Source organism: Colius striatus, chromosome 11 (assembly GCF_028858725.1).
Source record: "Colius striatus isolate bColStr4 chromosome 11, bColStr4.1.hap1, whole genome shotgun sequence".
Lineage (NCBI taxonomy): Eukaryota > Metazoa > Chordata > Aves > Coliiformes > Coliidae > Colius > Colius striatus.
In genome coordinates, this window is record NC_084769.1 from 830408 (window position 1) to 899358 (window position 68951).

General features: G+C 54.3%; 3 protein-coding genes across 4 annotated transcripts; 2 read left to right on the plus strand and 1 right to left on the minus strand.

Moving 5' to 3' along the window:
• The first annotated feature begins 1045 nt into the window (after nucleotides 1-1045).
• Nucleotides 1046-10131, plus strand: CYTIP (cytohesin 1 interacting protein). Its single transcript, XM_062004832.1, has 8 exons — nucleotides 1046-1213; nucleotides 4027-4076; nucleotides 5030-5084; nucleotides 7642-7744; nucleotides 7878-7971; nucleotides 8219-8288; nucleotides 8734-8800; nucleotides 9278-10131. The coding sequence occupies exons 1-8, from the start codon at nucleotides 1100-1102 to the stop codon at nucleotides 9778-9780; spliced, it is 1056 nt and encodes a 351-aa protein (XP_061860816.1). The 5' UTR covers nucleotides 1046-1099; the 3' UTR covers nucleotides 9781-10131.
• Nucleotides 10132-15587: 5456 nt separating this feature from the next.
• Nucleotides 15588-19393, plus strand: ERMN (ermin). The gene is made up of 3 exons (XM_062005226.1): nucleotides 15588-15834; nucleotides 16166-16252; nucleotides 18966-19393. Exons 1-3 carry the CDS (start codon nucleotides 15588-15590, stop codon nucleotides 19391-19393), a joined length of 762 nt encoding a protein of 253 aa, XP_061861210.1.
• Nucleotides 19394-23544: 4151 nt separating this feature from the next.
• On the minus strand, nucleotides 23545-36663 carry GALNT5 (polypeptide N-acetylgalactosaminyltransferase 5). 2 transcript variants are annotated; one of them, XM_062004823.1, is made up of 10 exons: nucleotides 35680-36663; nucleotides 32331-32497; nucleotides 29940-30059; nucleotides 29394-29529; nucleotides 28896-29015; nucleotides 28303-28420; nucleotides 27805-28128; nucleotides 26289-26369; nucleotides 25510-25671; nucleotides 23545-23961 (listed from the first exon to the last, which is right to left on the minus strand). In XM_062004823.1, the coding sequence occupies exons 1-10, from the start codon at nucleotides 36012-36014 to the stop codon at nucleotides 23821-23823; spliced, it is 1704 nt and encodes a 567-aa protein (XP_061860807.1). In that variant the 5' UTR covers nucleotides 36015-36663; the 3' UTR covers nucleotides 23545-23820. The 2 variants fall into 2 exon arrangements, with proteins under 2 accessions (XP_061860807.1, XP_061860808.1); XM_062004824.1 differs by lacking the exon at nucleotides 26289-26369.
• Nucleotides 36664-68951: the final 32288 nt, after the last annotated feature.

The window sequence follows — 68951 nt, forward strand, 5'->3', positions numbered from 1 at the left end:
CCTCCAGGTACGTGAGCCAGCTGTTTCTGGCAGGGTACTTCTCTGTTGCAAGATGCTGGGGTTTGAGGGATGAATGTTTAAGATGAGAATGTATCACCACTGTAGCAATCCTGGGCAATGAGCGGATCCCCTGGAGCAGAGAGACCCCTGTACCAGTGTTTTCCTGGCACTAGGAGTTGCTCTGCTCCTGCAAAGAGCAGCAGGAGTTCCTCTGCTCTGACACACACCTTCCTGAGCATCTGTGCATGAGGGCAGAGTGTGGGGCAGCTCTGTGGGGTGGAGCAGTAGCAGCAGTTTAGTGTGAAGGGAAAACATGAAGTGGAAGCATGAGCTTCTAGGGCACTAATCGCACTTACACACTGAAATAGTTTGAGCTTGGGCCAGAATGTGTTGTTTTTCATTGCATCTGTGTGCCAAGCATGGAAATGTTTTAGTGGCCATGTTTTAAGTTGGTTACACTAAATAGTACATACTAAAACTAACCCAGCCTTGGGCTGCAGAAAGGAACCAAACCCCAGGATTCCCCAGAAGATCCAGGCAGGCAAAGTCCTTCACATGAGCACTCAGGCACACCCGAAGGGGCAGTCGCAGGCCGTTCATGGCAAGGGGTCAGGACTGCCATGGAACAAGCATAAAACCACCTCCCCTTTCACTGCTATATCCCACGGCATCGCTAATGCTTCCTCAAAAGCATGAAATGCAAACTCCTGCCTGCTGTATCACCAATATCTCCTGCAGATGTGGGGTTCATCTGGTGTTTGCTGCCAGCTCAGGCACAGTTTGCTCTCTGGGGCAAGCGCCTGCAGCTAGCAGTGCTTTACAGCCGAACCATGGCAGGGAGCAGCAGCTCTTCAGTGAGAGCTGCATGCAGGAATGGAAAAATTAAGCAGATTTCGTTAGGCTTGGTAATTAATGCTTAACTCTCCCGTGAGCACAACACATACCAAGTGCCCTGGCGATCTGCTGGGAGAGATTTATGTAACGTGCACCTAACCCACAGGTCACGTGGCTGGCTTTCCGGCCCCGTACTTTCTGAGCACGGAGGGCTGAGCGTGTCTGAGCTTCCTCGGCGATGCCGTTCTGATGCCCCTCTGCCAGCATGTCCCTGAGAAGGCTCATCCAGCAGAACCACGAGGCGGGTGTGGGCACAGCGAGGGCCGGCAGCGGGAGCGCGGCCGAGGCGCTGGGGACGTGGCCCCGCGGGCGCCAGCAGGTACGGGCACGGGGCCGCTGCCCACGCCGGTGGGTGCCAGCGCACAGGGGAGGGTTTCCCTGAGCCAACATGCAGGTCCACTGCAGCTCCTGACTCCAGGCTGCTGGAAGCACGGACGGCCCTCAGCCTGGCCAGGCTGGGCAGTGCAGGGAAAGCTGGGCAGCACCACGAGTGCGGGAGGCTGCTGAGAGGAGCGAGCAGGGAGGGGTTCTGCGGGCAGGATTCGGGCACATGAAGGGACGCTGCTTTGCTCTTTGCCCCAGCTGGGGTACTTCCCCATTTACAGCGGTGCTGTGAGTCGAAAGAGGTTCTTGCTGTCTGGACATTCCTTTAAGGTTGCATTTACTTCAGTGGAGCAGCCTGCCTGGACTGTCCTTTGCTCTGCATCACCTACCATCAGTTATTTCCATCCAGATGGTGGAGGTTTTTGTTACCGCTGTTGAGGCTGGTTGGGCTGCCTCTTTTGTCTGGGCTTTCCCCTCAGAACAGCACATTTCTGCTGTTTGCAACTGCATTCCTGCAAAACTCTCTCTTGCTGTTGCTGTAAATTGCCAGCTCAGCAATTCCAGCTTTGGTCTAGTGTGAAGGAGCCTGAATAGAAAATGTTTGAGGCACATTGTAGTCTGAATGTATTACCAGAAAACTGGCACACATGCTTCAGGCTCTGCTCTGCTCAGTAATGGATACACATGTAAATCCTTTTCTTTGTACAAGTGTGAGGAGCTAAAGGGATGCCAAAGCCAGACTGGGCTTGGGACTACTGCTGCTGGGAGACTGTGATGGAGCTGCCAGCACAGGGGCTGGCGGTGATGGCTGTGCCATGGCTGTGAAGGATGAACACCATGGTTATCAGGCACAGGGGCTGGCGATGATGGCTGTACCATGGCTGTGAAGGATGAACACCATGGTTATCAGGCACAGGGGCTGGCGGTGATGGCTGTGCCATGGCTGTGAAGGATGAATACCATGGTTATCAGGCACAGCGGCTGGCGATGATGGCTGTGCCATGGCTGTGAAGGATGAACACCATGGTTATCAGGCACAGGGGCTGGCAGTGATGGCTGTGCATGTGAGGTATGGACAAGGCAGACACCTGGCTCAGGGTCGCAAGCACTCCTTGCCATGAGCATGTGTGCATCATCTCAGAAATGCAGCTGCAAGAAGCTGCAGAGAGAAGTGTCTGCAGTTAGCTTGTGAGTGCTTTCTGCCTTTCCTGGCAGGCATAAAGTTTGTAACTGCCCATAGATTTTTAGAGGAAAGGTATGGAGGAAAGATGAGGTCTTTGCATGACAGAGATGTGGGTTGGATGCTGCTTAGATAATAGTTAACAGCACTAACTGGGATGAAGGAAATCCCTGGCCTTGAAAATGTGGGAGCCTTGCCAGTGTAGCACTGTGAAGGGTCCCTGCTGCTGGAGAGGTGCCGTGTGCCCACCAGCCCCCTGTGTCCCCGTGGCAGCCCCGAGGAGGGGCAGCCATGGCACAGGGTGGCTGCAGCCACACTCCCACAGCACCCTGTGATGCAGAGGCACAGAGGGGATGTCCCTGCCCTCGTTGGAGGACATAAGGCTGACACGTAGGGGCTTTTTTAAATGAAGCAAACTAAGAGAAGAGGATTGTGGGCGTTGGAAGGAGCAGTGGGACTCCAGCCCTGATGTGCTGTGGGATGCAGGGGTTTTCTGGAGCGGTCGTGCCTCTTGCCTTTCCCATTTCTGTTGTCCTCAGAGATTGCACCTCCAGCACTTTGGGGAAGAGATCCCTTCTCCAAGCACTTTTGCCAACAGGAAATTGTCCTTGGGATTCAAACTAAGCTTTTTCCACTTGCTCTCCTGCTTTTGACAGCAACCTCCATCACCCTAAATAGCACCTTCCTGTGCAGGGTCTGCCAACAGGCACTGCTACAGGGGTCTCCCAGCCAAGTTGCTGCTGGCTCCAGCCCTCTCTCCCTCTCCAAAGTAGCTGCCTGTGAAAGTGAATTGTGAAGGTGTCAAATTATCACCCCCGCACAAAGAGTCTTGTGTCGTTTCATCTTGTATTGGCTGGTGGTAGCTCAGCTCTCAACTGTAACTTACTGCAGGGCACATCAGGTTGGCGGTGGGTGGCCAATTTCTTTCTAATGAAGTTGGAATGGGCACTTCATTGCCACCTCCCAGAGAGTGCCCAGATGTTTGCTGGAGACAAACAACCAAAACAAGACTGTGATGAGCTAAAAGTGCCCATTTGTTTTGGAAACACTCCATTTTATATGTAAAAGGTTTGGAAAAATGCAAAAGTTCACCCACAGCTAGTTTTCCATCACAAAAATAAGCACGAACTCCTTTGCCTCCTGCATCTTGCAGGTTCACACAGCCCTTCTGTCACAGCTGAGGCCTCGTCTTGCAGCAATGCCAGTGAAAGGTCCTCCACAGGCCCTCATGGAGCTGTTAGGGTGTACAATTGCTCTCTGATTGGTTGGGAAGAAGCGTGGGGCAGAGGAAGGATCCTTGGGTGGCCCAGGCCCTGCAGGGAGCGCCTGGGGCCGGGTCGTTGCTGCGGCTGCTGGCTCTGCCCCTGTCTGGCAGGACACGCCACCAGCATCTGTCTGGTGGCTTTGGATGTGATGCCCAGCTCTCCTGCATCCTGGACTGAGCTGCCCTTCCTCCTGAGCTGAAAGTTGAAGTCCTCCTTTGGCTGAGGGAGAGGCTGCGTTGCTGTGAGCTGGTGGTGGGATGCCACCAACTAGTTCTAGTTTGTCTCTAAACTGATGATTTTAGCCACATGCCTCAAAGAACCGTGAACCTACTGACCCCTTTCCACTCCCATTCTTGATTACAGCTCACCTTAGCCAGATCCAGCTCCTTGGATGACTGCTCCAGGCCACAAAGGTATGAAGATCACACTCACTGTTATTTACTCGTTCTGCACAGACTGTGTGTCCTGGGAATCTGTGTCCTGGTGGGCAGCAGGATGAGTGTGAGCCAGCAACGTGCCCTCGTGGGCAAGAAGGCCAGTGACATCCTGGGGTGTATGAGAAGGGCTGTGGGCAGTTGGGCAGAGAGGTTCTGCTCCTCCTCTGCTCTGCCCTCTTGAGACCACATCTGGAATACTGTGTCCAGTGCTGGGCCCTCAGTTCCAGAAGGACACGGAGCTGTTGGAGAGGGTGCAGTGCAGGGCTACACAGATGATGGAATGGAGCATCTCCCTTGTGCTGAAAGGCTGAGGGAGCTGGAGCTCTGCAGCTTGGAGGAGACTGAGGGGTGAGCTCATTCATGTTTACAAACACTTAAAGGGTGGGTGTGAGGAGAATGGAGCCAGGCTGTGCTCAGGGATGACCAATGTTAGGACAAGGGGCAATGGGGACAAGCTGGAACAGAAGAGGTTCCAAAGAAACACAAGGACAAACTTGTCCCCTGCTGAGGTGAGGGAGCCCTGGCAGGGGCTGCCCAGATGGGCTGTGGATTCTCCTTCTCTGGGGACACTGCAACGCAGCTGGATGAGTTCCTGTGTGCCCTGCTCTAGGTGGTGCTGCTCTGGCAGGGGGGTTGCACTGGATGAGCTTTCCAGGCTCCTTCCAACCCTTGTGATTCTGTGACTCTGATCTGCCATTGGGCAGCCCTGTGAGGATAGGGCACGAGGCAGCGTGTGGTGCCCAGCACCAGGACGTGCACCTGAAACCCTGATGTGGAGGTTGGGTAAGGAAAGAGCAAACAGTGCTGCTGCAGTGCCCGGGGATGGCATGAGAAGGGCAGTGATGGGAAATGGCTGTGGCTGTGAGAAATAGAGTCACAAAGCATCGCACCCCTGTGTTCATGTGGAACTCTGTGTGTTCTTCTTACAGACACCTCGTTGCTATATTAAAAGACGATAAAGAGACATTTGGGTTTGAAATCCAGGTAAGATTTCAATGATGTGTTGATTGTTTAAAAATGAAATGTGGTGCAAACTCTCCAGTGTCCCAGCCTCAAAATTACACTAAGACAGAGCAGGGAAAGGTATCTGTCAGGTCCTCGTGGAATTTGAAGAGCTGGCAGCAACACCACAGAACCTGGATGCATTTACAAGGATTTTTTCATAGTAAAGGCCCCAGATGAGAATTTCTGGCCTTCATACAAGTCAGAGCATTGCATGTAGGAGAAATATCCTCCAGATCCAAATATGAGGCAACAGCAATGCCTTCTTACCTCCACGAGGGAATATTTCTGGGGAGAATGGTATGAGAATATTTCTGTATAAAAAGAGATCAAAAAGCCTTCTCTCCAAAAACCCCTTGTACCAGCTTTTCACTGCCTCCTTTAATGTTTATAGAGACATATGTATTTTTCACGTGGAGGTGTGAGCTTGGTACGATTTTTAGTAAGTGACTGGCTTTGGGGAGCCAAATGCTCCAGGAAGAAATCCTGTTGTCTGTAGAAATCATCAGACAGGGGCACCCGAGTCTCATCAGCAGTGCTGCACGTGGGACACTTTTGTTCGGGGCCTTCCTGTGAGGAAATGTAACTCTCAGAACAGGAGGGCTGCAAAAATCCAGGTTCTAAATAAACCCTACTTCCAGGGATGAAAAGGTGCTGCTGTGGGAGCAGCAGGTTGTTGCAGCACGGCAGAGTCTGGGCAGCTGTGCCCGTGAGAGCCTCCTGCCTCAGCCCTGGTCCCATCCCTGTGGCTCCGAAGCGCTCACCACTGTCTGTGCACAAAGGGAAAACGATGTTTTCAGGGCAAGCAGCATATGAGGGAAAGCTCAACCCTTTCAGCTCTGGTTCTGCGACTAATGAGCGGGAGAGCATTCCGCTCGTCAGCGCAGAGCTCTCACAAGGGAGGATAACTGAGGCAATTATTGCGCTTTTGTGTAACTTGTCAGGGCAGATTTTCATTATATGTGACGTTCTGATTAGAAATAATAGTCCTTGGCACGTTTTCTTCCTGAAAGTACATTCACTGTGAGCGCTTCAGTCGGGCTGTGGAAAGGCTGCACATGTCTGATACCAAGGATAAGCCGTTATTTAGAAGCTGTAGTTTCACTACTACAAGTTAAACTGAGGCAAACCAGAATAAGATGATGTGAAGCTCTAGGTCTACCATCTGCAGGGAGCCGATGAGAACTGCAGTGATGGCTGAAGGCCAGAGCTTCTCGCGTGTTCCTGCTCCTTCTCCTGCTTCCCACTCCTGGGCCGGAGCCTGGGGGTGAGGCGGATGCTGTGGGGCTCCCACACAGATGCGCTCTGGCAGCACATCTCTCCCCTCGCTGCAGCCACCTGAAAGCTGGGAGTCCCCTACAAAGCCCTGGCCCATCCACCCTCTGCAGACTGTGAGGAGAAGGTACAGGAGAGGGAAGTCCGCTCTCTGGTTGGAGTGCTGCTCTTGGGGCCACCCTGGAGATGTCCAGCTATCCCAGTGATGGGGATGCTGAGAGCCCTCTGCCTGGATAGCTCCAGTTAGGTATGACAGGTCCCACTCTGCTTGTCCAGCTTGCGTTGCTTGAGCTGGCCCAGTCTCTCAGACTGGTAGGTGAGACCTACCACTTTGAAATAGGCCAAAAAAAGAGGGAGACGTGACCTGCAGTGGCACATCCTCCAGGACTTCCATGTTCCACTTGTCACTCTTAGTTTAGCCAAAGGTTTTGCTGTTGGTCTAAGGGCTGAAATCACTGCGTTGGTGTGATTTGATCAGATAAGTTCTGAACTCACCTGTCCTTCATCGCTGTTTGTTCCACAGTGACTGAGATACTCGAGAAGCTAACGTGACATATCTGGGTTAGCTGTGGCTGTCGCAGGTTTTCAGGAAGTTCAGCTTCAGTCTTAAATGTTGGTAGGAAGATGTGGCTAGATACTGCTCTTCGCGTGTGACCAAGGAGACATTTCCTGCCGTTGCCACATCTGGGCAGGCTGCATCACCCACTGCTGCAAATACCTGCCAGCACTGACAATACGCGATAGATTGACACACAGAATGACTTAGTGTGTGTTTAAACGTGTAAGTCAAGAGTAAAAAGCACTTTTGAGGGGAGTTTCAGGGGCCAAAAGAGCAAAAGCAAGTTCAACTCCCTGCTTTCCAGTTCTCATTGTGAACTGGCCGGTCTGGCAGCACCAGCTGATCATGCAGCGTTCAGGGGTGGGAGTCAGCCCCTTGCAGAGTCCGTGCTGTGGAACATGAAGCAGCCTTCCAGAGGGCAATCAGCATGCTTGCTAACAGATAGCATCACTTGCAAGTGAGTAACTAACTTGCTTTAAACCCATTTTTCTTCAAAAGCAAGGCACAGACATCTGTCAGGTGTCTCTCTGCCGTAAGAATGCGACTTCTCAGTGTTAGGCTGGAGCATTTTGGCGTTCTCCCTTGCGTGCTGACAGACTCTGCTCATCACAGCCCTCTCATTTGAAGAAAAAGGTGTAAAAAGACTATTTAACAATTGTTTTCATGGCTCTGATGTGAGTAACACTGTCACTGTGGTGTTGACAGACTCTCAGGTTCCCGCACCAGAATGATTACTCGCTGGAGGTGTGCACGTGTGTCTGCAGGATTCAGGAAGAAAGTCCTGCCCATTTTTCTGGGCTCCAGATCGGTAACTATTGGTGGCCTTGTCCTGCTGTGGGTGGCCTCATCTCGCTTCCGTCCCAGCCGCTCTTGCTGCAGGGCACGTAGCAGCCCTGCGTGTGCTGCAGCTGCTCATTTCTGCCCCTGTGTCTCTCTGACAGGTGACATCCTCGCCAGTATCAACGGGGTGAACACTGATGGCTTTAGTCACAAGCAAATAGTAAACTTGATAAAGTCTTCAGGAAACTACTTAAGGTAGGCAGCCCTCCTGCCAGCTGGTTTGAGCTTCATGGGCTCTCCCCACGGAAGCTGAGGAAGCTTCTTGAGGCACCCTGCTGTCCGGATTCATCTCAGAGGCAGAAACCCACGAGGGTCTGGCTGTGCAGAGCGGCTCCTGTGGGAGAGGATTGGGAAGGGAGAGGGGGGCTGCAGGAAGGTGCCTGGGGCCGAGCCCACAGCCCTGGCACTGCTCGGTGCTGCCCACACTGCCTGTTCTTCCCAGACTGGAGACTGTCAATGGGGCCATGTTCCTGCGGAAGATGGAGCTGGAGGCCAAGCTGCAGTTGCTGCAGGTGATCCCATCCATTGGGTATTCCTTGGGGCTGCTGCGGGTCCGTTGGTGCGGGGGGTAGGTGGGTGTCCCTTGGGCGGGTGTCCTGGCAGGGGCACACACACACGTGTCCCCTGCTGCCAGGCACACTTGGCTCCTGCTTAGTGCACTGGGGGTGCTCGGGAGGAGGCTCTGTATCCCCTCCTCCTGCACAGGGCTCCGTGGGGCTCGCTGTGCTGGTCTGAGTCTGTTCAGCTCCGATGCACACAGTGCCTCAGCTGCAGCCCCCAGGACAGGACCAGACTTGTGCTTTCTGGAAGAGGCTCACTGACCTCTGGGACGGTTGTGCCTGTGAAGACACACACGTGCTTCCTGTGACCTGTCCTTTCGAGGCACGCTTTTCTTTACAAGCGCTCTAGGCGCCTGCAGAGGCGTTTCCGTGACCGAGGTGTGTTTGTGCTCCGCAGCAAACCCTGCGTCAGAGGCGCGTGGAGCTGGGCGTGCTGCTGGCCCGGGAGCAGCGCCTGCTGCACGGTACGTCCCGCGCCGGAAACCGCAGCGGCCCGGCCCTGCTGCCGGCCTGCCCCGGCCTCTCTGCCTCATCTGCACTTGCTTTCTGTTCCCCTGTTAATGAGGGCATGGGGCTGGCCTCGGGAAAGCTTTTTTTCCCCCCAGATGGTATGAATTTAGATGCTGCTTGACTAAATCACCCCAAAGGCTCTTCTGCATGAGTCCCAGGACAGGGATCGATGTAGGCTGCAGAGCTTTTCCATTCTTATTTTGGCCCTAGCAGAGAAGAGCTTGTTTTGGTTGGATTTTTTGGAACGTGTTGCCTGGGGAGCAGCTTTGATTCTGCACGTGGGGCAAGATGGAGGCAGAGCTGTATGGCTGCCCCGGGGAAGGGGCTGCTCCCTGCACTGCTTGCTGGCCATGATGCTTCCCCTTCCCTGTGCCTCTCCAGCCCTGGGCAGGCACCGGCAACTAACACTTCTCTTTGGCTTCTGCTTCCAGGGGAGGTGAACGACAACGCAGTGCTGGCTGCGCTGGAGCTGGAAGGATGTGGCCTGGGGGGAGGCTGCAGCACTCCAGGACCCCTCTTCCTGCGGCAGCCTCGCTGCTCCAGCGAGAGCAGCTGCCGCAGCCGGCTCAGCTCCATGACGGTGGACAGCGAGGACAGCTCCTGCCCCAGCAACGCCTTCGAGGAGTCGGCCACCGAGAGCCTGAGCCGCCAGTCCAGCCTGAGCCTCCAGTCCAGCCTGAGCCGCCAGTCCAGCCTGGACGACGACTGCGTGTTCCACAGGGACGGGGCGGGCGGGAGGAGCTCCCTGCGCAGGAACCGCAGCATCAGCCTGGCCAGCAGCGGGTCCATGTCCCCGCTCTGGGAGGGCACCAGCTGCAACAGCGCTTTTGGGACCCTCCCACGGAAAAGCCGGAGGTCCAGCGTCCGCAAGCACCTGTTGAAGTTCATTCCGGGCCTTCACCGGGCGGTGGAGGAGGAGGAGAGTCGGGTCTGACGTCGCAGGGTTGTCCCTGATGGCTGTGGCTCTGCACGGGGCACTGCTGGGGGCCTGGGACAGAGGGCAGCAGCTCGCCCAGGAGCACGCCGTGGGTGAAACACTGTGGCTTTGCATTTCTCCTCCCTACAGCAGGATTGATGATATTTAAACAACTCTGGGTTTTAAGTTACTTTGATTTTTAATCAGAGCCCACTCTGGACCTCTTAATCCACGTGAAAGTGGCTGACTCTGAAGCGTGAGGAACCTCTGCAGAACCGCCTCGGTATATTTTAGCGTTAATAACAGTTTTTAATTGAATGTCAAATTGGCAGCTATTTATTTCCCGTTACTAAAGTCATAGTCCTCCAAAGGCCTTTAATAAAGCAAGTGCTTCTACTAAATGCAGTGGCAGAGTCCCGTTATGAGGACGCAGCCCAGAGCGTGTGACAGAGAGAGGCCTTGGGCAGTAATGTTTTGAAACAAAGGGCAAAGCCGTGGTTTGCAGTGGCTGATTTCTGTGTCTGTGCTGGGGCAGGGCCAGGAACACACTTGCCACCTCGCTTGGCACATGTGTGGCCAGCAGCCCCTGTGCCAGTCTCTTCAGCGGGAGCTGCTGCGCTGGCCCTGCCGCCTGCACACGGCTGCTGCCCTCCATTGCTGCTGCTGCTCGAGGCCGTGCTGCTGCTGCTCCACGTGTCAGAACATGAAAGGGGCAGCTGCAGGATGTGCTCCCCAGTCTCCCAGACAGGGAGCGTCTCCAGTCTCCCAGGCAGACACGGCCGTGCTGGCAGTGTCTGTAGGCAGGATTACCGAGTCAGTGTTGGCTGCCATCGCTCCTGCGGCTCTCAGGTGGTAAATCCACAGTCCCCTTGTTTATCAGCCGTCCTCTGGCCATCTGCAATCTCTGCCAGTAGCCACTGTCCCATGTCCTGCCCAACCTGCCTTATTTAGGAGGTGTGGGGCAGGAAGGACTCCTCGGCTGTGCTGGTGCACAGGGTGAGTGCTGGTGGTGTCTGTGCTCTCAGCATCCTCAATGGCTCCGGTCGCCCTGAGCTGACTGCACTGGACACTGGTGCCCATGGGGCTGCACGGTGCAGGGGGCAAAGGGGCCATGGGGAGGGGGCTGCTCTGCACTGCCCTGCATAAGCCATGGCACTTCCCCAGCCCTGCCAGCCTGGCCAGGAACAGTGCTATGGGCACAGTGTCAGCTCGGCAGGAGCCGGGGAGCGCCGGGGTCTCGCTGCACCCCATGGGCAGCGTGCTCAAGGCACCACCGGCATTTTACCAGGTTTGAGAAAATCCTTGTCTGCTCACCGTGCTGTAACTGTGGAGCTCAGCTTGATTTGCCCTCTGTAAGACGAAGGGAGGAGAGGCAGAGGGTGGTCCTGCAGGGTTGAGTAGGTTTTTCTGTGCACAGATGTGGTGTCAGTGGCACTGCGCCGGGACCCGCTCCCTCTGTGCTCTGGGGGCTGCAGGAGATACCCTGGGGCTGCTGTTCTTCACTGCTCATCCGCAGGAAGAGCAGCAGCTGATCACATTTCTTCAGGAGCAGAAGACTTCAGACGGTGAGAGTAATTTGATAGCTTGTATGAAATGATTTAATAAATGTGGGCACAGATGTGAAGGGAAAGAGAGATTTATTTCCCTCTCAGGCAACACAGAGGTTTAATTTCCCTCTCAAGACACCTAATTGTGTTTTTCAGATGCAATTGGAAGAACTGTAGGTGTAACTGCGATCACCCTGTGTGACTCCCAGGCCTGTTGGCTGAGCGGAGTGTGCGGCTGTTTGCCAGTCAGGTGCTGCTGTGGCAGGATTTCCTGGACTTTGCAGAAACCTCAGGCTAAACTGAGATGAACCCCACAGAAAAACAACCTGTTCCCAATACTCCTCTAATTAATGAGCGTTGCTAAGCCAGCAGAATCCGTGCTGGTATCCGTGATTTCTCGCAGGAGGCTTTAGCAGGCGGGAATGCAGCAGGTCTGGGGGAGAGCTGGCGGGGGATTGGGAGGGTGGCTGGTGAGGTTTGAATGTACAGGAGCAACGTTGCGCCTGTGCTGCTGAACCCAGCCCAGGAGCCCCTCTGCCATGGGTGCTGTGCTGGGCTTTGGCCTGGCGCCTGCACGGGGCTGTTCTGTCAGCCCAGCCAGGGGCATCCTGGGTGCTGCTCTGCGCTCTGGAGCTCCTCCCGAGGTAGTTTGCCTGTGATTTGCTCTCTCAAGATAGTTTTACTTTTCTTTGCCAGTAATGACTGAAAGGAGAAAGAAAGAAAGGAGAAGCAGGGATTATGTCTGTTTGGACAAACTGGAGTTAAAGGCAGATGTGGGAGTGTCCACAAGCCACCACGGGCATCATAACCAGAAAATCTGGTCCCAGCACAAATCCTTGTGTTAAAACAAGGTGCTTAGAACACTGCATAAACTCATCTCCCCAAGGCTGCATGTGGTGGAAACCAAGGCAGCTTTATGGTCCAAAGGTGGTGGTGGTTCTGGTATGGAAAGTTAATGCTCCATACCTTGGGAGAAGTGTGCTTGCTTTTGGTGTGGAGACGCTGGAGGAGCCTGGACACTCACCCAGCTTAAGAAAGGCCTTAGGAAAGACCAAGTAAATGCTGCTTTTGTGGTGGTGGGGAGAGCATGCTCTGGTTGCTACAAGATGATAAGATGACACATTCGCTGCCACAGTCACTAACAGGATGTGGGTGACACAGGCCCTGTGACAGCCTGTCGTGGGGGGGAAGGGGCTCAAAGGCACCCAAACAGCTCACAGAACAAAGTGAAGCAGAAAGCCCTTTTGAAACGGCATTTCTCTCCCCAGAGAGCAATCTGGGATCCCTGCTCTGCCTCCCAGGCTGGGGCAGGAGGAGCGTAGGGGCAGAGCTGTGTGGGGATGCTGTGGGCCATGGGCTTGGGGCTCTGTGTGATGTGTTGGGGAGGTGCTCTGGGCCTTCAGCTCGCTGATGGGGGGTGGGCCAGGGGGCTGCTGGGTTTCCGAACAGCCAAGAGATCACTTCTCTTCTTACCCCCTGTGGATAAAGGAGCAATGCAAGTTTACTGCAGAGAGAAGCGTGGCTGCTCTGGGTAATGCAAATCCCCTTTAAACCTGAACTTAAACATTTTAAACTTTTTAAGCTTTTTTAAGCTTTAATTCTTGGGAGTTGGATGGTCTCTAGAGGTCTCTTCCAACCCCATCCATTCTGTGATTCTGTGATTAATTAAGTTGTTGAATGCTACTGAGCCTGTCCTGGCGAGGGCTGTGTTTGACTTAACCAGGTCCTGGCCAGTGCCCAGATCTTGGCAGCCCCTCCCTGAACTCAAGCTCCTGCCAGACCCAGCCATGGCACTCGGCCCCTGAGCGAGCAGTGACTGGGAGAAAGCCCATGTGAAGCAAGGGGAGTTTTGGGGTCCTAAATCCTCTGGCTGGTGGTTGTGCAGCACAGTGAGCTGCGGTGTCTCTGGTGCTGGAGCTCTGTCCAGCAGCAGAGCCTCACAATGCTGGGTGGCACTGGCTGGGGGAGCTGCCTGGGAACAGACAGGGCTGAGGATGTGGGTCCCTGCGGCTCCAGCACTGGTCACAGGGCATCGCAGTGAAGCTTTCCAAGGGCACAGAAGTGGATCTTCTGCTGCCCCGAGACCTGTTGGCCCTGTCTGTGCTGGCTTGCAGCTCTCGAGCCAGCCTTGCCTGTTTTTAGGACGTTTGCAATATCTCAGAGTGTTTTTTGCTGGGCTCTCCTGGCCTGTAATTTCTATTGTGGGAGTTAATGACAGAGGAGCTCACAGAGCTCGGCAAACACCCTGCTGGGGCCACCTCTTTCCAGTTCTGCAATGAATGGGGTTGCTGTGGCTCTAATGATTTACCTCACTGATTTAAATCCCTGTTGTGCCCCAGCGCCTCTGAATCCCAGGTGCTGTTTCTGAGATTCTAGCAGAGGACAGCTCAGAAGCACAGTCCCGTGGCAAAGGTCACACGATTGATACCAGATTCAGGCAAATCGTGCTTCAGCCACGAGGCACTCACTTGGGAAAATGTGAATCATCGAGAACTGGTTGTGAAACCAATAGATGGCAACAGGAAACACGTCAGATTGTTTCAATACCCATTTGCAATCAACAAGTCAGGCAGGTGGGTTCCTGGGGAGATGGGCACAAGGCCTGTCCCCGTCCCGTCCCTGCCCTGTGCGAGCTGATGTGGCTCTGAACTGACAAGGCTTCCTGCCTGTCAAGCCTGGTGCCGTGTTTTCAGCTTCAGGTTGTTTCCAGTTTGAAGCCTGGCTGGGGATTTGTCCCACACTCGAGCTCTGGTGCAGGATCTGGGTAGCCAGCCCCTGACCAGCAGCCTGCACAGGGTAGCCAGCCTCTCCTCCTCAGGGCACCTACCGCTGCCTCTTGTCAACTCACGTTCAACCCTTAGCATCTGTTTTTCTTGGACAATTTTTTCCAGCATGAGATTGATTTTGTAAATCAATTACACCAAACTCATGATGAAAAGTTGTTGCTTTAAAGATACAAACTCACAGGTGAACAAAAGCAGTGGAAAGGATTTGAGTTCATTTCTAACCAAGGTCTGAACTCCACAAGAGGATTTCCAAACCTTAAAGCCCAAAGATGGGAAAAATGTTGTGTTGTATGAACACAAAAAGTCGTTCACAGCAGATTAACCTCTTACATAATCCCGGTTTTGGGCAGAGGGGTTGAGGGGAGTTCAGCTGTGGTCGGGAAATGCCGTGGTGCTGCTCGGGCAGTCCTCCTGCTTCCCGCTGTAAAGCTGCTTTCCCCTCTCGCTCCCGCTGCCTTTAGGTCCTGCTGGTAATTACTGATGTAAGTGCTGATCTCGTGCCTCGCCTCTTTTGTGTTGCTTTTGAAGAGAGTTTCTCCTGCTGTGCCTTCTGCAGTGGGGTGGCGAGAGGGGTGGAAGGGTGAGCGCTGGGGGTCCTGCCACGAGGCAGCCTGTCACCGGCCTCGCTGTGGGGACCTGCCACCTCGCTGCACGTTGCGTCTAAATTCTGCTTTCCCTCTTCTAGTTCTGCTCCCGAGGTGCGTCTCTGCTGCCGCTGCTGATGCTCAGCAGCTCGTGGGATGTGCCCTGCCTGTGAGACAGGCATGGCTGGGCCCAGGCTGTGTGGTGGCATGGTGTGGTGTCACACTGGGTGCCAGCCATGTGCCTCCTGCTTCATGGGTGATGTCTCCCGCCTCGTGGGCCATGTGCCTCCCGCCTCGTGGGCCATGTGCCTCCCAGCCCGCCGGCCCGTTCCCCTCGCAGTGCTAACTGTGCACATGACCTGTGCGCACGGTCCGGGCAGTGGCACGGCGAGGGTTAGCAGCACACAAGCCCGGCCGGGAATGTTAAGCGGGTTAGGTGGTGGCAGGGAGAGGGAAGGTGGTCACCCTCTGGGGATTAGAGGTCAGAACAATGGTGGTCCCTGTGACCAGGCGGGGACACAAAGAGCCATTGTGCCCAGAGCACAAAATCCCTGTTTATTACTGCGGGGCTGACATGCTGACAGACCCGCTCTCCACACCAGCACAAAAGCTTCCTTGCTTCAGATTGTTTGTTTATGTAAATGAAAAATGGTGCATTTAATTATGCAACGGGACAAGCCTCGGCAACAAGCGGGGTGCTGATTGGATCACCCCTGGCCAGAGCCCGGGTCGAGCCCTGGGCACGTCGGATGGTGTGAGCGCGGAGCCCGCTCTGCTCTGCGGGAGACGAGACGCGCCTCGGCCGATCCCCGGGGCACAGGGACGAGAGCTGTGCCGCCCGCCCCGGGTGTGGAGCGGGGCCCCCGGCGCTGCGCGGCCCCGCTCGTGGGCACGGCCCAGCCCCAAGCATGACAGAAGAAGGGCCGGCAGCATCCGACATGCCCGAGTGCAACGGGAGCGTCCTGCCGGAGAAGGGCCCGCTCCAGCTCGTCGGTGTCATCGAGGAGATAGCAAACTCCGTGGGGACGGTTCCTTACACCAACGCAGAAACGAGCCCCGGCCCCCTGCCCACCCGCGAAATCCCGGAGGACGGCAGAAAGCCGCTGGCAGAGGACACGGCGCATGGGGATTTTGATGGGGAGAAGCAATGCGAAGGTACAGTACAGGGCTGTCTTTTTTGAAGTGTCTGCTTTTCCTTTTCCAGATCAGCTCAGCTCTATGCATAGCCTTTTGAACAGAGGGTTATTCTACGTGTGTGAGGCAAGATTCCTAACCTATGGTAGCTGCAACAATGGCTCAGGCTGGTTGGGACTTAGGGACCACTTTGAGCTAGCGTTAGGGTGTGATGGAAAGTGAGGAACTAAAGAAACCAGCACTTGCTTTTCACCTGCTCTGCAAATCTGCTGCAGATCTGCAGCCGTTAAAACCTAGGTACCATCAGTAACCGCTCCACCAGCCCATTCCTTGTGCTTTGTATTTCCTAAAGAGCAGCGAGAGGCAAAGGATGGGACACCCCAGCAGGGACCAGCTGAGATCCAGGACAGGGGCGCCGGCGGCCAGGAACCAGCCGAAGGTAATGGAAAATGAGCTTCTGCAGAGGGGTAGCCATGAGTAGCCTCCGAGCACAGTGACACACGGGTGGTTACTGGTTTTCTTTAACTCATTCAGACCCTTATATTCTGGAGAACAGGGGCTCACTTCTCATCCATTCAGTTGCTGGCCCGTAGAAAACACAGCTGGTATGTTTCTGTCTGAGGTTTGTTTGCGTGTATCTCTGTGGCCTGGGGGTGCTGAAGCATCAAGTGGTCTTTGACCAGGGGTCTCCAACAGCCTTGTGAGGCTGGGAGATGCTTTATCTTCTCCTCCATGCAATGGAGCTCAGAGGATAACCTTGGGAGGCTGTCAGTCAACAATGTATGGCCTCAAAACCCAAACCCCTTTCCTGCCTGATTCACCAAGGGACTAAATCCCTCTGACACCCCACCATCTAGCGGAAAATTGCTTTCCTAAGTATCTGCTCCTGGGTCTGTCTCTCATCCTTAGGTAAAACTGGCAGAACTCAGCTGGAGCCAAGGCTGGACCCCTCACCCCCCTCCTGCGGTGAGCGTGGCTGCGGCAGCAGCAAGTTCAAAGGTAGCGAATGTGTGTACATGGAGAGGAATGTATTTAAAGAGGCTGCATTTTGCAGCCTCTCCTCCAAAAGGGAGGAGTATTTTAGTATTGTTGAAGGAGGAAAGCTGCATTTCTCCACGGGTGGGCTTTCAGTGTTGCTGCCCTTCCCCACTCCTCAGCCACAGGCTCTTGCCTGTTTTGGCAGCTGCAAGGGTGAGGGATGGCTGGGCTATGGGCTGCTAATGATGGTCTCCTCACCACTGGGCTGCTAATGGTGGTCTCCTCACCGGTGGGCTGCTGCTGATGGTCTCCCCACTGCTGGGCTGCTGCTGATGGTCTCCCCGCCATTTACCCACAGCCAGGGCTCAGGGCTGGCGGCTCTGCCCCCCTCCCCTGCACCCAGCCATGCTGGATCCCTGTTCTCACTCACACAGCCTCCTGACCGCTATCAGTTGGTATTTCATGGATGTCAACTGCCAGGTAAACGTGTCTCCCCTCCTCAGAGCCGCTGTCACAGTCCTGGCAAAGCCAATGCTGCTGAATGCAGCTGTAAGAGGTGTACGGGCCATGCCCTGCAAACAGGAGCTTTGCCCATGACAAATGCTCAGCTATTTTCTCCTCTTTGCAATCAAAGTAATATTTCATAGCAACTGCCTAGGTTGTGAGGAGGTGACTCATGATGGAGGCCTTTCCTCAGAGCTGACATCCATATTCCAGCTGCATTGCCTTTGAGTGCATGATAAAACTGATTAAATGATCCTGCACAGCCCCCTTGCACTCCCTCCCCCCCACCAGCCACAAGCACTTTATCTCTGAATTGCAGGCAGCTTTTTAGTACCTAACCAATTTAGGCTAATTAATACTCATGACTCCACAGGCAAAATGTTGAATAGACCATTTGTTGTGATGCTGAAGCATCATTTAGCACAGAGACTGCCAAACAGGACAAATGGGAGATGGCCATCTCAGCCTGGGTGGCCACCTCTGAAGGAGGGACATGGCCCAGGAAGGCTGTGCCAGGGGCCCGCTGGGCCAGGCCTGTACTGTATGCAGGATGGCTTCTCCCCTTCCCTTCCCTTCCCTTCCCTTCCCTTCCCTTCCCTTCCCTTCCCTTCCCTTCCCTTCCCTTCCCTTCCCTTCCCTTCCCTTCCCTTCCCTTCCCTTCCCTTCCCTTCCCTTCCCTTCCCTTCCCTTCCCTTCCCTTCCCTTCCCTTCCCTTCCCTTCCCTTCCCTTCCCTTCCCTTCCCTTCCCTTCCCTTCCCTTCCCTTCCCTTCCCTTCCCTTCCCCTCTGGCACAGGGTTGTGAGGAGATGGGCCCCTCTGGTCCTGTGCTGGGTCTGTCCATGGGGAGGGGGCAGCAGCTGCAGGATGGGGGTCCTGCAGCGGGGCAGCTGTGGGTGCGAGGGCAGGCACAGCCCTGGCATGGGGGGAGCACAGTGCCGCAGTCCCAAGCTGCGGGGAGCGCAGTGCTGTGATCTTGGGGTGCAGGGAGCGCAGTGCTGTGATCTTGGGGTGCAGGGAGCACAATGTTGTGATCTCAGGGTGTGGGGAGCACAGTGTTGTGATTGCAGGTTGTGGAAGTGCAGTGTTGTGATCTTGGGGTGCAGGGAGTGCAGTGTTGTGATCTCAGAGTGTGAGGAGTACAGTGTCATGATTTCAGGTTGTGGGGAGCACGGTGTTGTGATCTTGGGGTGTGGGGAGCACAGTGTCGTGACTTCAGGTTGTGGGAGTGCAGTGTTGTGATCTCGGGGTGCAGGGGATGCAGTGTTGTGATCTCGGGGTGGGAGGAGCACAGTTCTGTGGTCCCAGGCTGCAGGGCCAGTGCTGTGCTCTCTCTCCTCCCTGAGGCTTGGCCGCCAGCACCTGCATTGTCTCTTCTTTAGAGGAATATAGTAGGGAGGGCTCCATGGGAAAGGGGTACGAAAGAGATGGGCATTAAACCTGAAAGGGCACATGGCCTTAAGCAGTGAGCTTGAGACTGTAGGGAGCCTTTCTAAAGCCTGTGCAGACAGTCTGGCCCTGGGGCCGCGGGACACTCCGGGGCAGGCTCTGCAGGTCGCTGCTCTGGTGGCAGAGCTGGTGAGGCAGAGAGCAATGTGGCACTGAGAGCACCCCCCATGGGCCATGCTGGCGGTGCTGAGCCCTCCTCCCGTGCTCCCTCCGTGTTGCTGCAGGGCCTGGTGACATGGGGACGGCTGCAGGCAGCGGGGAGCGGGAGCCAGGCACAGCGGGCAGCCCTGACGCGGGCACAGCCGACACCGTGGCAGCCAGTGCCGGCGGCACAGGGAACGCAGCTGAGGAAGAGGAGGAGGAGGAGGAAGAGGAGGAGGAGGACACTGAAGAGGATGAAGTTCAGGTGATAGAAATCAAGAAGGAGAATGGTGAGGCATCCCATCTACAGCAGCCAGAGTGCAGCAAGGAGGCACCTTCCCCTACGAGCCCTGGCTGCAATTCCCAGGTGGGAGAGCAGCCCATCCTGGGGAAGAAAAACGACATCTCCAGGCACAGCTATTCCAGATACAACACAATCTCCTACCGCAGGATTAGAAAAGGAAACACCAAGCAGAGAATCGATGAATTTGAATCCATGATGCACTTATAAACTGAGGTGGAAAATTGCCTAACGAGCTGAGCATTTGCTCTGGTTTTGTTCTCCTTGTTTCCCCCGAGCCAGGTCTCTCCACACGACGTGAGGTCACTGCTTCTTTCCTTTTTGTATATGATTTCATAACACACTGTGAAAATTTAACACCTTGGCTTTGACAGCGGGCAGAGGCATCCATAGTGCAGGAAAATAAATAATCACCTTGCTAAATGTAACTCCGTTTCATTTCAAGTTTATCCTCTTGTTTTCTATCCGGCTTTGGTAACTGTATTCAGACAACGGATGTCTTGAGCTGGCTGGGGCTCCTCTGGCCGCTGAGCGCACGTGAGCCGTGCCGCCAGCCGTGCTGGGGAGCAGCTGGCAGTGCAGCAGCTCGGTGACACGGCCTGGGCAGCGTGAGGAACAAAAGGGCTGGTGGTTTGCAGCTGCAGAGCTGCGCCTGCCGTCCGTCCGTGCCATGCTGGCATCTCACAGAGCGCCAGCAGCTGCCTCCTGCTCATGGCCACCCTTTCCCTCCTGCTGCTGGTGGGATGCATGGCTATTTGCATCCATGGGCAGATGATGATGTGCATGAAGTAAAGAAGATGGGAAGGCATCAAGGCGCCTGTTTCCCTCGTGCCATCCTTAATATCCCACGGAGCAGCAGCTGACAGCACCAGAGTAAGTTGTGTTGGGGTGAGGTGTCAGGTCTGTGCCGTGATACTGCCCAGCACTGGGCCTGGGCAGCTCCTTCCACCCTGCATGTCCCCAGCCACAGACAGACAGACCTCTGTGGGCACTGAGGCAGCTCCTCTCCCCCATGTCCTTCCCTGCTGCGCTGCAGAGCCCAGCCTGGCACAGGAGCAGCTCTGGGGAGCTGGTACTGGCCACCACGGGGATCTGGGCTGGCCCCGGGACCACAGTTTGCACACCCTACCTGGTGTTCGCCTGCCAAAACTGGTCACTACAAGAAACCTGTCTTTTCCAGATGCCACCAGGTTAGAATCTCTTACAGTTCTGGATTTCCACACTAAGTTTAGATGCAAAATGTTTATTTCTTTTCTCCAAAGCAGGCAAGTTTTACACACACTTTGGGTTTCTGTCATCTTGAACACACCTTCCTCCAGTTTTAAACACCCTTGTGTAACTACAGTATTGCTGATGCAGCCTCTTTTTAACTTTTACAGACAGATCTGTCTTGAGCTGGGACTAAGCCTTGCAAATGCCATCCCAGAAAGCACCTGAGAATGCTGAGAGAATGCAGCCGGCAAAGGGAGAGGAGGTAAGAAGGAAGTTAGAATGCACCATCAACAAAAGGCTCCACTTAAGCAAAAACTTCTTTCCTGTTTCAGTGAGGGAGCCCTGGCCCAGGCTGCCCAGGGAGGGTCTGGAGGCTCCTTCTTGGGAGGCTTCCAAACCCTCCTGGATGCATTCCTGTGTGTCCTGATCCCTAACCCAGCTGGACATGGTCCTGTTCCCCCTGATCTAGGTGAGACCTGCTTTGGCAGGGGGTTTGGATTGGCTGATCTCTAAAACTCCCTCCCAATCCCCACCATTCCGTGATTGATTCCGTGATCAGCTGCAGCAGCTCCTTTGGCCATGTGCACTGCTTTAAGGATCAGTTTTCCATCTCCAGCAGCACTGAATATTGTTTTGACTTTCCTTGCTTGACATAAAGGCAATTATTTATTGGCAATGTTAAAGTAATAAATGGCAGTTCTGTATTGTACAGAGCAGACACAGCCCTCATTGTGCTATTCAGACTTGTTTATGTGCCCGTTGGCTTGTGGAAGGTCAGAGGTTTGCTGGTACTGTGGATTTGTTTGCAGCCGCCAGCTGCCCCCGGCCCTTGCAGCGGGCACCACGGCCCGTGCCCAGCACCACTGTGCCAGGGCAGCAGCAGGATGGGACAGGGCTGTGTCCAGCCAAAGCTGTGCTCAGGGGGCACAGAGCCTTCTGCTCGGCACAGGGCACACCAGAACCCTGAACATTTACCCCCCGGAGCAGGGCATTTTCTGGCAGAAAAGTGAGTGGCAACGGCGATTAGGATGTCCAGCTCTGGGATGGTGCAACTACAGACCCAGCCTGAGCCTGGAAAGAATTCCTCTCCGTTTCCACGGTGCCAGATGAGGGCTGATGGCAGGTGAGAAGTGGATCCTTTTGAGGGGTGGGAGCTGGGCCCAGCAGCTACGGGCACTGAACGCCAACGGAGTTAAACCACTGTGGTGGAAACTTGCCAGTTGCTACAACATCTGCCCCAGCTGCAGGGCACAGCAGCCAGCTCCAGCTCCTGCTGCTGCCTGCGCTGGCAGCGCACTGAACAGGGAAAATACATCGGGGGAAACTTGTGGTCTAGTTCCTCCCAAGGTGATGTTTTATGGCTTGGATTGGCAGTAACTTGGGCAGCAGAGCGCCCAGAAAGGGCCCAAACAGAGTTAACACACAGGGAAGAAGCTGCTTCTACTATCATTTATTACCTTTTCTTTAGAGTTCTTTTTTTAACCAAGCCAAGTGAGGCCTCCAACCGTGGCCACTTTGGCTCAGGGTACCCATGGGAGCACAGCACGACGTGCCATGTCCCTCCCTGCCACAGCTTGGGCAGCGTTTGTTCTCCCTGGGGAACACTGTGCCTGCTTCTCTCTGCAGCTCCTGGCCCTGCCTGCCGTGCCTCTCCTGTCCCTCACCTCACAGCCTGCACTGCCCCACACCCCCAGCCCGTGTCCCGAGGCGGGCTGCGCTCCCCGGCACCGTCAGCGGTGTGGGCTGAAGGCGCGGCCGCCCGGCGCCGTGGCTGCCGCACAGAATGCTCTTGTTTCTGGAAGATTGGGCTGACGGGTACAATCTGAACAGCTCTCAATATTGTGCAGCAGCAGGGCCGCAGCTCACTGCCAGCAGCCCCCAGGGCTGCTCCGGGCGTTCAGCGAGAGACACCGACAGGGAAGTGAGCATTTACAGGACCGGGGCAGGCGCGCGAGTGACAAGCCTGGCGATGGGATGTGACCGTGACATACGACCACTCGCTGCCTACTCCCTGACAAGTGATTGAATGGCAGCAAGCAGAATTTGATGAAATCCTTGCTGCTGATAAAAGATGACTGTACAAACAACATCCGTGTCATGCTCCTGATGGTGACTGCAGGCTAGGTGCGCTAAGGGAGAGAGACAACATCGGGAAGACAGCTGGAACAGGAGCCAACCGGGAAGGTCTCTTGGGCCAGGCAGCATTTTGGCAGACTCAGCCCGTCAGATGCTGTCAGCGCTGATCTGCCATGTGAGAGGTAAGTTGTATCAGGCCCTTCTTGAAAGTCAGAGGAGAGGTACAAGGGTTTTGTGAATGTGGGGCAGCGGGGCTGGGCTGTGGCACTCAGCCCCACTCTCTCAGAGGCCTGTGCAGGAGGAGACCCTCACCCCAGCGCAGGGCAGAAGTGTCACCTTCCCCGTGGACAGCGTGGCTGTGCCAGGAGCAGCCTCCCACAGTGAGATATCCCAGCAGACACAAAGGAGGAACCTGTTACACACCCTGGCTCTCACCATCCTGCCACAGCACAACTCATTGTCCTATCAAACCCATCCCTTCAAAAACTGGTGACAGCTGCTGGGGATAAAGTTTCACAGAAAGAAACAAATGTGCCAGTGGCAGTAATTTCAGTGTGAGCCTCAGTGTGCAGAGCCTGGCTGTGCCCTGCAGCATAGGCTCTGCCACTGCTGAGTCGGGAGAGGCCTCACCATGCTGTGCCCACCTCTGCAATGGTGCCCCTGCACCACAAGTACACACACATAGAGTCACACACATAAGTGTGCATGCACACACAGCTGTTCTGCAGCCCCTGCTTCAGCTTGTCTGTTGGGCAGCTATTGACCCACATTTGCCTCTCATTATTAAAAGAAGGCTTTTCCGATAAGCAATTGACTCCCAGTGAAACCCTGATGCTCATCTGTCAGAGGCAACGGGTCCCGCTGGGCAGGATCCTGCTGACAGACCCAGCACGGGCATGTCAGATGGATTTTTTAAATGCCTTGGTCAATAAACTCCCATTTTCCATGGAAGAAGCAGCAGCCCAATTTGCTGTTTACAGACTGCAGAGCCCATCAAGTATGGCTGTAGCTTAAGCTGTTGTCTGGTGTCCAGGGGAAACTGATGAAGGTTCGATTATAGTAGGACGAGGGACTTCAGAAAATATTTCCATTTAATAATACAGAAAACTATTTGAGTTTTTGCCAACACCTCCCACAGTGAGGGAGAAACACGGCTGCCTCTGCCACCCTTCCAGCAGATGTGCTGCTCCTCGTGTCCCCACCTCTCAATATGCTGGTTCAGATTACAGGTTTCAGTTATCATTTGGAAATGAACGCCCAGGTTTGTAATTGCTGCCACAAGTCGCACAGATGTCCTTGCTGAATTCACAGGATGGAAACACGGCCTTTCTGGTTCGACTGCCTTCCCTTCAGTCTGCATAGTAATTGCCAAAGTGCCACTTTTGATAAGGATTTGCAGAGTCACAGGCATTCAGCCTCAGGGCTTTGTGAGAGGGATCCACTTCCAAGCACGCTGGCTGCTGGAGGTGCTCTGAGACAATGTGGTCCGTCTGCAGGGGAGAGAGAGAAAGGGCTTTAGGAAGGCTCAGGCTTTGGGACTCATGCAGCAGCTCCATTTTTCCACTGAGAAAGCTTGATTCTTTCTGCTTGATTCTTTCTGTTTGCATTTCTCTAATATGCAGCATCTCTTCGCTGCCTCACAGGACTTTTGTCAGGGATCCAAAGCTTGCTGCTGCTGCTGAGACAGGAGCTCACCACAGCTTCTGTGCTTCGTGGTGGTGCCCTCACGGGAAAAGGGCAGCTTGGCTCTCTCACTGCCAGAGAGGTCATCACCACGCAAAGGAAACCACTCCCCATGGTATTTGCTACACAGGGGCCTGATTTTTGTGTTTTGGAGTTCCTTGGCTGATGAACTCAAAGCACATTTACTGAGCTGAAAAGGACGTTACACAATTCAGAACTGAAGGTCAAAAGCTGGGGCAGTACCTTGGATCATGAAAGAATGAAGGGTCTGGGCAGCCTCCATCGTTCTGCTTTCCACATATGCTTGGCTGTGCCTGCGCAGCCCCTGTGGCCAGCAGCATGGTGCTGCTCACTGATGGTGTGAGCAGTTTCCCTGGCCCCGCTCTGAGCTGCAGCGCTCCCACGGTCAGCTGGCTCACACCCTGACGCACTGCTCCTGAGTGACCTGCAGAGTGCTGCCTGGGCAGACACTGCTGCTCTGTGCACACAGCAGATGCATGTCACTGACACCACACACTGACTGCGACCTCAGAAGGCAAAGCCCCCTAATTCCTTCAGTCAGCATTCACCAGCCCTGGAGCTGCTCCTCAGATTTCCCCTTGCTGGGCCAGACCCACGCAGCCTGGGCACTGCAGCATTCTGGCTCTGAGAGCTTCGTGTTTGCAGACTAAAGAGGAAGTGGTGGATGTGATGAGTGCATAGCTCAGCTACGTTCTTTCTTTTATAAATTAAGAGTATTTCTTCCTTAAGCATGAGGTGTGCCATTTCATAACATTTCAGACTACTGCTTACAGCCAGGCTGACAGATACAGTTGTGGCTCTTGCTTTTTGCGGTGCAGGTAATAACTGTAAGTATACACTCTCATCTTACCATAGAATCGTATCCTAGAGATCATCCAGTCCAACCTCCCTGCCAAAGCAGGATCACCTAGATCAGGTCGCACAGGAACGTGTCCAGATGGGTCTTGCAGACCTCCTGAGAAGGAGCCCCCACACCCTCCCTGGGCAGCCTGGGCCAGGGCTCCCTCACCTCACAGTAAAATAGTTTTTCCTTATGTTTAAATGGAACAGCGTTTCCATTGCAGCTTCTTTCCATCACCCCTTGTCCTGTCACTGGATACAGCAAAGTGCTGCCCCAACCTCCTGACATCCACCATTGAGATATTTGTAACTATTAATGTGGGGGGATCCCCGCAGCCTGCTCTCGCCAGAAACCTTTTGTGTTAAAGCCCACGGTGAGCTGAAGGCCGATGGATACAGGTAATGCCCACCGAGCGCTGGGGGTGGTTTTGGTGCAGCTGCGGCACGCTGAGCCGTGGCAGGGACCGTGGCCGGGCTGCCATCGCGTCACTTACCAGCTCTGTCCGGGAGGCGGCCAGGGAGCGGTGCAGCCACGTCGGGCTGTGGCTCCCGGCCCTGCAGCGGCGCAGGCCCAGCGCTCCCGCGCCGCCGGACGGGGCAAGGCAGAGCTCTCCGTGCTGGATCAGCCTCAGCCACGTGTAGTTGAACTCCTGGTGCTGTGGGCAGAGAGCAGAGAGCTGTGACACCGCTCAGGGCCGCTGGCAGGGCTGGCAAGCAGCTGGCAGAGGCTCCCAGGCAGAAGCTCTCCTCCCCTGCCCTCACCTAGGACTGAGGCATGAGGGAAGCCCTGATCCATGGGAAGACCCTTCCTATGGCTTTGTTGAGCTAAAAAGCTCAGGACAGCTCTGGGAGCAACTCCTGATGCTGCAGCCCAGGCCCCACACCTGACTGCTGGGTGCTCCCCGGCACTGCCACTCGCACGCTACACCCCGGCAAAGGGACGAATGTCAGCACCGGGCCCCACCACGCGCCCGTCCTGAGCCATCAGCACTGCCTGGGGAGCTGCCCAAGAAACGCAGCTCACAAACCCAGGCTCGTGTTTCAACACTTCACTCCCACATGCAGGCTCATGGCTTCAGCAAACTTTCCTACTCCAGCTCAGTCTGGGGCTCTGGGGTTGTTGCTTGGCTACAGGCTTTGCAAAGAGGCCATCCCTGCCCCTCGCTGCTCCCTGGCACCGTCCCTGTGAGGGAGGGTCACCGTGGGGGTACAGGGGCTCTGTGCCGTGCCCCAAAGGCAGCAGAGTGCCCCTCAGGGTGCAGGGTATCCTTACCTTGTTGTTAACATCACACTCCTCAAAAGCCAGCGTGGTGTTTTCCACAGCCATGCATCCTGCCGAGGCTGCGTTAACAAGCTGGAAAAGAGCAACGAAATGCAAATGTAGACATAAATTGCCAAGAAAGAGGAGAAGTTGTTAGTCTTCAGTTAACCCCCTGGAGTCCCAGGACATTGATTACTACTGCCCACTTCACGGAGCACAGCAGACACGAGGCGTCACAGTCCCTGGGGAGTGCATGAACACACATCTGGTGCACAACACGTGTTTTCCTACTGAGAGGAGGCTGACATTGGCCCTTACCAGAAATGTTCAAAGCTGGATGAGACACGTTCTTTTCTGGCTTGCTTTTTTTGGATGTAGCTCATGTTCCTGCTCTGCACATCCCCAAAACCACAGCTCCCACCATCACAATGCAGAGCCCCCTCCCATGGGTGAGCAGTGCTCGGGGCTGCTCACACCTCCTTGCACACACCACTCCTCCTCCTGTCAACACCTCTGAAGAATTTGTGAGTTAACCCTGGTGAATAAATAAGTCATTCACAAAAGAGTTCAGGAGTAACTCCGGGCAGCACTCAGAGGAGATGGAGTTTGCAGAGCTGGCTGAAAAGCACATTTCCTGCCCTATTAAACTTGGGGAATGACAATAAAAGGGTGATGCTGGAGACCAGAACCAGGACAAAGCAAGGCAACACCTTGAGCATCTTCACAAATAGCTTTTGCCATTGCAGTTACAACTAGACTGCAATTAACACTGTACCTTCTCTGGGCAGAATCATCCAGGTCTCTGAACGTTCAGAGCAGCTGAAATTCTGCTGAGGCTCAGGGCTGGGCCAAAATCAGAATCCGAGTTTTATTCCTGTGTAATTCACCCTTTAATGTTGGTGAAGAGACTCTGAACACCTGTGGAGCAGCTGCACAAGCAGGACCCGGTGCCAGACAGGACAGAGCTGGAGCAGAAACGGAGCCTGACCCCGTTGTGCTCCGCAGTCACCCGGCCAGGGAGGGGCTTATGGAGGCAGCACCGAGCACTCGATCCCAGACGGAACCTGCGGGTGTTTTCTGCGCTGGAGAACGCCAGCGCTGCCGCCTCGCTCCTGTCCCAGCGCGGAGGAAAGGCGGCTTCTGCTGCTCTCTGCTGGCAGCACCGCAGCGGTACAGACCCTGCCTGCCCTGCCAGGCGCCCGCAGCCGCCCTCACAAGGCTTTCCTGCTGCTGTGGGCAGCGTGCGGGTAGGGAAGATGCTGCCCCTCCCGCAGCCCCCTGGCCGGGGCTCTTGCACGGTCAGCTCAGCCGCGGTTTATAAACCAAGGCAGCTTTCCACCAGGAAACTGTCCCTTGGAACTGTGACCTATTTCTAAAGCCACTGGGGAACCCAAACTGCTGGGACACATTAAACCGTCACCAAACGCCGGGGAAGTGACTCAGAGGCAGCAGGCTGGGATGCTTCTGAGACACGAGCCAGCTGCTGGACGCGTTTAAAGGAAGGGCAGACAGTCCTCTGGGTACGTACCAGCCCGCTGGCTTTGACCAGGGGAGCTTCCAGGTCCGGGTAGACGTTCTCCAGGTACCAGCGGAAGCTTCTGCACTGCAGCTTCTTCCGCAGCTGGATTTGCTGAGTCAGGTCGCCGACGTCCAGCTGCTTCAAGACCAAGTGGTACGCGTGGCCATAGAATAACTCCTTGTACTCGTCCAGCCAGACCTCTGCAACACGGGCCAAGTTCCTCTCCACTGTCCTCACCCGGTCTTTCGGGAAGGAGTAAGGATTGTCGTTCCTGAAAATGTGCCCAACTCTGGAGCACGGAACAATCTCAATCTCCCCTCCGCACATCCAGACCTGAGGAGCAGAGGTTGCTTTGGTAGAAAGACGTTGGGTGCTGGCTTTGTGAAGCCAGAAGGGAAGCAGGAAACCAAACTGGCAGGAGAGGGGGTCTGGAGCAGGGGGCTGTCCCTGAGGGCGGCCCTGGCTGAGCCGGGCTGTCAGGGGTGCAGGTCTGTGACAGTGACATACCTTGAATGAAAGCTCCATATTTTCACCTCCCCAAACATCCAGCCCTGGGTCGTACGTTCCCAGCTCAAAGAAATACTTCTTATCGATGGCAAAGAGGCCCCCTGCCATGACCGGGCACCTGGGAACAGAGGCCAGCGGCGTGTCAGGCAGCCAGGATGCGCCTGTCCCTCAGGAGGGAACCGTGGAGCAGCTGGGGGCTACGAAACGCTCGGGGACGGGACCCGAGCCTGCACCTCAGAGACAGCCAAGACCACCCGAGATGTCACTTTGCTGCAGGCTGACAGATGCAACATTAAAACAAGATATCTGGGTGGCTTTACCCGGTCTGAGAGCTGTAATGGGGCACAGAACTAAAACACCAGGAGCACACTGCCCTGGCCCTGGTGGCACCAGTGAGAGGTGGCTGTGCCACAGCACAGAGGGGCTGGTGGGCTCTGCCCATGCCCGCCGCTGTGACTGCCCACAGGGTACCGCTGCCTCTGCAGTCCTTGCCAGCAAAGGAGCCACGTTCAGCCTCGAAGGAGCCTTTGTGGCTGCACTGTTAGCAAAGGAAGGGGTTGGCTCACAAAGCTCTCACATTTGTCCTTTCTTACCGTATTATATCAGTCTCCTTCATTTGATTTTTCTCGACGACCTCTTGTGGGATCTGCCTCCATCCAAAATTCATTGGCCACGTGAAAACCCCACGCTGAAAGCTGTCCACGGTCATGTAGCTAAACAGAGACAAGATCCAGATGACTAATTCTGAGTCACACTCCTGATTGAAATGTCACCCTTAATGAGTGAAGATGAGTATCTGTACATAATTAAACCAGGATTTTAACAAGTTTCATCAGGAATCCTCTTCATGTACCAAAAGTCATGAAAAAGGGAAAAAGTGTGTGTGATAAATGAAGGGGCCACGTCCACTACTAATGTGAATTGCTGGTGTGCAGCAACGTTATGTATCTCTTGTGAAATGCTGACGAAGGGCAGCTGGGAGGTCTGGACCTGTGTCTTCCTCTAATTAGTAAGCTGGTGGTCCCAGTAAGAGGCTCTGCCCAGGCCCCTGGCAAGGACTCTGTGTTTCCCAGGGGTGTGAGCCGCCTCACCTCATGTCCTTGTCGCTGATGACCTCGATGACGGGGCAGGCGACCTTGGCCCGGCTCAGGCGGACTCTCTCCAGCAGCGGCTCCAGCCACCCCACGTTGCACTCCACATGTGAGTCCAGGAAGGTCAGGACGGTGCCTGCAGCAGAGCCCAGGGCGGCATCAGGCCTCAGGTGCCCCGGCCGCAGCCCGCGCCGGTCTCCCCACAGGCTCCGGGAGCTGCCGGCAGTGCCACAGCCCGCTGCAGCTCCCCGTGCCCTCCTGGCCCTAGCCCAGAGCCCGTTTTCACTGCCTGGCCATCGGGGCCTGCGAGGCAGCTCCCACAGCAGCGGCTGTCTGGGTGCAGAGGCAGCCTGCCCAGGGCTGCCATGGCGATGCCAGCTGGGGATCCTGCTGCTGCTGTCAGGGCTGCCGAGGGGCCGGGCGAGCTGCAGCTCATCCCACACCTCTCACACCGAAAAGCTGCCCTCAGCTCACGGGGAGGGGACTGAAACCCAGCACTGGCCTCAGCAGGGCACAGGCAGGGATGAAAAACATCTTCCATCCTACCCTTGGCGACCTCTGCTCCCGCCAGCCTTGCCCGAATGAGACCGTGCCTCTCCTTCAGATGGAGGATCTTCACCTTTGGGAACCGCGACATGTATTTGTCCAGCTTCTCCTTGAGGTACTCTGCAGAGGAGAAAGAGAGAGTGAGGCTGACTTTCCCGTTCCACATCCACCTCCAGGTGAAGGCAGATTTTCCTGGAAGCATCTCCAGGACACAGCAGGAGCCTCAGGTCTGGGCTGTGAATATCTGGGCACAGCTGCAGGGCTTCTGGTGCATGGTGCCACAGCCTGAACCTGCCCTCCAGTGAAACCCCCAGGCATGTCAGTGCCAGCAGGTTCAGCCTGAAGGTGATGAGTTTAAAGGTGTCTGTTGGAGACACTCTGTGTCTTGGTGCTGGGTGTGCTGGTGGTGCTGGGACTTACCCTGGGCTGTGTGGCTGCCCTGGCCCTGCTCCTCCAGAGGACAGGGCTGTGGTGGCGGTATTGCCTCTGGCTCCTGGTGCAGCTCCTGCTCCGCATGGGTGCAAACCCAGCACTGGGCGAGCACAGGCACTCACAGCACTCAGAGATGGGAAAGCACAGAGCAGGGAGTGCAGGGCTTCAGCCACAGGCCACGAGCCAAGTACCAGTGGCCTCACTGGGGTAGTTCCTGGTCCAAAGCAGGTGCTGAAGGGCTGTTCAAAGACTTTTTCTTCAGTGTACTATAATTGCAATTATAGTACAGGCTTTTCTGGTTGAAGAGTTTTTTGTCTTTGCCTAAAAAAACTGTGCTCCACAAATGTCTCAATATTAATTGTATTCACAGGATCATTCTGGTTGGAAAAGCCCTTGAAGCCCTCCCCGCACACTGCCAAGCCCACCACTAACCCACGTCCCTCAGTACCTCAGCTTTGCAATAGCTCTACAAATTTCTCAATATCAAGCACATGTAAAGACTCCATTTGGCTTTACACTGCAGGAGGGTTTGCTGTGGCACTTCTCTACTTTTCAGGTGGCTTTTGTCATGGTTTCCCACAGCCTTGGAGGCAGCTGGTGGTAAAGTCCGAGGAAAAAGAGGGTGTGAGGAAGGTGTTTGAGGAGACTCGAGCACTGCTGACACTTTGTGATTTTCTCCAGGAGCATATAACTGTTTGCATTTCAGAAGCCAGTTAAAAGCTTTGAAAGGGCCCAAAGAAGAAACACTGGTGGGCACATTTGCTGTAGCTGGTTGCTGCTGCCACGTGGGTGACAGCGGTGCTGAGCACAGCTCTCCATGGGCAAACCCCACGTTCCAGGTGTTCACAGGCTAACCAGCAGATACAAAGCGATGCCATGGGGAGAAAGTACAGAGGAAACTTGAAAAGATGCTTTTGAGGTGAAATGGCATGAACATGTTTTAAGGACTGGTTTAAAAATGAGCGAACTGAGCCGTCCTCCTCTTGTTTGCACCTACAGCTCTGCCTCACCATAAGCTCGGTGTACACGTGGCACAGGCTCTGAGCCCCGTCTGAGACAGCGCCTTCCCCAAAGAACCAGCAGTCGGAAAATTACATCACTCCTCAATTTTTTAAGGGCTGAAGTCAGCAGAGAGCCAAATCATTACAAAGCAGAGGTCCAATATCATCTGAAATGCCTGAGCACGCACGCAGAGCCACTGTGGCTGTGCAGATGCCTGGCTCACCACTGCTTCACTGCAGCCACCCCGCTCCCTGAGCTACCTGAGGAATGGGTGCTGTTCCTCCCCTGCCACCTGTGCTGCAAACACAGGCACTTGTCTGGGAACTGCACAGAGGAGGGGGTCGGCATCTGTTTTATAAAAGAACGAGGCCTCAGGTGGGTCAGGTGTGACTGAGCTCCCTGATGCTCCTGGGCTGCAGTACCTCAGCCAGCCCTGACACGCAAAGAGCACACGAGGGAAACTGAGTGATGGGAACAGAGCAGCTCAGTCAGCAGGGACGGGAGAGATGTCAGCTACAAAGGGATTATTACTGTGAATGTGAGGAAGCCCTGGCCCAGGCTGTTCAGGGAGGGTGTGGAGGCTCCTTCTCAAGAGGTTTCCAAACCTGGAAATGTTCCTGTGCCCCCTGAGCGGGGGGAACCTGCTTTAGCAGAGGGTTGGGCTGGAGCAGCTCTGCAGGGCCCTTCCCACCCCTAAAATCCTGTGACTCTGTGAAAGTCTGTCAGGGTGTTGGGCAGGTGCCACAGCTCAATCCACCACAGCCACCCTCATCTCCCATCTGGCCTCTGATCCCCCTCATCTGGAAAGATAACAGTGCAGGCTGAGGAAATGCTGCAATACATCGACAGGAGAAAACACAATTTCTCTCTACTATTCAGAATTGAATTACAGAGAACAAATTGTATTTTGGCCTCAAGTTATATTAGTTTCATAAAGGTACCAGAAGCTTCACCCACCTTTGGTGCTGAAGTCGTCCACCAAAATGACTTCTTCAATCAGGTGGGGCGGGGATCTGCTGAGGACGCTGTGAACGGAGCGGAGGAGGGCGGACCACACTTCATCCACAAAGCACATGATGATGGTGGTGGTCGGGAGGTCGTCGTGAACCCGCTGCTCAGAGCACCTGCAACAGCAACATGGGCTCACAGGTTGTGCTCCTGGAAATCTCCAGGCTCAGTGTGTGCTGGAGGTGTGCAGGCACAGGAGAAATGTGGAATACAGAGGCAACGCTCTGCAATGGGATTGTGTCGGGAGCGGGAGTAGAGGGGTGAGCAAGGGGAAGTCCTCTCATGGGCAGCCCCGAGGGAGAGTATACGCTCCCTCTTTCTAACAGTGACCCCTTCTGACACCTTGCCCCTGGGTGATGATCTCTCTTCTCTATGAGCAAGGAGTGCAAAGGGTCTGGCTCTGAGGCTGACCCCAGCTCTGAGCCACTGGCCTTGGGGACTCCCGCAGGGAAAGGATCCTGCACTGCTCCAAGCACTCACAGGCCTGGGATCCCAGGCTGTGTGAGACAGCCTCATTGCAAGAAAAGAGTCAGTATTCTGTTCAAAATCAGGGAGATGGCCATTTCCTTCCAGGAAGGGTCACTGGGCACAGCAACCTGTCAAACACGCAGAGAGTGAGGAAGAGCTGCCCAGCCCAACTCCCACACCTCACGTGGGGGATCAGGCAGTATGGGAAGAGTCAAGCACCCAAATGCCACGTCTGATGGTGCTGGCAGGCCCTCTCCCTGACAGCCTGAGGCTCCCTGCTCCACAAGCACCTGCGTTTCATGCCGTGAGCACCCAGCCGTGAGCACCCACAGCTCCCAGGGCTGCCCCGGCCGGCCGAGCCCTCCTCCCCTCTCCAGCTGCCAGCAACACGCACCAGCAGCCCTGAGGACAGAGAATTTCTTTTGAGTCTACGGGTTTGCTGTTTTATTCTGCGACAGCCAAAAACCACGTCAGCTGGGTCAGGCCCATGTCTTTGGTGTTTGAACAGAAGGTCCATGAGCAGCTTTTCTCATCTTGCACTTGCAATTCAAGCCCTGGGGCACTGGCAGGGTCCCCTCCGTCTCCTACCTCCTGAGGATCTCCAGGCCTGCAGGATGCTTCATTCCACAATACCCACGGGTTGCTGCCTCTTGCTTGCTCGCCCTGGTCTAACAGCAGCAGCTTCTTCTCCCTTCTCCTTCCACAGCAGATGTCCTGCAGGCAGGACAGGCACCAGCCTGTCTGCAGGTGCCGAGGATGAATTTCTCAGTGGTGAAAACACTGTTCACTGCCGTCGACAGAAAACAGGGACAGGTGTACAGGAGCACATGAGAAACGGACTTCTTCCTGCATCTCACTGAAGAGGCACCGGGCTTCAGCTGGTGCTGGGGCTCGGGTGCTCAGGGCAGTGCCCAGCTCAGACCATGGGGTGTTTTGAAGAAAATTCAGCAGTATTCCAGGGATTCTCAGCTAATCAGTGAAAATAACCCCAGAATCTCTCTGTCACAGCCTTTGGGGCATCTCTTCTCCTTTCTGTAAGCTGGCTCACCTCGGGCAGCCAGGGTTGGTCTGTGTGTACCGGTGTCAGTGCAGAGAAGGCAGGGGCTGAAAGGCTGGGGAGGTCCCTGGCGAGAAGACGGAACAAGGGGCAGCAACACTTGGAGAAAAGTCCTACACGGTGAAACTCTTCCTGCATACATTTCTGCAGAGGCCGGTGCTTGCCAGCACCAGCACAGTAAAGCTGAGAAGGCAGCGAGCACTGCACACAGGTCACGGCTGTGGCAAGTTCCTTGTTGGCCAGGTTCCAGTGTCTAGTCCAGTACTTCATCAGGGATCACAAGAGGAACTGGAGCTTAAACTGGGAGAGACCAGAAGACTCCAGCAAATAGTTACCGTGCCATTTGATTGTTGAGCTGCCCCGGCGCTGTGCGTGGCACCAGCCCACGTGCTCAGGCAGTGCCGGGCCCTGTTTGGCCAAGGCGTTGCCGTGCTGGCAGTGCCCTCCCCGGGCCTGTGTGATAGGGGACACGCTGCAGGCAGCGGGACAGGGGGTCTGGGGAGGGGATTCTGCTCCACAGCTCCGAGGCTTGGCTGTCAGACGACAGCACGGTGCTGGCGCTGCGCACACGTGGCTCCTGCAGCTGGCATCCTCCGCACACCAGCTCTGCTTGTCGCTCCTTCCCTGCCCGCCCTGTGCCCATGCAGTGCCCCACTGGCTCCCCAGCGAGCACTGCCAGCGCCGTGGCGATGCCTGTGGCATGGGGCACAGCACAACTCCCATCCCGTCATGCTCATGACCTGCTAGCATGCGAGGAGGGACTCGGGAGGATGTCTGTGTGAGGCAAGTCTCACCTGCCAAAGGATGAGATGTCTGCAGCAGGAAGAGCTGAACCTGCCACTCACCTCAGCCGGCACCATCCCCGTGCGCTCCCTGCAGCCGTCCAGGCGCAGCAGCTCCAGAGCAGGAGCCCTTCCAGCCCCTCACCCTTCCCTCAGCCAGGTGCTGCCCACTCCTCAACCCCTTCATTTCTACGCAGACTGTGGGGAGAGGGCATCCTTCCTGAAGTGCAATACTGAGATTTACAGAACCAGCTGTTTCCTGAGGATAGCTGTAACTTCACGACAGTTTTCCAATCAAAACTCTGTGTCCTTCCCCATGTGTGCCCACAGACCTGAGTCCCAGAGCCACCTCTGCAGGGATGGCACCAATACAGGCTCACATCAAGGATGGCTCCCAGGAGCATCTCCTGGGCCACCTCAGCTGCAGGCCCTTGGATCATACCAGTACTCAGCACATGCCCTTGTCTGTCCCCGAGGCTTTTGGAGTCAGAGGAGGCTGTGGGGTGCCTGTGCCTCAGGGGAAGGGCAGCAGCAGCCTGCAGGAGTGACAGCATGCCTGGGCAGGGGAGGCTTCTGCTGCCCAGACAAATACATGGAGTGCAGGAGTGCTCCAGGAACCAAACATGTAAATATCAAACCAAACAGTGCTCAGTGCTGCACGCCATAAACCAGTCAAAACGGCCTGAGCCTCACTACCCGCCTCGTGCCCCAGCCTCCTTCCACAACAGCACTTAGCAGGCTAAGATCATGGGCAAATTTCACCAGGTTTTATGTTTAGAAACAAGCTGCTCTCACCTGAAAAGGCAAAAGCCATCCCACAGCTATGAGCAAAGCCTCGGTGTGCCCCAGGGCCCTCCCAGGGCTGTGGAACAGGTTCCCAGGGTGCGGCGCAGGTGTTTGTGCAAGGGAAGCAGATCTTACCCAGCAGATGTTTGTGCAAGGGAAGCAGCTCGTACCCAGCAGGTGTTTGTGCAAGGGAAGCAGATCTTACCCGGCAGGCCTGGTGTCCATTATGGCTCGGTCTATGGGGATCAAATCGCTGAGGTAGACATTGAAGTTTCCTTCTTTCCATCGACTTTTGGCTTCCTCTTGTTTACCATCAGGGACTGCAACAGGGTGCCCAAACTGGCCAGGAGCTTGGGGGTCTCTCGGGGCAAGCGTCGCATCCACGGACAAGACCTTGTGCATGCCCAGGCTGTGGCTGTCCACTCGCTTGGGTCCATCTCTGCCGGTGGCACGTGCCCCGGGAGCTGTTCCCTGCATTGCACCCAGCCGCCAGCTCCGGCCGCCCAGTGCCACAGCCCTGCTGACGGCATTTGCATCCATGGCCCCAGTGATGACATTCACATCCACGGCCCCAGTGGTGGCGTTCACATCCAGTGCCACGGCCCCAGTGATGGCATTCACATCTCGTGCCACAGTCCTGATGATGGTATTTGCAGCCAGTGCCACGGCCCCAGCGATGGCATTCACATCCACTGCCACGGCCCCAGCGACGGCGTGCGCAGGATGGGCACCGTTGCCATTTTTGTCAGCGAGTTGCCACTCTTTGTGCTCTTCTTGTCTCTTGGTGATGTTTCGTGCAGAGTCGGGGGCAGGATGTGAGGCTGCCGGGCTGCCGGCTCCGAGTCCCTCTTTGCTAACAAGGACAAAGTGATTTTCGGAGGAAGTTGCTTTCTGGCGCACTTTGGCATCACCTTGCCCAGGCGCGGCTCCCGGCCCGGCAGCCCGTGGCAGCAGGCTGGCTCTGCCCGCTGTGCCGGCCGCTCGCTGCCGATTCTCGCTCTCTGCTGCCGCGTCCCCGAGCGGGGCTGGCGGGGCAGGCTCGGTGCGCCCGGGCGCCGGCGGGGATGGGGAAGGGGGCTCGTCGGGAGACCGCGGGGCCTCTGCCCGGGACGGCGGTGCCTCTCGCACCCGGGCTCTGCTTCCAGTGGGGTCCGTCACGAACCCCTTCGCCGCCTTCGAGGGGGCTTTGCTAGCTGCTGGTGCCGCTGCAGCCCCTGCCCCGCCTCCCAAGCCGACCACCGGCCGCGGCGGGGCCAGCCGGGCCCCCGGGGCAGGGAGCCCCGCTCCCGCGGGGCCGGCGGCCGGGGCGCTGGGCGGCCGGGGGGGCTCCGCGCGGGCTGCCCGGGCCGTCGCTCCGCGGAGCCCCGCGGGGTCGGGCCGGGGGCTGCCCGCCGCCGCCCCGAGGCCGCGCCGCAGCCCCGCCCGCCCCTGCCCGCGCCCCGCCGCCTCCTTCAGCAGCCGCCCGCCGGCGTCGCCGAGGGAGAGGCGGAGCGCGGCCATGTCGAGGAGCAGCCAGACGACGGAGGCGGCGAAGACGAATGCCAGCGCCCGCCCGCTGCCGCGGAACAGCCGCCGCAGCCCGTTCATCCCCGGAGGCCGCGGCGGGCGGGCGCGGGAGCAGCCGGGGCGCACGCCGTGCCCGGAGGGAGCGGGGAGGCGGGCGGGGGCCGGGCCGGGCCGCTCTCGCCCCACCCAGCGCCGGCAGCCCGCGCTGTAACACAACACCGGTGGAGCCCGCCCGGCCCGCCCCGGCCCCCGCTCACCCCTGCCGCCGCCCACCCCTGCCGCCGCCCACCCCTGCCGCCGCCCCGGCCCCCGCTCACCCCTGCCGCCGCCCACCCCTGCCGCCGCCCCGGCCCCTGCTCACCCCTGCCGCCGCCCACCCCTGCCGCCGCCCACCCCTGCCGCCGCCCCGGCCGCCGCTCCCCTCTGCCGCCGCCCCGGCCCCCGCTCCCCTCTGCCGCCGCCCCGGACCCCGCTCCCCTCTGCCGCCGCCCCGGCCCCCGCTCACCTCTGCCGCCGCCCCGGACCCCGCTCCCCTCTGCCACCGCCCCGGACCCCGCTCCCCTCTGCCACCGCCCCGGCCCCCGCTCACCTCTGCCGCCGCCCCGGCGGCCCCTCGGCGGCGCGTTCGGGGCCGAGCGCGTCTCCCCTCGCTGGTGCGGCGGGGCCCGGAGGCGCACACGGGGTTAAGAGGCTCGTTGGCGTAACCGGAGCCGCCTGTGAGCGCCGTACGTGGCAGCTGTGGCAGAAGGCTGCGGGTTAAGCCCCTGCCGAGTGCGGGGATGTTCTCCGCGTACCCGCCGCGGTTACCGGGCGCATGGCGGAACGGCGGAACGGCGCTGGCTCGGGGAGCGGGAGGCGAAGCCCCGCAGCCTCCGGACGGGCCGAGCCAAGGCCGGGTTAAAGACAGAGCCGCCCCTCCCGCTCCTGCCCGCAGGCCGGGACGTGGCAGGCTGTGCCGGCACGGAGCAGCCCGGGCCCGCCGCAGCCGGGGTTGCTCAGGGCGCCGCGGCCGTGGCTGGCCCCGCGTCCCCGGTGTGGCGGCGGCAGCAGCGCGGGACAGCGCCCGGCAGCGCCCCGGCAGGAGCTGCTCCCGCGGTGGTCGGCAGCGCAGCCTGTGCGGGCTGAGGCTGAGGGACGCGTCCGTGCAGGGCCAAGGTGTGCGAGTCATAGGGAGGTCCGTGTGGGACAGTCACACAGGACCCCCATGACTGGGTTGCAGCAGCTGAGAAAAAACATGTAGCATCAGAGTCATTCTGGTTCGAAAAGACCTTTATGTCCAACCACTAACCTAACAGTGCCAAGCCCATCACTAACCCACGTCCCTCAGCACCCCTGCTACACAGCTTTGCAATATCTCCAAGGACGGGGACTCCCCCACCTCCTGGGGCAGTCCATTCCAATGCTTAATAACCCTCTCAGGGAAAAAGTTCTTAATCTCCAATCTGAACCTCCCCTGGTGCAACTTGAGGCCGTTTCCTCCTGTCATTCATTACTGGAGAGATCAATTCCCACCTCATTACAGCCTGCTGTCAGGGAGTTTTAGTGATCATGTCCCCTTTCAGCCTCCTCTTCTCCTGGTTAAATATCCCCATCTCGGGGAGTCAGTGCCACCCCAGCTCTGCCAGGAGCTGTGCTGCCAAGACCTGTCACCAGCGGGCAGTGTCCTGTCCTGGGGACACGATTCCCTCCGTTAGTGAGCACTGCAGTTTGGGCACCGGACAGTGTTGCACAGCCAGCTTGGCGTAAGTGGCACCTACACAGTCAGGTTAAAGAGCTGGCACAGCAGTTGTAGTGTGTGGGCAGCTGTCATGAAAACTCAGGACGCGGGCACTGAAGAGAAAGAAGGAAAAGCCTGAGCTAGTCAATATTGCACAGCTCTCTTCAACTCTGGTATTAACAAATGTAAAAGCAATGCATGGGATCCCAAAGCAGAAAGCAGATCTTTTTTAAATAGAGGGCTCCAAGCCACTGCCATGCACACAAATACTGAGAGGAAAAGAACCGAGTGGAAGAAAGTTATGTTAATGTTCATACTTTCAAAAACCAGTAATTTTAACCCCCACCATAACGTTTCTATTGTGAGAGGGAAAAGGAAAGAAACGTCAGTTCTGTTGTTTTTCTAAGGCTTTTCTTTGTAGAGCAAACTCCCCTCAGACGTGGCAGGCAGTTGTAATTTCAGCAGGACCCGCCTGCGTGGATGGTGCTCGCTTAAGGACCTTCTGTGAGGGAGTGAGGGATAAGGTTGCAAAAGGACCCTTAAAAGGGAAGGAAAATGAGTAGCTGTTTGAGAGTGAGGAAGTGAAGATTAAACTTAAATAGTACCTTCAGTTTACAAATAAAAGTTTGAGGTAAACCACAGACTGTGGGTTCATTCAGCACGCTGCACTGTCCTTTCATTTCTGTTATGGTTGCTTCTGTTGCCACTCCTGACCATGCTGCCCAGCACTGGCAGCGCCGAGGATCCAGCTCCAGCACGCTGTCCTGGCAAGGTCGGGGTCCCTGAGGGCTGTGTGTGGGGCACTGGGGCTGTGTGCACCCCCCAGGAGCCAGCCTGGGGCACACCAGGGAGACACAAGCCCCTCAGGAGCCAGCCTGGGGCATACCAGGGAGCCACAAGCCCCCCAGGAGCCAGCCTGGTTCATACCAGGGAGCCACAAGCCCCCAGGAGCCAGCCGTTCATAACAGGGAGCCACAAGCCCCCCAGGAGCCAGCCTGGTTCATACCAGGGAGCCACAAGCCCCCAGGAGCCAGCCTGGTTCATACCAGGGAGCCACAAGCCCCCAGGAGCCAGCTGTTCATAACAGGGAGCCACAAGCCCCCCAGGAGCCAGCCTGGTTCATACCAGGGAGCCACAAGCCCCCCAGGAGCCAGCCAGGGCACACCAAGCCCCTCAGGACTGCAGTCCCCAGCAGCTGTGTGAAGCACGATGCAAAGGCTATCAGCCTCCTTCCTAATGTCTGGGCACAGCACTGGCGAGGCCCAGCCCCATGCCAGGTGGGAAGAGAGACCCACGATGTTCCTCTGAGCTTTGGCGTCTCGCTTAGGAGTTATGACAAAGTGGTTGCTGTTTTGGTATGGTCAGGCATTCCCTCTGCTAACTCTGTGCTTTGGCTCTCCTCGCTGGCAAGTGTAAATGTTCCAGATAGTTGAACAGATTCCGTGACACAAGACAGCTGCTTTTACAGGGAGGAATTAATTGAATCAAGGCTACTCCATCATTAAAACAATCTGAAGTGTCAGATGGGGAAGCACAGAAGCAAGCTAGCTCGGGGATGAAAACCCAACATTTTCTTTTCCAGCCAGAAGCATCCCAGAAGATGAGATAACACTGTAATAACAACTCACGCTGGGGCTCTGTACAACACTTCAGTGATGTGAAAAAACACATTGTCCAGAGAGATGTCGAGAAGGAATGATCCCTTACTAAAGCCTGGCTGGCTGGAGGAATGGTGTTTCTGCTCTAGAGCATGAGAGGCTGTGCAGGGTTGAAGACAACACAGTGGTCCACAAAGGGCAAGATTAGCGACGTGTGGCTGAGGCTGCCATGCAGAATACAAGGGCATTTTGGGCTGAAAAGAGCAGAAAATAGTGCAAATGCGTAGCACAGAAAGCCATCAGGCTCTTCTCTTGCCACAAGGCAGAGCCTGCTATATCTTAATTACCTGGTCACTTAATTACTTCCCCTTCGTAGTGCACTGCTGTGCTCAATTCTTGGGCAGCCGACAGGGATGCAGACACAGGCACAGCATTAAGCAAATCATGGTGAAAACATAATTTGTTTAAAGACCCTGCTCAGTGTGAGGAAGGGACGGCAGCAAAGGACACAAGTTTATGTGTGAATGCAAAGGGAAGATCTAACAATTAAAGGTCTCATTCAGAAATTGGTGTATGGGTTGGGATGTGTATTAAATTCAACCTGCCAACAGAGCAAAGGGGATGTTGGAATAGATAAATACATGTTTAACTTGTTGTAACCAGGACAGCTTTTGTTGCTGCTGTTGCAGCCGTACACACGGCCACGTTCCGCTTTCTGCAGCCTGGCTTCGCCTTCAGGCAGAACCTGGCAAAGGACCCTTGATACAGGCTGGGAAACCCTGATGGCAAAATGAGCAAGCAGGGGAGAAGCGAGCACTGAGAACACCTGCATGGGCTCGTGCAGGTCAGCAGCCTGGGATGCCCCACACACTGCAGGCGTTGGGGTGTCTGTCATACCGAGGTGGTGAAGATGCTGCCGGGTCTGTTTTCGTCCAGCTGGGACAGTCTGGGGCTGTGGCAGCACTCAGGAGAAGCTTCTGCCCACAAAGCGCTGGTCTCAGCTGCCACATTCCTGGCAAGGTACTTGGCTACTCACAGGCAGGGCCGTGCCCAGGTGGCACTTCCAGAGCTGTGGGAGCTTTTCTGCAGGTCCCGGGGCAGGTCCTGCCCCTCTCTGTCCCAAGACCCTGGGCTGCTCACGTGTTTACAGCTGTCTGAGTGTGCTGGCTCTTTCCATCTGGTTCACATCATATCTTTGTACACGTTCCCAGCTATGAAATCATGATTTTGCTCCTGAAATACAATCATACCTATCAAATGTGGATGTACTACTAGAGCCATAGAGAATTATTTGTGAATGATTTGTTCCTTCAGATATGAAGTTCCATAAGATATTGTGTAGAGAGTGATACGACAGGTCTCTGTGTGTCCTCTCCCAGGTCCTACTGGCTTTTGAATCTGCTAATTAATTGACTTTTGTAGAAGTGGTGTATCTGAGGTCATTCAGTACCCAAGTCAGGGAAAGGAGGCCCCAGCTTGGCCCCCTCACTGAAGGGAGAATGCTGAGCTGCTACATTCAATGGCAGCAAATCCACACCATCAGGCTGTGAGAGGAGCTCAGCTGCAGGATGCGCTTTGCCAGCCCCACAACCACTCGTGCGATCACTTTCTGGTGTCTCACTTAATAATGCAAATAATTCCAAACAAAACCTAAAGTCTTCCTGTCAGGTGTTTGTTACTGCTGGCACTGGGGTTGTACTTACACCAGCACTGCAGAATCACAGAGTCACAGAACCTCAAGGGCTGGGGGGGACCTGCAAAGCTCACCCAGTGCAACCCCCTGCCAGAGCAGGACCATCTAGAGCAGGGCACACAGGGACTCACCCAGCTGGGTTGGAATGTCTCCAGAGAAGGAGACTCCACAGCCCATCTGGGCAGCCCCTGCCAGTGCTCCCTCACCTCAACAGGGAAAAAGATTGTCCTTGTGTTTCTTTGGAACCTCTTCTGTTGCAGCTTGTCCCTGTTGCCCCTTGTCCTATCACTGGCCATCCCTGAGCACAGCCTGGCTCCATCCTCCTCACACTCCATCCCGAGCCCCTCGGGTGCTGTGGCACGTGGTTGCCCCCACAGGCAGCATTGCAGGTGCTGGAAGCCACAACCTCTCAAGTTCTACAAGTGAGCCCTGCAGTGAGGGGCAGAGTGGATTAGCTGTGCTGCAGAAACAAACACCCGCCGGCTGCTCAGCCCGGAGCCTGCTCCTCAGGGCGACCCACAGCTTTCCATCACACCGCCTCACAGATAGGAGTTGTTAATGTAATGAGGTAGTAGGTGTGTGCACTGTATAAACACAGATGTGTCCTACAGCACGTTGGCATATCACAGACGAGCCTCAACACTGTAATTAAGACGGAGTTCTCATGTAGCTGTCAGAGAGAGGAGTTTCACCTTCTCTGAGCATTTCGTGAGCAGTCTGTGAGTTACTGACTGTGCCCTCAGCGGAGGGACGTCTGTCTGATTTCTCTTACGACAGAAATTCAGTCAGTAAAAACTTGGGAAACGGTGAATTAAGAATCCTCAGGTGGTTCATCTGTACTGCCAGGGGATTTGGTGGTCTTGAAGTCTCCACACATATCAACTATGCAGTCAGACCAGAATGGAAACGTTGGCGCTGGTCGTGTTCCACAGGCCAGGCACAAAGCTGCGGATGTAGAAAACCAGGAACCGTCAGGCAGCTGCGTGTCGGATGCCTAAAAATCTAAAGATTAAGAAACTAAAGTTGAAGTTTCTATTTTAAAGGTTTCTGGGTTTTTAAGCTGACCTCACTGGTTATTCTGGGGGCAGGGTGGCTTTCGATGCACGATGGCAGCAAAGCGGCTGTTTGCACAAAGTATGACTGAGAGCAGCTCTCCCCCAAACAGAGCTGGTTATGTAACAAAAGACTAGAAGAGCATTTGTGTTTGGGTTTGGTTTTGTCACACGCAGTGGCCCAGATTCCCCACATCCCCATGCAGCGCGGTGCGGTCAGGAGCGCCTTTGCCGGGACCCACGGTGTGACTCGCTGGTTTGCACAGGGGTCATGTTTTGCTAATAGGTGTCTTGTAAAAGCAGACAGCACGTGAAAGAGGATGGTTGAAACCTGACCCAGCGATGTTTTTAAATCTCAAATTATGCATAAAGTATGCATTAAATTAATTAGGGAATTCATTAAGAAGAGGAGAGTAAAGGAACTAGTTAGCAGCGTGCAACATTTAGTAATGTAAGCCATTTTCTATAATTGTTATATATAATTTGTCTCATAACATTATCCTTTGATAAATTATTGCAGCATAATATGATGTATGTAGCTTATTAACAGTTTCATTAATTACTATTAGAGCAAAGACACTCTGAAATCTGGTACACATAGGAACAAATGTTGAAGCAGATGGTTGAAATCAGTGGAACGCAATCGGTTGCTGAACCCTTTTACCTAATTACATTATTACATCAAAATAGTTAAACTGAATTTGTCAAGTTGTCGGCAAAGCGTGGGGCTGTCGGGAGCTGCTGTCGCGGCGCAGGGTCACCCCCAGCCCCTGCTCCCTGCACAGGGACCCCCGGACAGCCCCGTGCCCTGCACACAGCCCGCGGCAGAGCTCAGCGCTGTCCCCAGGGGGCACGGGGCAGCGCTGGGTGGGCAGCTGCGGCGGGCTGGGTTGATGGGGTCAGGGATGCAGCGGGGTTGAGTTTGGGGATAGAGAAGCATGGCTGCCAGAGACAGGCAGCGATGACCCATGGGCTGCTTGTGCTCTGCATTTCCCTCCAAACGAAACCAGCCTCAGGGTGGTGCTGAGCAGGGTACCCCCAGCCCTGCTGGTTGGGAGGCTGCCGAGCAGGGAGTCCCCAGCCCTGCTGGCAAGGTGGCTGCTGAGCAGGGAGTCCTGGTCCCCACTGGTGGGGTGGCTGCGAGGGGGAGGTCCCAGCCCTGCCAGCAGACAGCCCCTGGCTGTTTGCTCCAGGCAGCTGCTCCTTTTTCATGCGGGGATGGTGGCCCCAGCATGAATGCATTAGCAGGAGAGTTCAACCTTTCATTCCCAGCCTGATTAATGCATGGACAGATCCGGATTTCTGTAAATATATACTTCTGCATGTGCTCAGCTCTTGGGGCAGGGGCATCACAGCCTGCTCAAAACAATGATTTAATATTTGAGATGCTTGACAGCTCACCTCTGCTGTGCACTATTTTCTCTGTCTCCTGGCTGAAAGGCTAAAGCCGTTAATAAAGATCTCAGAGGCGCTGGGTCTGTGGAAGCAGCTGGAGGTGTGCACTCATGGACACCTTTGTTTGCCGGCGACAGTGGACGTTAGCGCCAGAGGCGACTTTCCTCTAACATTTGCCCGAGCAGGGCTGGGCACACAGACGCTGGTGAACAGCAAACACGAGGGGATGGGGATGTGGCTGACCTGCCTCGCCAGCAGGAATCGGGACAAATGGCTGGCCACAGGGCTGGCTGGCTGTTCCCCGAGTGCCAGGGGCTGCTGAAAGCAGCTTGTAGAGATGCTTATCAATGTACAATCAAAGATAGGAGTCTCCCTTCAGAGTCTCAGCCTACTCCTTCATCTCTCTTTGAGGGGTAATGTTTTACTGTTTGGAGACTACAGCTGCTGGGTAAATACAGTCTTTTAGGGGCAGAGGGGCTCTCAGTCCGTGGGTGCATGTTTGCTCCTGACCCCTGTGCCCAGCGTGGCAGGATCAGCTCCCCTCTTGGGTGTGAGGATGGAGGTGCCCAAGTCTGGCTCCTGCTCTGCACAGCATCGCTTTTCCTGTGCAAACTGAGGATTCAGGGACTGTAGGTTTTGTACCACACATATTTCTGAGAAATCCTTTTGAAACAGTTTGGTCTTTGATCTTGCCAGTCCCTTCAACTAGGACACTGGCAGAAACACAAACCAGGAGGGAGTTCAGAAGGGTTAGTTAACCAAACCCAAGTGAGTGCATTTGGATGTTTTTCCCTCAGTGTTTCACTCTCTCTGGGGGTGAGAAAAGGTTTGAAAACTCTCTATGATATATGAGAGCCCAGTCCAGTTCCTTGGAGATGCTGTCCTGAGTGCTGTGGACAGGGCAGAGCTGGCAGGACAGGCAGACAGGGCAGGCAGGGCAGGCAGACAGACTTGGGCATGGCAGACGCCTCTTTGCTGCCCACTTTGCCTGCCCATGACCCTCTGACACGGCATTGACTCCTCTCTCTGAGTTGTCCAACTCATCTCTCTGGGAAGACCCAGTGCAGTGTGTGCTATGGACCCTTGATTGCTCATACAGTCCCTTCATATTTAAAAAGCAGAGTAAGTGGTAAAGCAACTGAGAGCAGCAAACACTCCTAATACAACATTTTAACATGGGTGATCACAGAGATGGATTAAAGAAACCTGCTCTGGCATGCGGGGTAACCAGGCAGTCGCTGTGCCTGGCAGTCCTGACCTGAGAAGGAGTGATGATGTTTTGGTAGTTTGATGGCTCTGAAATGATATGTCATGTGAAGACAGTCAGCACGGTCGCCGACAGGCAGTCTGTCATTGTCTGGCTGAGCAATTCACATGCATGCTGCATAGCAAAGTAAAAATAATCAGTAATCTATTGCAAGCCAGGGAAAGTAATCAGCAATGTGTAATGTACTCTCCTTGCACTTGCCAGTCCAAACTGCTTCCAAAGCAATTTTGAAAGCCTGTAGTTTGTTTAGAAATGAATTCCTGGTCTTGTTCCTGGTGTGTCCAAATCAAGCCTCAATGTCCCCATCACGCACTGGTGCCTGTGGGAAGGAACAGACACATCAGGCTGCTGCTGACCCTGCTGCTTAGAAAGGAAGAAGCAATTAACCAGGAATTGATATTTTAAGGTTGTTCCTCGTAGCAGTGATGATAAACTGAGCAGCCAATCCCTCCCACCGAGACTGGGCAGGACTAGGTCTGCACTGCACTGCAGGCTATGGATGTAGCGCAGGAGGACTTTTTTGGGTGGTGTGGAGTGGCAGTGGGGTGCTTCCCGCCCTCTCAGGGGGAAAAAAAAGCTGCAGGTTGAGGGAAACTGAAGCAAAGCCAGCACAAGTTTTATCTGGCAGTGGGAAGGGGCGGTGAGCATGCAGGAGAGCTGCCTGGCTGGGCTCTGGGCTGGGAGCTACGTGGAGCTTTGTGCCTTCCCGATGCCTGGGGCTCTCTCTCCCTGGGCATCATCGGGGCTGGACTAACAGCACAGCCCTAGGGCAAGGCCTTGGGCTCGAAATCACGTCTCTCTTGTCGTTTCCCTCTCAGGATTGGGAGGGGATTTTGGGGTGGGGAGTATGGTAGGGTCTGGAGGACTCAGTGGTTGCTCTGCGCAGTGTTGGGGCTTTTGCTGAGGAAAGCAGGAGCCTTTGTGCAGGTGGAGGCTGGGAGCTGAGTGCCAGTGCTGGGAGATGCCACTGCCACAGCTTGGCCTCTGCCTGCCGTGCCACACAGTGCTGCTGGCCATGGCCTTTGGCCTCGGGGGGCTCTGGGCACCTGCTGCACACCTTGGCCATGCTCCCTGCTGGGGCTGCAGCCCTTATGCTGGCTGCAGCCACCCACACAGAGGACACGGCCACGACCCCTGGAGACGTTTGTATAAACCACAAATGCAGCAATTTCACACCCTTGCGGTCTGTTCCGTGTGGGAAGGTCTGTGGGATCTCACAGTGACTGAGCCAAGGTGGGCTGTGCTCCACAAGTGTGGGAATTAAATGCATTTCCATATGTTTTATTAGCTGTGTCAGAAGGCTTTGTAGCAGCAGAGGTGTAATTGCCTATCTGCTCTCTGCAGGACAGACACACTTTTAATATCTGCATCAGTGCTGTTGTTCCCTGTTCCCTTCTACAGGAGCTGCTTCAGGCACATTTTACCCACCGAGGTCTAAGCACAGCAGTGCCCTGCCTGTCCCTGTGCCTGGGGACACACGGAGCCACCACATGCCCCATGAGAGGTTGGACCCTCCGAAATCCCCACATGCCCCATGAGAGGTTGGACCCTCCGAAATCCCCACATGAGTGTCCCTTCCCACTGCCCCGAGCTGACCCCATGCCACTGTGCCGAGGGTCAGCCAAGGGGATGGTGGAGCAGGGACTGACTGCAGTGCCTGGCCATGCCCTGGGCAGGCTCCCACCAAAAATGTTGAACAAAGTGGAAATGATCCTTCTTTCTTCTTCCCACTTGTCCCAAGTTTAGTAACCTTCAAAGCTTTCTATGGGTTTACTATCATCAGCTTTGCTGAAGGCTCTGGCTGTGCCAGGAGGCAGGTTTGCATGCCACTGGCCTGTGGCCGGGCTAAAGCGGGTCAGACCATTTATGCAAAAGTTACTTTCCAGAGAGATCTGGGCACTAAAGCTGTGTGTGGAGCCATAGCATCTTATTTCCACACACAAACAGCCCCCTGTGTGTCTCCAGCTAACACTCCACCAGCACTTAGTGCCCCGACTCCTCACCCCCCATTATTCTCCTGGCCTGCACATCCTCAGATGAAACTGGTGGCTGTGGAAGTGATGTTCAGTCCTCAGGCTGCTGAGGATTTCTGCTGTTTGTTCAAGTTTTCCCGATGCTCACATCCAAGGAGTGATTCCTACCCTACAGAGCTTGACTGGGGTGAAAGAAGCTGATAAACCCAAGAGAGTGTTTTAAAAGTGCTTGAAAATACATTGGAGCACCAGAGCTGCCTCGTGCCATGCTGCAGGGACTGCACACAGGTACACAGGAGAGCTTCGAGTCAGAGCAGTTTGTGACTCTAAGCCCGATGTCCCCTGCCAAGCCTCATCCTACACAAAGCTTCTCAAAGCCCTGAAAGTGATTTGGTCTGTGAGCGACTTACAGATCCATTTGCCTGGGCATCACTGGCGCTGCCGTGGTGCCTGGTGCTGGGCATGGTGCGGTGCTGAGGCTCTGGGTGCCGGGTGCTGCTGACAGCCCCGCGCCTACCCGGGTCACAGTGCCCACCGCAGGAAGCCGCTGCCACGCTCAGACGCCTCTGGGCTCTCCCCAGGCTGCTGGGGAGGGCAGGAGTTGCGATGGGTCAGTGACGAGCCAGGCAGAGCTGCCTGGGCTGGAATCCAGTGTTTCAGCTGCCTGGGACTGGAGCCTTTTTGGAGTACATGTCCGTTTTAGCTCAGTTTTTTCAGCTGAAAGGAGAGTCAAGCTGGAAACATATGGCTTAACGATGTATTTGGAAATGGTCACTTGCTCTATTTTCCATCTGAATAAATTTAAAGGCCCAGCTGAAATTAACGTGCAAACCCCTCGTTTGAGGTGTGATCCACGTCATGTAGCTGCCACTGAACCTGCTCATCGTTAGAAACTGACACCTCAGCTTAAGCACAGCCCCTGATCTGAATCATGGTGTTCAGCTTTCTTCACAGCCCTGTTAGAAGTCAGGTCACTGAGTTGTCAGCTGATCTTTCAGGTACATTTGATCAGATTTGTTTGCCTCTTTGTTAATTAAGACCAATGTGGTTTAGGCACCTCACTCCCTTTTATGCCTTTGGAAATGTTTTCCTTTAAACACAGTGGTAGAGACTGCCCTTATGGTAATTGATTCAGTAGAGTTGAAATTAAATTGGAGTGTTTCAGAGCATTTCTCCCTTTTTCTGTTCCACAGGGCCGCTGTCTGTTAGCAGGCAACGGGAGGCCAGGGCAGGCTCGGGTTTTCCAGGAGAACCAACAAAAGGCTCCTGGCGAGTAGCTCCAGCAGTTCAGCACCAGGCACAACAAACCTGAGGCACCTGTGAGCTGCTTCCACCATGCAGATGGGAGAAGGGCTGAAAAACGAATGCACAATCATTCCACAGAAATCCATCAAGACCATAACGAGCATAATTCACCATAAATTCCAGCTCTGCTCTGAACCCTGAACCCGGTAATTGAATGATCTCTCAGTTTCTTAGAGAAGCCTGTATCCATTCGGTACTTTAAATAATACCATAAGTGATGTAAAACAATTATCCTACACATGCAGCTGCTCTGCCATGAGTTTTCCCTGCAGAAGGGATCCAGGTTACCAAGGTGGCTGGAGACACCTGCGACAGTCTGCAAACCCAGTGCCGGGCTGGAGCTGGCCTCAGGCGGGCAGGAGAGGGAAAATGGGAAGCTCTAAGTACAAAGCCTGAAAAAAGCCTCAGCGCTTAATTTCTCCCCGAGCATCAGAAGGTGTGTGGGAGGAGAGTGGGAGTGTGTGGACTGAGTCATGAACACAATTTCATGTGTTTGGGTTTTAATTATCCACACCGTCAGTTTTCGGGACATCTGCCACTGTCGTGCTCCTCCCAGCCCCCGCCGCCAGGTACCGGCGCTGCTGCCAGGTCAGCGGGAGCTCGGGAAGCTTTGGCGTGGTGGCCAGCATCTCCATGGCCAGGATTGCCATGGTGGCCAGCATCTCCATGGCCAGCACAGGGCTGGAAGAGCCTTTCCCTTCAGGCAATCTGAAGCCCTGAGATTGCCTTAGAAGGGGAAATGACGGGCTGAATGGCTGACATTCACCACGGGCACCTTGTCCCCAACAGGCTGCTGTGTCTAATAATAGTCTCCCTTTACAGGCGGTCTCAGGGTGCAACTGTGCATGCAGGACATGCAGTGGAGACTTTGGTGTCCAGGAGACAAAAGGATGGATAAAGCTACTGTTCTGCCCCTGGAATAAAGGCCTGCATGCTGGTGTCACCCCAGCCACACACAGCAGCACCCAAGGCATGTCTCTGGTAGCACATACCACAGAAAACCTTTCAGCAAAGGTGCTTTACAGACAGCACACACTTTTCCTTACTCAAGGAAAATATTGTGTCCAACTCTTGTCTTTGCTCCCCCTCCTGCCCCAGCCTCTCCTTAGTTGTTCAGGGACCGTGTCTCAGGCTGAAGTCCAAGTCCCAATATCCCTGTTGACCCACCAGTCAGGAAATGTGTGCGAATAGGCAACGTGGAGGACTGTTAGCTCCAAATTCATCTCACTCAGGGCACTTTGGAGGTCTGGCAACAAATGAAGACTTGGTGGGATACACAAATGATCTAGAAATGCAGAGGAAAATTCAATGTCATAGCATCATCTCTAAAAGAGAAGTGCATGGTTTCTGAGCTAAGGTCATGGGCTGGAGGCAGGGACTGGCTGAGCACGGTGTGCCCATGCTGAAGCTATCGCTGTGTGCCCGGAGGCCCTGGCCGGCCGTGCAGGGCTGTCATGCACAGCACACCCACATCTCCGCTGCCTGGCAGCTCAAGCTGAGGCACTGGCTTCTGAGACCGATTGCTTGGGCTGAGCTTAACTTTAACAACATTTCCTCAAGCTCGTCTTTGCTCTGTTAGCCTGGTTTGCTTTGGAAAGCCCGTGGTCCCTGACACGGACAGGTCAAGACCTGCCGTGACAGCAGCTGGGCTCCCTGCCAGCCCCAGCTCCCCAAGCACAGCGATGCTCCTGAGTTTGCCATGTCCCATGCAGAGCCACGGGCGGTGAGGGGCTTTCTGGGTGCCCTGTGCCGGGGCACGGCCGGGCCCGATGGGCAGAGCTGAGTGGGGCCGGGTGGGAAGAGCGTCCCGCTCCGGGAGGAGCCGGTGGCACGGTGCCAGTGCTGGCTGCCCATCGCAGCCGCTGCCAGCAGCATCCCAGCGTGAAACCAACGTACCAGATGGTGAGTAGGTACCACAGCATCTGAGCAGGGTGGCGGGCAGCGAGGTGGGATCGTATCTGATCATCCCATGAGCTCGCGGGAGGAAGGATTCCAGGCCCAGAATATCAGAGCGGTGCTGTCCTGTGCACATATGGCAGAGGAGAGATACCATTATGAGTCACTGGGAAACGCAGCAGAAATAGATTCTGCTCCTGTGTGAAGGAAATAACAGGTACTAATTGATCTGGGTGCCATGTGTCAGAGGGGAGCAGCGGGGAGCGGTGTGACGGGCAGGCTCTGCCCTCGCTGCCCAGAGCAGGGGAGCACAGCTCCTCAGGCACGGGCGGCGAGGCTGGGAACCCCTGTGTGACTCCAGCTGGAAGGGCTCCTCAGACATGTTCTAGTGCTATTTGCAATACATATGCAACTGAGCAGGCACTTTTAAAAATGTCTATTCCACGGGAATTAAATTAATTTTAGAAATGGCACTATAACTATTTTCCTGCCTGAGGGACCATTTGTTTTAAAATCATTAAAGATTTTTATATGACACTGCACTGACATTTGATGTGAATAAATTAAGGGAATTAGTATAAAACTGCGTTCTTTCTTCACAGACTTCCCAGCACGTATCTGCAGGCACGTCCGCTCGGGAAGGGTCACTCGCGTCAGGGCTGTGTGTGAGCAAAGGGACGGGGCCACAGCCCCAGGGCAGCTCCCACAGCAGGGCTGTGTGTGAGCAAAGGGATGGGGCATCAGGGCTGTGTGTGAGAAAAGGGACGGGGCCACAGTCCCAGGGCAGTGCCCGTGGTGCTGCCCGGCTGGCCCCCGAGTCCAGCGTCTGCACAGGCATGCAGCTTTATTTCCTACAACCCCATAACTTCTGACTGCAATATAGTTGCCTTGTGCACATTACTGAAACCAGTGGGGGAAATTAAAAGCCTCACAAAGTACGTTAAAAGGTGACACACTCTTGTGTTCTAACCCCACTGTGTGATATTGAAGCAAAGCGCACGGCTCCAGGGAGTTTCCCTGTGGGCACTGTGCTCAGGAAGGCCGCAGCACTGCACAGCTCCGATGCAGAGCTGTGGCTGTGGCTGCAAAGCTGACCCTTGGCAGAGGCTGCAGCTGAGCAGCACATCACTTCCCTGCCCCTGCAGCAGCCCAGGCCTCCCTGCAGCCCTGGACCCTGCACTGCTCACCTCTCCAGCCCCTTGAAATCCCCCTGTGCCCTCACATCCCCTCTGAGACTGCTCTCGCTGCTGAACCCAGCCCAGCTCCAGGAGAGCTCAGAAAGGTAGAAGGAGAGGCTATGCCTTAATTTTCACTTCCAACAGCTACTGGAAAATAAACTCCATGGAGAGGAGCAGACGGTTGCCTCTGAAATCAGCGTTGAGTTTCTCAGGTCCATTACCATCGGTGGGAGCATGCAGAGGAAGGGAAGGTGCCTGATGAAAAGCCTGTGTGTGCAGGGCCATTAAGGACAGATTAGTTCAATAGACTCAATGTGAGGCTGAACCTTACAACCATTCTGGAAATGAAGTCAGTGCAGGCAGCAGCTGCTTTCTGTGAGGAGCAGCAGCAGGCAGGGCGAGCACCAGAGCCACATGCTGATGGCCAGTGCTGCAGGTGGCCTCATGGCCAGGCCCCTGCTGCAACCTGTGCTTCCCACCTCCCTACCCCTCTCATAGGGTCTCAGACAGTCCCTGGCTCTGCCTTCACACTGGGCAGAGCAGCAGGTCTGAGCTGTGAACAGATTGGCTTCTGCTGGTGCCAAAGCCAGTGCAAAGTACCCTGTGTGCTGGTGCCCTGCTACGGGCATGGTGGCACCTCCAGGCAACGGGGATGTGTGTGGGTGGCAAGTGTGTGACCCACTGCAGCTTGTCTGGGGCACATCAGGCCTGACTGGTCCCTTGCACCACCAGCCAGCGCAGCTGCAGGACCCCCAACCACCCCTCTGGGTGCTGCTCCCCCAGCCCAACCCCTGGTCCGCAGCAGGCTGGGTCATGATTTATCTGCAACTATCACGTGGATGAAGGATGCTCCTTCAGGGCAGCTCACACTTGGCCCTGGTCACCTCCAGCTGCTGGCTCCCTGTGCAGCTTGGGCATGAGCTTGTGTTGTCGGGGGACAGGACCCGGGGTGCTCTGACGGGGGCACAGGCAGCTCCCCATGCCTGCAGCAGTGTCCCAGAGTTTCAGGGGGTGTCCTGCTGTTCCGTCTGAACAACACCTGGCAAACAAGGGCTGCCTGAAGTGGATTAGTTTAAAATGAGTGCTCATCCTTTCTAAATGTCAAGAAAAAGCAGTTTTAGCTTTCTGAGGCAAGGTGTGAGCTGGGCTGTGTCAGCGGGGTCCCCGCTCGCCTCTGCAGGCAGGAGGGGCCCCTCTGGGGCCGGGTTGCGTGGGAGATGCAGCCCCCTCAGTCTGCAAGCAGGATGTAGCAGGCAGGTGTGATGTCAAACTGAACTGAAAAATACTTTAAAGCAGCAGGACCTTTGAATGTAAGAAAACATTTGGTGCTAAGGGTCTCAGCAACCTGCGAATGGCAACCTCACTGCTGGTGGTGAGGACTGTGGTCTCAGGCCAGGGAGCCGCGCTGTGCCATAGCACTCTCCCAGCTGTATGTGCTTCCCAGCGAGGAGGGTGCAGCCAGCTCTGGGGTTGGAGTGCAGGGTGCCCAATGTGTCCTACCTGTCCCTCCAGCCCAGCACAAACAGATAGTAAAGTCATAGAATCATTTAATCTGGAAAAGCCCTTTAAGCTGATGGAGTGCAAGCCCTGCCCTCACCCTGCCCACAGCCCTTAGCACCTCAGCCCCAGGGCTTTGGGATCCCTCCAGGGCTGGGCACTCCCCCAGCTCCCTGGGCAGCCTGGCACGGGCTGACACCCCTCTCAGGGAAACAGTTCTGCCTCAGCTCCAACCTCAACCTCCCCTGGGGCAACTTGAGCCTGTTTCATCTTCTCCTGTCACTTGTTATAGGGGAGCAGAGCCTGACACCCAGCTCACTCTTGTCTTGTTACTTGGGAGCAGAGACTGACAGACCACCCCTGTCCACAGTCTCCTGTCAGGGAGTTGTAGAGTGCTCCTGTCTCCCTTCAGGCTCTTCTGCAGGCTGAACACCCCCATTCCCTCCCCAGCACCCTTGTGCTCCAGCCCCTTCCCCAGCTCTGAGCCCGGCTCTGGCCACGCTGCAGCCCCTCAGTGTCCCTGTGGCAGTGAGTGAGGGGCCCAGCACTGACACAGCCCTGGAGCTGCAGCCTCCCCAGGGCCCAGCACAGGGGACAACCCCTGCCCTGCTCCTGCTGCCACCCCAGTGCTGATCCCAGCTGATGTGGTGGGCAGAGGGGTCGTAGTGGGCAGAGCGGTTGCAGTGGCTGTATCATCTCACCTCCCTACACTTTGTGCCCCGTCGAGGCTGTAGGTGCTGGGAGGTGATCTCGGTAGATACTGAAACCAAGATAGGAGGGGAATGAGGAGAGCTCGTCAGCTTTCCTTCTGTCACCTCGTACTTGTACAGCAAAGTACTGTTAATAACAATTTAAATGCTTTGGTTGTCAGTCACTGCTCTTTCTTTGTAAATGTTACTCGTTTCATAAATAAATCAAAACCTGCAGACCCTAGGTTTTCAGAAACTTGAATGCTTTTGTTAAAATTGTATGAAGCAAATTCACAAACACATGATTTATATTATCTCAGCGCAGCACAGGAGATGATAGAATATACTATTTAAATTAACTTCTCTCCCAACAAATGAAATCAATTCTGTTCTTGGGTTACTTTTCATCTGCCTTTTGTCTTGTTGCTGAATCTTTTCTATTTCTTTCACTCATTCATCTATTGTGCCCTTTCCTTGATCTGATAGCATTAAACATATAATTAAGTCATAAAGGAGGGAACTGATGAGTATAGCAGATGGTAATTGCTTCCTACATTTGAATGAAATGATATGCATTGCTACAATTTACAGCTCTCGCCTCATATTTTATTCAGGAACCTTTTATCTCTTTTCCTGCAGAATTATTCTGCAATAAATTTAGACATCTTATCAATAGCTTGTGTGATAGTAGCAGAAACGGGGGAAAACTGAACTTTGTGCATCTTAATGTTTAAAATAATCCTCTACAATAATTGAATTATCTCCCAGCAAATATCAGACATAGAGCCCGGCTCACTCGCCTGCTCTCCTCTTAAAACCTGCCCCCGCCATTAACGAGAAAAACGGTCCTGTATAACTGCAACTTTTTGAACTAGGAGATGCTGGGAGCCTTACAAAGCCGTGCCTCTTTTGGGTCAGCTCTATTCTCCGCTGCGCTGAGGCTCTTGCCGAGCCCGGGGTGCCAGAGGAAGGGTGTGTGTGGGGAGCTGGCGTGTCTCCGGCCGTCAGCGCGGGGCTCCGGAGCACAGACCTGCCCGTGTCACAGCAGTTCACGCTCTGCTCTCTAGTTCTCTGTGCTCAAAAGGAAAAAAAAAGGTGTTTACACTTTTCCTTTTCCTTCGACATCCAAGTTGCTCAAATTTCAGCCCCCGTGAGTGTTTTGCTGTCAGCTTGCTGCGACCAGCAGCGTCCCCAGCCCTTTGTCCCCCAGCTGCGGGGGCTCAGTGTGGGCAGGAGGATGCAGAAGCATCTCAGCTGCAGAAGCTCTCTGACCCTTCCAGGAAACTCCACGAAAAGTGCATTTCTTTTTCTGCCTGGTTCTTTGGAGTAAGAGAACTTATCACTTAGAAAATGGAATAGGCTCATGGCCAAAGAAAAGCAAGTAAAGGAGAACCATAGAATCATAGAAAAGGTATGTTTTGGGGAAGGATATCCACATTTTGATACAATTTGTTAAAGAGACAAAGAGGTCACAGGAGAAGAGGCACCGGAGCAGAATTAAATCGGTTGGTTTTATCTAGATGGACAAACTGGAAAAAAAAAGAGGGCATATTAGAAGTTAACTTTTTGGTTTTGTCTAAGTTCAGGGCTGATAGTCCTCAGTTCTACTCTGTTTCTTATATTTTGCTCTATTTTTCACTTTCTACTCTGTTCTAGTCTATTCTAGTCTAGTCCAGTCTATGTTGTTCTATTCTATTCCCATTCCATTCTGTGTTGTTCTTGTTCTTATGAATGGTAGGGGTTGGAAGGGACCTTTAGAGATCATCTAGTCCAACTTCCCTGCAGAAGCGGATTCACCTAGATGAGGTCACACAGGAACATGTCCAGGAGGGTCTTGAAGAGCTCCAAGGAAGGAGCCTCCACAACCCCTCTGGGCAGCTTGTTCCTGTTCTTGTTCTTCTTCTTATTATTATTCTTACTCTTATTCTTATTCATTCTTATTCTTATTCTTATTCTTATTCTTATTCTTATTCTTATTCTTATTCTTATTCTTATTCTTTTATTCTAATTGTTTTCTTTCCTGTTCTATTTGTTGAGGCCACTTTGGATTTGGTAATTAAGAACACTTGTCCTGCTCCCCATCTCTCCCCTTTGGGTCTGGCATCACCACTCACTCCAGCCCAGGGATTTATGGTCCCATAGCCTGGCAGTTAAACACAAATGAGCTGAAAAAGTGAAACACTAGGGCAAGAATATGATAGTATTGTGGGGCTGGTACACTCCTGACACATTGCAACTGAACTGGCAGGTTGCTTATGTGTGCAGGCACATGCCTGTGCAATGCAGGGAGGGAAGTCCATTCCTCTTCTCCATCTTCCTCCCCCCTCCTATAAATACCCCTCTGGGGAATCTCTCGGTAAGTCCCAGCACAAAGGATCTGGCGTGTGTTTCCCCAGGGAGCAGGCCAAGGCTGGTGGGGAGCACCAGGAGGAGCTGTGCAGCCGAGCAGGCAGCCCCTCGCTGGGAAGGGAGAGGAATTGCTCCCCGGCAGGACGGGCCTGGGGACAGCAAGGCAGCGCTTCTGCCAATGGCTCAAGTCGGAAATGGATGTGGCCACACATGGCCATGCTCTTTTTTTCCCAGAAGATTGTTATAATACTATGAAATGCAACAATATTGGCAAGAAACAGGTCTTTATGTCATTGCCCCCGTCATCTTTTTTATTAGGTTAAAAGCGTGATAGATAAAAGTAACTTCATTGCCATCGTATTCTCAGCAGAAGCACGGGCAGAGGTCAGCCCTGCCATTAGACTGGCTTGTGTGGTTGCAAAACAGAGGAGGCTTTTGGGTGCATGGAGCTGTTCTTTGGGTCTGAAACAGAAGCAGCAAACTTTGGGCTAAATATTGCCCAAAATGAGCTCGCAGTGTGGTGGTTCCCAGCTGCAGAGCAGGGGCTTGGTGAGGGGATGAAGGTCTGGACAGCCTGGATGGGGCAGGGAGAAACACCACGCTGGGGCTTCAGAGGGGAAAGACGTCACTCATGCCTCAGAAATGCTGTGGGTTAAGCGATGGAAAATACTACATAACGAGAGGATCAGGTCTGCTGGGGGTGACATGCTGGGGAACTGAGAGCTGTGCCTGTGCTGTGAGGCCAGAGACTGTCTGGCCCCACAGTGTGGTGCCAGAGAGGCTGCACGGCAGCCAGCCGAGGCTGGGACCAGCACTGGGTCAGTGCTGGGATATGAACTTTCAGTACCCAAACAGGGGCCAAAAAGCACCCAAAGTGTTTCATTAGGTATTTCCTTAAAATGTAACTTGTGCTGTCTTTAGCCAAAACCAGGCATTTGGAACAACTTGCACTCAAAGCTTCTATGGCTCCAGCTGGAGTTTCGGGACTTGTTTGCAGTTAAGCCTCTATTGCAAGGCATTGCATCATAAAGCCTGCACGTCCTGAGTGTGTGTGGCAGCAAAAGCACAAGCTGACGCCTCGCAAGGCATCTTAACTTCTCATTGCTTTCCTTCCACGGAGTGAGGAAACGAAGAGTTGTCAGTGACTCCCGTGACTCCCTCCCTTATTAGTTTTAATAAAGAGCCAGAGCTCCCTAAGCTTGCTTGGAAAATTATTACCTATCAGCAAGACAGAAGGCAAACAGATGAGCTATTGACAGCAGTGGAGAGAAAGCCCCTCACGATGGCTATTCAGAGACAAGCATTACTTTTTTTCCACGGCCTCCCTGAAATGAAGCTCCTCAGAGGTCTGGTGCCCTGCCGAGGTCTCAGGGGAGCTCAGGTCACACAGTCTCAGGGCAGCAGCTTTGCAGGGTGCCATCGGTGTGCCCCAGGCAGTGGGAACCTGCTGCGCCCCTGTGCCTGCTCCAGTGCCCCCGGGGAGCATCGGTGCAGGCCAGCCTCTGCCTGAAGCACTGCGAGCAGGGCCTGGCCCCAGGGATGGGAAGGGCTTTGTGATTAGCTACCTGCTGAGCTTTCTCATTAGCCAGCTTCATGTGACATGGCATGCAGAGCAGAGGGTGCTGGTGCAGAGGGAGCCCACACCAGCTTAGGGCTTGGCATTGGGTTGTGAGGCTGACTCTGAAGAGGGGAATACGTGATGCAGCTTACGTGGCAGAGCATTTGCCACAAATATCATTTGCATCACAAACCAAATACCAGGGGAAACTGAACCCTAGTGGTTTGGTGCAGGACTGTCCCGGGAGGGAGCCCGGGTGGGTGCTGGTGCCATCCCCCACTGCCACGCGGCCGATACCGTGTGGCTGCAGGGCAACACCACACAAAGCACCCCCAGCACTCCATGAACTGTAACTTTTTCTAACCTTCAGCTCAGGACAAATAAAGTCATAACGCAGAGATGCCGCTGTTTGCAGAGAAAGGAGAGGGACCGGAATGATTCGTATTTTGGGAGCTGGTAGGCTCAATGTACGGTTGCGTGTGGTCAAGCTGCTATTGATGCTTGAGAGTTTCCAATTGCTGGTAATAGACTGGGGAAAAAAGATAATGTGTTTGATCGATCAGCATGGACAAATTTCATTTAGGGGATCAATAACAGTTTATACTTGACAGAGCGGAGGGACCACATTTATTTTTCCCTTTGATTGAATAAATGTTTTCAATGAGACTGCAAATGTAAAGCAATCCTAACCATTTCTTAACTTGAGGCACAGCTTCCTGCTCCAGTGTTATTGCAAGCAATGTGTATTTAAAACTAATATACAGCGCAGCAGATAGCCAGAGGCTGGAGCTGCTCAATGAAACTAATGTGCAGTTTATTAAAACAGAAGACACGGAAAGTGCACGGGCTGGTGTTCCTGACTCCCAGCAATGTGAAATACCAGAAAGAGACATCACTTGGGCATATTTTTCAAGGGTGGGTTGAAAAGGGAAGATGTTTGCCTGTGTTTTTTTCTTTTTTCTGTATCAAACATGATTCCTTCGAGCCCCTGAGGAGACATGTAGGAAGGTAAACATGCAAGAGGAAACAGCTACATCTTCACTAACATGTGTTCCCTTCTCTCCCAAGCAGCCACCACGTCTCCACGTTCTCCTGCACGTGGGGTTGAGGACCTGGGCTGGGGGCTGTGGGCTGGGCCCCGGGAGGGTTTGAGTTCAGCACCACAAGGTCCCAGCACTGCTGCAGTGCTTGGGCAGCTCCAGTTCTTATTGCCTGTGTGAACTTGTAGGTGTGTGCTGCCAGCTAAGAACACACAGCAAGGCCCTGCTCAACCACAGGAGCAGCTCGGGGGTCCCACAGGGACCCGCAGCCCTCGCACAGACTTCTCCCATCAACAGGGATCACGCTGTGTGTCATGGTGACATCCTACCTTGCCCAACCTACCCGTCACCAGCTGGAGGCCAAACGTCTGCCTCTTCTGCCTGGCCAGCAGGGAGGGTTCCAGGATCTCCAAAACGCTCAGGAGCTCCCTGTTGGAGCAGAGCTGCTGTGCAGCAGAGCTGCCTGCCCCAGCCCCTCGGCCGGACCTGGCAGGGGACATCTGCCCCTGCCACCGCGCTGGGCAGCCTCGCCGGGGCTGGCGGGCGCAGGACACCGTCCCAGGAGGATCACACGGGTGTTATTAGAGGATTGCCAGCTTATCATAGACCCAGGGCTTTGCCCTGACCCAGAGGCCACGGGTCTCTGGGGTTTACTGTCTGCGAGAGGAGCGTTTAATTAGCTGTAAGGAGCGTGACAACCAGAGCAAGAGCCGAGCGAGCACTGCTCCTGCTCCACGTGTCCGCAGACACTCAAGGTGAGAGCATCTGCTCTGCAGAGCCTGCCGATGGCTATGCATCAGGAATTGCTCCTGCTAGGCCTGTTTCACTCGGCAGCATATGGTGGTCTTGCAAAAGTGCTCCGAAGCAGGGGATCGTTAAATAACGCGCTTCGTGATCGCAATAGTTAACGCCGACTTTGGCTTTCCTGCTCGACGGAGTTCTCATCTCTCTCCTTGAGGGTTTAGGTCTGCTCCATCAGACCAAAGGAAGACCTGCAGTAATTGACTTTTTTTTGTGACTGTTTTAAGACCTGGACCAGGCACTGGCTCGGCAGGCAGACCCCGCTGACCAAGCACCAAAGCTCTGCAGGGCTTCCAGGTGCAGCTGCTTTTGCAGGGCAGCTCAGTTTTGCACGAGTTTCTTTCTTAATGCAGAATTACACCCCCACCCTCCTCGTTTTCTGTTGTTATGTTTTATGAACTCTCTGCAAGAGAGGCTTAAAATCAAATTTGGCTGGTGGCAGATAGTAATTAAGTTCCAGATGACGCAGATGATAACTTTCCCTTGCAATATGGAGCAAATGCCAATAATAAATGCAGCTAGTTTCTAGCTCCAGATGCATCAGATTGTTTCGTTAGCTGACTTGCTCATCAAGGCGAGAGAGCTGAAATAGCGAGAAGCCTGCTTCGGGAAGGGATCCGTGGCCCGATGACTATTTTAGGCACGCAGCTTGGAATTGTTTAAAATGCATATTGTCTGTGTACATTTCAATAAGGCAAATGCCAAGTACGAACGCCGTAGGGCTCCTTGTGTGTCAGATGATTAAGTCTTCAAGACTCGCAGCCATAGGGTCATTATCGACGGTACTTCCAGGTCATTGTGTGCGCAGCAAAGTTAGAGGCAATGGTTGACCTTTTGGCAGCCCTGCAGGGTAACAGAGCTTCGCCAGACATAAATAACCATTTCTAATTTGTTTTTGTGAGGGGTATTTGTTTTAAAATGCAAATATATTATAACATATGTGACTTAAGGATATTCAGATGGGAGAGCAGAACGCGTCTCCTCCCATCCCTTTTCCCCAGTGAGTTTCCAAATGAAATGCTTAATGGGGGAAAAGGGAAGAGATGGGATAAATAACAATACCAATGGTGAAGATCACGTAGCTTGTTCTGTTCACGATCCTCTAGTACCTTCCTGTCAGTGGCATGCTCGACGCAAAGAGTCTTCTCATGGTGAATTAAGTTTGTGATATTAACAGAAAACGTGCAGCAAACTGCTTGTCAGCTTTGTTTCATTTCATGCCTAATGTCTGGCACAAAGATAATCCATATATGACCTTACTTTATACATAGCATGCTGCAGCTATTTTATACGTAGCCTACAGAACATCGGGAAGCTTCCCAGGCTCCTCTTTCCTTCGTCTCCAATAAATTGTAAAACCAGACCTTTTAAAACCTTGCCTGTTGCACTTTGTGGTGACCTGACTTAAATGCAGAAGCCGTTGGTTGACTTTATTTTTATCCTTGCAGGAAGAGTAGTTGTTTATAAAACTCAACAAGCATAAAACAATATGCTTCAGGATTATAAATAGCATTTGAAAAGGTTTTGAGATTACACACAGTTGCCTGAAATACTACAGGGCAAAACTCTTCATCTTTATTCAGGTAAGTGAGGAGTTTTGATCAAGGAAGGACAGTCAGAGCTTCAGGATGTAGCCAATAATAACTCAATAAATCAGCAAAGATACGATCTGATGGTGTTCAGCTTCCTTTCAACACATAATCAGTAGGCACTTAATTGTTAGAAGTTGTATAATTACAGCAGTGCCACGCAGGGGCTGCGCGTTCTGGAATACGATCATTTCCTGTGCTTGCAGTGGCGGGGGCTTCATCAGAAGTCAGCTATCACACTGCAGCTCATCAAACTGCCTGTGATGTTAATGCCTATTTCATAGGTGTCTGACAAGTCCTTTAAAGAAATGTCTGGAGTCCTTAATGCACTAAGCAGGAAAAATGTAGAGTATAGCTATTTAGTTGAGGGAGATTCTCCTCCCCCTCTACTCTGCCCTGGTGAGGCCTCATCATACTGTGTCCAGTTCTGGGCTCTCAAGTTCAGGAGGGACAGGGAACTGCTGGAGAGAGGGCAGGGCTACCAAGATGCTGAGGGGACTGGAGCGTCTTCCTTATGAGGAAAGGCTACAGGACCTGGGGCTGTTTAGCCTGAAGGAGACTTGAGGAGGGGCCTCATTAATACTTACAAATATTTGAAAGGTGTATGTCAAGAGGATGGGGCAACACCCTTTTTTGTAGTGTCCAGTGACAGGGCAAGGGGTAATGGACAAAAGATGGAACATAAAAAGTTCCACTTAAGGAAAAACAGGTGAGGGAGCCCTGGCCCAGGTTACCCAGGGAGAGTGTGGAGGCTCCTTCTCAGGAGGTTTCCAAACCCACCTGGACACGTTCCTGCGCCCCCCGATCTAGGTGAATCTGCTCTAGCAGGGGGTTGGACTGGATGATCTCTAAAGGTCCCTTCCAACCCCCACCATTCTGTGATTCTGTGAGTCTGCATACATTTATATAGATGTTTAGAAAACGGATCCTGAAGTGTGAAGCACTGAATGCACATACAGGTGTGGAGGGATCAGATGAATTAACGTTGCAAAGTGAAAAGGTGATTACAGGCAGAACAATCCTGCCAGCACAGCAGCTGCATGTACCTGTCAAGATGCAGCTTTACACAGTGCCCTCCAGCTCAGCTGCAGTTTGCATCCTTGTAGCCACACAAATGGGATGTTTGCTGCCGTTTGGACAGCGACAAGGTTCCACCTCCACTAAGTCAAGAGTTTGTGTTTCGGTGCCATAGTGGAGTGACAGTGTTGTCACTGTGGGATGAGCAACGAGGCTCAACTGAAAGAGGACAACATGTATGGCAGGACTCTCTGCTGGGCCTCTTGCTCTTGAAGAAGATGTGGCTTCCCTCCAGGTTTGTAGAGAATAGACTGCTCAAGAGGTTTGTGAAGGGGAGATCTGCCTCCATGCACCACGCACCAATGGCTTGGCTGTGGTTGTGTAAGAATGTTTTATGCAGCAGATGGTGTGCTATTTCAGAATATATATTCTTATTTCTGGTCCATTTTCCTCTGTGGCTTGTGGTGATATTTTTACATATTCATCAGAGCAGTCAGAGCTCGCTGTTTCTGACACTTGTCTTACGTGGCGAGCATGTGTCACTGTTGTGTTGTATTGCATACGTGCTGACGATGAGCAGGAGAGAAGGGAGAGGTGTTCCTGCTGGGACGTATTTCCAGTTGCGTGAGGTCACGTCCAAGAAAGTGTGCTGCCAGGAGGGAGCAGGCTGTGTGGCTCTGCCTGCCTCTTCAGAAGGGCTCCAGCTCAGATTTCAGCAGGGTGTGTTGTTCCTGGAGTGCGAGGCACAGCAAGGCTCCGCACACACAGCACAGTTATGAAGATGAATCCACTTTGCCAGCGTGCTGCCGTGGACGTGTTTGTTAGGGAGCATCTTCCACTCCTTCGAAGCAAGTGCAGTACCAGCACTTATAAGAAGATGACCAGGTACAGCAGGAGGTGAGACCAAACTGGAGCCCTGCCCTGGGTCACCATCTGCTGCTGCTGTGGAAAAGCTGCTAGTTGGCAGCAGCAGTGCCGGAAGAGCTATCCTGCCATCAGAAACCAAGCCCTGGTGATAACAAGGTGTGCTCAGCTGTCTCTGGAAGTCAGCCCTGCAGGAATCTCCCGTGTCTGAGGAGTGGGGCTTTCTCACAGACTGTAGGAGGGTTTGGAACAGGATGGACTGGAGGCAACTTCTCCTTTTCCCCATCTGGTGTTGTCCAAGCAATTTCAGGTGTCCACAGAAAGGGGTGTGCAGTGGTTCTGCAAGCACTGCAAATAGCAGCATGGTCCTTGAACATAAACACACTCAGAAAGCCTCCAGGAAGGACTTCAGATGGCTGTGCAATCTAATGCACCTGGGAGAGCATCCCTACAGGCAAATGGAGAGTGACCACCCTAGAGCAAGCATGCAAAGTGCTTACAATGACACAGGTTAGTCCTGTGACCACCCTTTTTAATCCAGCGTTAATGGCAGGGAGAGGAGAGGTTCACAGCCACGAGTGTACGTGTGCAGTGTGAGCGCAGAGAGTCCCCTGCTCCAAGCAGGCACCTGCAGGCACTTATTTGTCTGCATTTACTGCTGGTTTTGAAGTGTTACCCCTCAGCTCTGCCCTTCTACAATTAGAAAAAACATAGATTAGACTCAGTTCTTTATTCAGCCCTGCAAAGTGCTTGACCTCCTTGGACTTGGGGCTCGACATCCAAGGGAGGAAGAGCCATGCTGGCGGGAGGGTCTGGGGGCCTCGAGGTGGACAGCAGCCACTCCTCTGTCGAGCTGGGAAAGGCGAAGGCTGTGACGAATGTGCCCACTCCCATGACCAGGAAAGGGTTCATCTTCTGATGTGATAATATCTCCTCCCAGTGCGACACAGCCGCATCCCTCAGCATCCCGTGGCAGCACGGAGCCCTGACGAGGGGGACAGCGGACAGGAGAGAGGTGCTGCTGTTCCAAGGAGAAGCCGATGTGCTGTTGAAAAGGAGCATCTGCCATTTTGTGGACACTTAGAAAATTACTGTGACATTTGGGTGACATTTTACTTCGTGCTCTGACCAATTGCCTCATACCTGGTGGCGTCAAACAGCGAGTCTGCTGCCAAGTCGTTAGGAGGGAGCTGGGAGAGGAGGCGATTCCTGTTGGAGCGAGGGGCAGAGAGTGGGGATGCCCATGGAAATGATGGAGGAGGCACCAGGAGGCACTGGCTGAGGTTTGGGGCTCCCCACAGACAGGAACACCGTTGGAACCAACCCCCAGGGTGTGAGCTGGTGTGATCACATCCTGCACCACAGCATGTGAGGCCCCCAGAGCCCATCAAACACACTGAGAGTGCTTCAACAGGCAGCAGAAAAATAGCCCCAGCCAAGGTAAATGTCTGGGAAATGGAGAAGGTCTCGCTTAGTCTGGGAAAGGGTTAGGAACTGAAGGCATCACAGCCGAGTTGGTGCTGTCATCCACATCCCTCCCCAGCTTTCTCTTCCTAAGCAATCTCCAACCCATGATGCACCTGATATTACAGACCCTTGGACAATCTGCCAAACACAGCAGGTCTGTTTATAGCCCATTCCCTTTCTAGCTCGGAGCCTGGACCTGGCACTTGGAGAGGGGAGTGACTCCCTGCATCCCATCCCGGGGCTGCCCCTGCTCCCCGCAAGCCCGCCCGCTGCCCGCGTCACCCAGCGACCTGCCAGACCCAGTGCAAGCCTCGCTGAACAGCTGTGGGTTTATGCTTTTTGTCTGAAATCAGAACCATTATGAAATCCTTCATGAGCTAGAAAGGAGGGTTAATCACTTGCTTTATTGCCCAAGAAAAATCCGTCGTTTTGTTAACGTTATGAATTAGCAGAAATTAAGAAACAGGGCTGTCTCCACGCTGCTTGGAAATTGTTTACAACGAATAATGAACAAAGCAAAGCACATTGCCAGAGGCCTGGCTGTTGAGACACTGTATGGCATTATTAATTAAAATACAAGTCAGCTCTTTCCAGTACTTGTAGCCTGTGGGTATCCAATGTACTCCACTTGATTGAATCAGGTAGTGGCAGCACAGGCATTTCTTATTTCTGCGCTGGAAGGGATAACAAAAACGTAGCGCTGTTTCCTGATACTTCATTTGAAAAGATATTCTTTTGGAATGAAGGGCACAGCAGCTGCAGCAGTCAGGCAGGAGCAGAGGTACACCCCTGTACCCCTGTGCCAGGGTTTGGGCAAGGGGTCTGGCTCCCTCCCCGACACAGCAGCCCCGGCGAGGCAGCCGTTGGCACAGCCACAGGGGCAGTGGGCAGCCAGCCTGCTACTGCGGAGGACATTCACCCCAGCTTACGTCCTTGCAAAGAGGCTGCTACCCTTCTTCCCTGGCAGGAGGGAGTCAGTGCGTGGCCAGAAACAAGCATGGTTCTGTCTTTGGGTAATCACAGGAGCCTGCAGAAAGGGAATAGGGTATCAAGGAGCCCCAAAACATAGAATCATAGAATGGTGGGGGTTGGAAGGGACCTTTAGAGATCATCCAGTCCAACCTCCCTGCAGAAGCAGCTCCCACCCAGATCAGGTCACACAAGAATGTGTCCAGGCAGGTCTTGGAGATCTAACCTGTACTTTGTGTGTGTGCTCACGTAGGAGCTGCGGCAGGTAGGTGAGTAGATTTGAGGCAAGAGCAAAACAAAGACATGGTCAAAACATCACGTGCTTTGTGTTGATGACATAACTATTGTATGAGGCACCCAGGTGACCGTTGATGCACCACGGACAAGCCAGCTTCCACCCGGCAAATGTGAGCGGGGCGTGTGGACCTGCTCTTTCCCAGCCTCTCATCGGCTCACCAAAGCACCTATATGATTTGGGAGCCTCCCTGTAACTTTAGTCATTCCTTTCCACCATTGATATTGTTCTAACTCCAGGTCTCGGCAGAGAGCTGAACCGCAGGGGCCGCAGAGCAGTGGCGCAGGCCCAGCACCTGCACCGGGCTGAGCTGGGGCACCGAGAGGCCCGTCTGGCAGAAGCCCTCACGTCTTTAGTCCAAGGAGTGTATTCCACACAGCCTTTTCCTCCTGTCCTTTCCAAAAAAGGAACGTATTTTACCATGGTGAAGAGACATCTCTCGACCCCAGACACATTCCTCTGTCAAAACTCTGGTTTACCCTTCCAAACGCTTTTGCCAGGCTCTTATCTCTACCAAGGACATCTCAAAGGGTCTCCCAGCAGACACAGGGTATTTTCTACCAGAATTCCCTTTATTTCGTTATTGCTGAAGTACCAGCAAGATTTCATCATTGCCTACTTAATTGCTAAATTCTTGGTTAGTATTTACCATGAAAGCACAGCACAGAAGATACAGGATGGGCAACACATTGACTCAGCATCGCTGGAGCAACCTCAAGTTATGGAATTTCTTGACTTTTAAATGCTTGATCTTGCAACATTAACATTGCATTAACACTGTGGGGTTTTGCATTTAATTTTATAAAGGCCAGGGGGGAAATAAGCTATTTCCCTGCTGCCCATATTTGAAATCCATGCTTAAGTGCACATTGGGTCAACCCCTAACCAGATGTAAGTACACAGCCAAGTTATTGGATTTCTTGATGATGCATAGAGATCAGGAAATGCACCTGTCTGGCTGCAGAGAGATTTGCATAAAAATGAAGATTACGTACACCTGCATATGTAAAATATTGATGAACGGAACGGAGCGGATGTGTGTAACCCCCAAAACACCAGCCTTCAGATAAAGCACTGCAGAGCTGTTTCAACCCCAAATCCTCCCTCTGTGGGGGAAGAGGAGAAGCTGGCAGCCAGGCCCTCGTTAGCTGATTCGATTTCCTGGCACAGAAACCCGCTGGAAAGTTGCAACAGCTCTCGTCTGTCAGCCGGTTTGAGATCAGGCTAGTAAGTACACTAATTGCCACTTCTCTTCTGTTCCTTATCCAACAGAGAGGGAAGAGCTTGGGAGCAAGATGCCCACAGCAGGTAAATGCAGGAGGGCAGCATGGGGATGCATCACCTCAGCTGTGGCTCCTCAGCACTGGGGGATGAGCTCTGTGCCCTCAGGGGTTGAGTGGCTACTGCAGGTCAGAAGGTAAAAGCCCAAGTGCAGGGAGCCCTTCCAAGCCTGGGCTGCAGCGGTTCATAAGCTGCATTCATCTGTGTCTGTGCATCCATCTTTCATTTGTGTGCCTGTGGTACAAACACAGGCAGGGAGAGCAGAGAGGAGGAGGTTAGGGTGTGACACTGTTAGAATCAGACCCTGCACATGCCCTGTGCCCATCCCGTGGGCCCTGGCTGTCCTCCTGCCATGGCCAGTGGTGACCAGCTGCGTGAGGCTGCTCATTGGGGGATTCTTTCCTCACTAATGCTGCATGGCTTCAAATTTCACTCTACCCAAAAGGGGAATGTTTCCAAGTTTATTTCTCACCGGTTTTATATTCCCTTTAATTTAGAAAAACACATATAAATAGCAGAAGGTATATTTCATGTGTACACAACCGCTTTTCTAATGGATTCATTATTGTGTGTGAAATGAAAATAACATATTGGTGATAATTTTAGCCCGCTTTGTTGTCAGCAAGCAGGGTGAGCATGCTAGATCTGCTGGTCCTCAGCCCTGTGCAGACACAGGGATGGCGGCTGGGGCCACGCTGCCCCAGCTTGGCTGTGCATGGAGGGTGGGACAGGCTGCCCTGGAGCACGTCACTCACTCCACGCTCACCGTGACCGGGAAGGATGGTGAAGGGACCCGTGGCCATGGCCGTGGGGCTGGAGACCAAGGGGATGCGCATGTCGCAGCCATCCCCACGCTGCGGGGCCCTGGCAGGCTGTGTCTTAATGGCATGATTGAGCCCATAAAAGAGTTCCAATTAATTAAGCATTATTTTTAAATTAAGAGAAATCTCTCCCGCATCAGGGCAGCCTCATGCCATGGCAACCGAGTCCTTCTGGTCGCTCAGCCCTGCGATGCCGCTTCCCGGGAGCCATGACTGCGGCAGTGGCAGCGGGTGTGGGGATGGCGAGGGCCCACCCGCCTCACGCTGCCTTCAGCCCTCCCCTCTGCTCTGGGCTCTGTCCCGGGGACACGGGGGCTACCCTGGGCTCCCCGCGCTCCTGCTCTGCCGTGCTGGAGGGCTCTGTGGGCCCAGACCCTCTGGCTGCCGTGGGGAGGGTGGGAGTTGCTCGGAGCCATGCAGGCAGCTCGTGTGGGAATGAAAGCACATCTTGCGAAGGGGCCTTCCAGAGCAGCAGGCTAGCAAATACCAGTGATAACCGTTTTAATTCATCTCCTCTGACATGAATAGGAACTTTCTCTTACAACTGAATATAAATAGAAGTTGGACATAGCATTACTATATGAATAAATGAATTAATCAATCAATGACAAAAACATACTATGTAATCAAAAGATTTTTCATGTTAAGATTAATTTAGTG

Coding starts and splice junctions, on each gene's coding strand:
- CYTIP (XM_062004832.1), top strand. CDS start 1,100: ATGTCCCTGAGAAGGCTCATCCAGCAGAACCACGAGGCGGGTGTGGGC. Junction 8,289..8,733: donor CCAAGCTGCAGTTGCTGCAG/GTGATCCCATCC, acceptor TGTGCTCCGCAG/CAAACCCTGCGTCAGAGGCG. Junction 8,801..9,277: donor GGAGCAGCGCCTGCTGCACG/GTACGTCCCGCG, acceptor TTCTGCTTCCAG/GGGAGGTGAACGACAACGCA.
- ERMN (XM_062005226.1), top strand. CDS start 15,588: ATGACAGAAGAAGGGCCGGCAGCATCCGACATGCCCGAGTGCAACGGG. Junction 15,835..16,165: donor TGGGGAGAAGCAATGCGAAG/GTACAGTACAGG, acceptor TATTTCCTAAAG/AGCAGCGAGAGGCAAAGGAT. Junction 16,253..18,965: donor CGGCCAGGAACCAGCCGAAG/GTAATGGAAAAT, acceptor GTGTTGCTGCAG/GGCCTGGTGACATGGGGACG.
- GALNT5 (XM_062004823.1), bottom strand. CDS start 36,014: ATGGATGCAAATGCCGTCAGCAGGGCTGTGGCACTGGGCGGCCGGAGC. Junction 28,421..28,895: donor AAGGAGACTGATATAATACG/GTAAGAAAGGAC, acceptor CTCTGTTCCCAG/GTGCCCGGTCATGGCAGGGG. Junction 23,962..25,509: donor CCGCCTCCCGGACAGAGCTG/GTAAGTGACGCG, acceptor TCTCCCCTGCAG/ACGGACCACATTGTCTCAGA.